This window comes from Sander lucioperca, chromosome 10 (assembly GCF_008315115.2).
Source record: "Sander lucioperca isolate FBNREF2018 chromosome 10, SLUC_FBN_1.2, whole genome shotgun sequence".
Classification (NCBI taxonomy): Eukaryota; Metazoa; Chordata; class Actinopteri; order Perciformes; family Percidae; genus Sander; species Sander lucioperca.
Genome location: NC_050182.1, coordinates 40027530 through 40097529, shown reverse-complemented (window position 1 = coordinate 40097529; position 70000 = coordinate 40027530). Strand labels below are relative to the sequence as shown.

At 41.7% G+C, this 70000-nt stretch overlaps 1 protein-coding gene and 1 long non-coding RNA gene across 4 annotated transcripts in view; both read left to right on the top strand.

Moving 5' to 3' along the window:
* Positions 1–11122, top strand: part of tsnare1 (T-SNARE Domain Containing 1) — a 242440-nt gene extending 231318 nt beyond the window's left edge. The window contains exon 12 of one of the 2 annotated variants that reach the window (XR_004898681.1): positions 11092–11122. The gene's annotated coding sequence lies outside the window, so the exon portion shown is untranslated. The remainder of the gene's footprint in view (positions 1–11091) is intronic. The other variant, XR_004898680.1, reaches the window with a different exon arrangement.
* Positions 11123–40786: 29664 nt separating this feature from the next.
* On the top strand, positions 40787–60260 carry LOC116066668. Of its 2 annotated transcripts, XR_004898683.1 has the most exons (4): positions 40787–40797; positions 58931–58942; positions 59424–59573; positions 59645–60260. It is a non-coding gene; the product is annotated as an uncharacterized LOC116066668 (long non-coding RNA). The 2 variants fall into 2 exon arrangements; XR_004109012.2 differs by lacking the exon at positions 59645–60260 and having other exon boundaries at positions 59424–59630.
* The last annotated feature ends 9740 nt before the right edge of the window (positions 60261–70000 follow it).

Below are 70000 nucleotides of genomic sequence, written 5' to 3'. Positions count from 1 at the left end.
GACCTTAGAGATGAGCAATGAAACCCCTTAAACTCTAATTAAAACCACAGGGAGCCATCAAGCTCCCTCTTCCCTCTCTCTTCAAGGAGATAAAAACACTGTCTTACACAATTACAATGCCATTGCTACATAGGTAACAGAATAACCCTTACTGCCAACAGCTCACCTATAAAAAGCTATTTTTTTGCACGCTTTGTTGATAGTATTTCATGTATTTAGTCAATGGTCCCATTCTGCACTCTATACTGAAATGTCACAGCTTGAGCTCTCGTCACATTCCTCATCTCAGCTTCGGTGTCTCCCCCCTGCTAGCCACTCTGCAGAAACCCCCATCACACAACCTAATGATGTGGAAGATTCATCTCGACGCCCAAAATAACCCATTACCTAACTGCCGATAGACACATTTTGAAGGACCGACACTCTGTCATGTTGTCACCTTGTCCATTGATACGCAAAGTGGCGTCTCCCTGGCTGCTAAACAAGAGTATTGGTGGAAATGAGACGTTGTTAAGTAACAGCAGGAAAGATGATGTGAAGAATGAGAGGGCATCGCATTTAATAAGCTTTGAATTGCCGTCGTGGAGAGCCCCACCAGGAACAAGAAGCCATGCTGCGCTTAATTGGTGGAAAATATTGCTGGTTACCAGGACTGTTTTGTTCTTTTCCTCCATGTCAAATTTGAATTGTGATGTCAGTAAATGCCTGTGACACTCAGTAAGTCAGAGCTCAGATATATATAATGTCCAAAAAGCTGATGGCAACTCAAAAAAACACAAGACCAATCTGATACACAGCTACACAAGGAAGGCAAGTTCACCAGAGTGTTTTTGTGTCAAAGAGGGGTCACTAAGCCTGTTGTCTCATCACTCAAAAACATAAACAAAAACGTACGCACAACAATTCGTATGATATCCTACGAAATTACGGCGAGTTCTGACGACCACTCACATGACAGTTAAGTTTACCGGACTTTACAGTTCAATTTAGCCGAGAAAAAGTGAGGTTACGGTTGTTTCAGCAGCCATTGCATTTAAATTTAGCCGACAAAATTAGGCCGTCATGTGGCAACAACAGTTACATTTAGAGAAAAAGATGGTGGTTTGGGTTACTCCTGGATTCACTCAGGTTTTGGTAGAGACCAAACCGGAGTTAAAAGAAGAGTAAATGTTAGACCTTTGACATATTAGGTGTCCTGAAACATCACTCCAAATGTGGCTTCTGTGTTTGTTGGGTGTGTTTGCCATTTTAACTTAAAAGGAGAAAAGAATTCCATGTTGTGTTTGCAACTTCAATTAAATTTCAATTGTATTTATAGTATCATGTCATAACAAGTTATCTCAAGACACTTTACAGATAGAGTAGGTCTAGACCACACTCTATAAAGACCCAACAATCATCATAATAATTATAATAGTTGGTATGATGAACAGTGGCAATTAAAGTAACAATAAAGATAATGGAACTATGACTAGAAATAATAGTTGTAGCAGTTCAGGGCATAGCAGGGCATCGAGCAGGACCACGGCGGCAACTGCAACCATTGATCCAGGTGCCACCCCAATCCAAGGAAAATTGTGCAGCAAGCACGCCTGAGGACTCCGGGGAATAAGCTCCCCGGAGCTAAGTTAGTAACATGCATTACTGGGACATGGATGTACACAGATGGAAAGAGAGAGGAGAGAGGAGCTCAGTGTGTCAGAGGAAGTCCCCCGGCAGTCTGAAACTATAGCAGCATAACTAAGAGCTGGTCCAAGGCAAACCTGAGCCAGTTCTATAAGGGTTGGTAGATGAATCTGACGACTATGAAGAGAAGCAGAGAAGAGAGAGGATGTTGTTGTTTTTTACCCCAAGTGAACAAAACAAAGTTGGAAAATGAGTTGTACTCAACCTTAGGATTAATGTCTCAGGTCTATGTTCAAAAACCAAGAACCTTTTCAAAAGAACTCAACAATAATTAAAAAATGAACACAATAACAGACTTTACCACCAAATAAAGAGTCAGCAGGGAGTTGTTTCTGGTTGTTCATTGAACTTGAACTTGAACTTGACATTTACCAAACAAGCAACCCATATAATGTACGTTAGTGATTGCACTCTGATATTTACATTGTGGAGTAGAGAAGAGTTCTTTGTTTCTTTTTATGTCATTCCATTTTATTCATTTCAATGAAACTTAATTACTCACTCCTACTGCATTAGTTTTACGAGCCTTTATAAGTAAAAAATTATTTTGTTATGAGTTTTACGTGACCATTTTAAAGCTTAGTGATTTATAGCAAAGCTATATATGAATATATAACTCTGTACACATTAGCATCCCTGCAGCACAGCAGAGCGACTAAGGGAAAGTTGTGGTGTGTGTCTGTAGTAGTGTGTAGTCGAGCAGTAATAGTAGGACACAGTGCAAAGTGAAGCAGCATGACTCGTGCAACACAGGTCGCTCATGCATAATGCATCAGTCCTCCCGCCTCTTTAAAACAGGGAACTGTCACTCCTGGTTAGACCCAGCTCTGAACCATATTACACTGCGTCCCACTCAGCCCTCGCACGGGCCCATCCGCACATTAACATGTCTGTTTTCATCACAACGCCGCACCACTTGGCCTCTGCTCGGGACAGTCTGCGAGAAATAACTGTGAGGACAACAGCACACTATGGCGAGGCTAATCATGGACACAAAGGCTGTAGAACTCTGTTTGCTCATATTATAAATACATCAGTGTTTCCAGTTTCCAGTTTTCATGGTGAGAATTATTTGGATGTTGATTATGCAACAGTTATAGTTCTGGGAGAAAGAAATCAATCATCAATCAAGTGTTTAACCAACTTAATTATCAGTCCTGGTTGTCAGCTATTTGGATCATGGTAAAGTAACATTCTTAAAATTTACTATTATAAAACTTAACCAAGTTAACCACTTATACCATTTCTGCCATATTAGAAGGCAAGTTCCTGATAATCATTTTGGAAATGTTTGACTTTGAGTTGACATGCCCAACCAACACATTCTCACTCCCATCGCGTCAAAAAGCGACACTTGTTATTGACGCAAAACGTCACCTTTAGCGCCATATTTAGACATGCTTGGTCGGGACTCTTGGCGTCATTTTTTCACGCTCTGGGTCAGGACGCACGTTTAACTGACACAGCAGCACAAGAACGGGACAGTTAGGTTTAGGAAAAGATGGTGGGTGGGGTTACAAAATGTACGTTTCAGTGACACGCGGGACAAGAACGGGACATGAACCCTGGTCTCCTGGGTGAAAGTCCTGAGTTGTTTGACCCATCCACCACCCCCCCCCAACCAGCCTCCCTATGCAGATTTTTGGTCTTTTATACTACTCTCTACCGTTGTCTCTCTTAATACTACATCATCTTACAGCGCCGCGGTGGAGCTGCTGCTCTGCCCGGTGCGTTCCATACAGACACTAAGGGGTGATTTTTGCGTCAGTATCTGATGCTGAGAGCCACTGACCAATCGTCAGTATTTTACGAGTTGGGAGTGAGAACAGGTTGGCCCAACCTGAATGCACCATTAGCTGTGCTCTGCGTGGGGCTGGCTTTCAACCCTCTGAAGGATACAGATGAAGCCATCTATAATTTTCCGTGTCTCTGTGGTAGGTCTGTGACTGGTCTGTGGTGGGACCGTGGTCTGGCCTTAGCTGGAATAAAATCAGGCGCGATGATTTAGGGAGCGGGGGGCCCACTGATAACGCCCCTAAGCCCTGTGTGGAAAACCAGTTGCAGCAACAGTTTATGTACCCACCAGGAGAAGCAATGAATATGGACACTGAAACGGTTTACTGGCCTGAGAAATCAACGGTTCTTATCATTTTTTATGTGTATCCTACTGTATGAGGGAGTGTGCCTCTTACACAGAGCATACATTTATCATATCATGATCACATCATGTTGACCAGGTAAAAATAGCATGCTGAAGCATTTTGTAAATCCTGATAGACAACAGATTGTTTCTATGCTTTAAGGGAAGTAGTGAATTGGCTGAAGGAGACATGTCAGTAGGTACTGATTATTATTTCCAAAGAAGCCCTCTCCATCCACTTTCAATGACTATCGCCCCGTTGCACTGACCCCCATCATCATGAAGTGCTTTGAAAAGGCTAGTCATGGCTCACATAAAATCCACTCTCCCCCCCACCCTGGACCCCTACCAGTTTACATACCGAGGTAACAGATCCCCCGAGGATGCAATCAGTTCTGCTCTTCACCCAGCACTCACCCACCTGGATACCAAACACTCATACGTCAGACTTTAGTTCAGCATTCAACACCATCATCCCTCAGCAGCTGATCTGCAAACTGGACCAGCTGGGACAGCATTTCACAATGTAACTGGCTGCTGGAATTTCTTAGTGAGAGGCCTCAGGCAGTATGGGTCGGCAGCAACACCTCAAGAACCACCATTCTGAGCACGGGGGCCCCCCAAGATTGTGTGCTCAGCCCCCTGCTCTTCACCCTGCTGACCCATGACTGCGCTCAATCCTTCAGCAGCAACCACATCGTGAAGTTTGCGGATGACACAACCGTGGTGGGTCTCATCTCCAACAATGATAAGACCTACTACAGGAAGGAGGTCGACAACAACTGGCCACGTGGTACAGCGGAAATACCTCTTCCTGAACGTTGACAAGACCAAGGAAGTGGTTATTGATTTCCAGAGAGGTGCCACCCCAAAACCTCCACTGACCATCAACGGTGCTGCTGTGGAGAGAGTGAGCAGCACTAAATTCCTGGGGATGCACATCAGTGAGGACCTCTCCTGGACAGCAAACACTGCATCACTGGCCCAGAAATCCCAGCGGCATCTCTTCTTCCTCCGCACACTGAAGAGAGCAAGAGCCCCCCCACCCATCATGTGTTCCTTCTATAGGGGCACCATTGAGAGCATCCTGTACAGCTGCATCACTGTGTGGTACGGTAGCTGCACTGCCTACAACACCCTGCAGCGCATAGTGAAGGCTGCTGGGTGGATCATTGGTGTCCCACTCCCCTCACTCCTGGACATTTACCAAACCCGGCTCATCCGCAAAGCAACCAGCATTGTGGGTGACCTCAGCCACCCCTCACACAGCCTCTTGCCATCTGGGAGACGGTACCGGAGCATCCGAGCCTGTTCCACCAGACTGGCAAACAGCTTAATTCCCCAGGCAGTCAGGAAGCTCAACACCCTCCCCTCTCTCCCTCCCCTCTGCCCCCAAGAACTCTGAACCCTGAAACCCCCCCCCCCCACCTCCCTTCAGGATCTGCACTGGCCACTTTATATAAAAGAAGACACTCAGGAACTCTTCCTTTATATTGCACATTTCAAATATCTTCATCTTTAGTTTTCTATACTGTTTGATTTTGCCTTACATTTGCACTATTTAGAATTCATTACTGTTTTGTACATATTACTTATCTTTTTTATCTTTATTTGTATATATATCTTTTATATAATACTTGTTGTACCTGTCCTTATTGCACCGTGGGTCGGAGAGAAACGTATTTTCAATTGCTCTGTATGTCCGGCACATGTTGCAGAATCAACAATAAAGTTCACTTGATATCGATCAATTCTATCCATGAAAGCTGTCTTACTCAAAAGAACTGCATGAAAATAGAAGCAATATGAAAGGAAATTAATGATATAGAGTAAGAAAAAGCCTAACTGTGTGTGGCACAAATCAGCTGACTTCATGTGCAGCGGCAGGGTAACATCCAGGACAAACCGACACAATGTTTTTTACCCAAAGAAAGAATCAACTAGGTTTAGGAAGCAACACCACTTTGTTTGGGGGTTGTTAGGGTTTGAAAAAAGGTTGTGGGTGTGATAGGGTTAGGGGTTAGGGTTAGTCCAATGGTACAATTTAACTATAAATCAAAACAATTAACACTATTGCCAAGCCATGGACCAAACATTCTGTAGCAACATAGACATTAATTGTAGATTGTTGTTGCTTAACTTCTTTAAAGGCTCTGCACACTCACACAGGTGTTTTGACTGGCTTCTGGACATCGGGTCAGGTTTCAGTTGCTTGTAGTTCTGCCGTCCCAGAAATGCTTGTTACGTCCCAGAAATGCCTGTTACTAACCTAGCTCTGGGGAGTTTTCTCCCCGGAGTCCCTATGCTTCTTCTTCACCCAGAACATCGCCTTGGAATTGGGTGGCACCTACACTGGGGTCCTGGGTGCAGCTGACGCTATGGACTTACTACACCCTGCTACGCTCTGCGATTCCCCGCAGTGTCCGACTGCGTCCTGCTGCGTCCAACCGCGTCTACCCAGGCTGCTGTGCCACACTACACCCCATAACGCCCTGCTGTGCCCTACTATGACATGAACTACTACGACTACCATTGTGGTCACTGTTTCACTATCTTTATTATGACTATTATTGCCACCATTTACCACACCCCCAACCAGTGCCATCAGACACCGCCTCCCAAGAGTCTGGGTCTGTCCGAGGTTTCTTCCTAACAAAAAAAGGGAGTTTCTCCTTGCCACTGTTGCAATAGCTACTGCTAATGCTTGCTCTTGAGGCAACCACTGTAATAGTTGGGGCTTCGTAAACTACAGAGTGTGGTCTAGACCTACTCTATCTGTAAAGTGTCTCGAGATAACTCTTATGATTTGATACTATAAATAAAATTGAATTGAATTGAATTGAAACTGTTCCCTGATGTTTTGTTTTATTTATATATATATATATTTAACACACATGTACATTTTTACTCTTCTTTTATTAGGATTTTATGTTTTTAAGGCTGCTTACCCTTACTGCACATATTATGACAACTATTATGATGTGTTGCACAACGGGCAGTGTGCAATTTTGTTGGTTAGTGGAAGTCTCTGCATGCAACATGAGCATGTCCATTCAGAGTGATCCAATAGTTTCTTGTACAAAAGAACACATGTTGCCAACCGGCACTCAGCGACAAAAGACTCAGAGACCATGTGGTCTTTCAAACAGAGGGTTTCGGCCTACATGTAAATTCCACATCCCTTGCTCCAAACTCCTAAATGAAGAAAAGGAGATAAGGCCACAAAATGGCTGAATGACCACGAAGGAGTGGCCAAAGTGGTCAAAACTCTAAAAACTACAGCCTTGTAGTTCACACCTTTTCAGAGATCTCTGGATCCCCATTCGCTTAACGGCTTCTGAACACAGCATGCAGTCGGGGCCTATAAAACCTTCGGACACACCTTTTTCCATCGTCTTCCACTGGTGGCTAACGCTGCTGAAGCTCTTGTGCCCAAAACTTCCATTTCTGAACAAAGTGGATTTAATTAAGGGGATCCTGGAAACACACGTGTTTCAACGCTGCAGAGAGAACAACACATTCTCTAGAAGGAAATCGGACACGGACACCGTTGTTTCTTCAAAGTCGACTCTGGCTTGTTCCCTGCTGCCCTGGGGTCCAGCAAGTTTCTCCGTTGCCGCTGACGAGCGACACAGACCTGTTCTGTTTTAGCGTGGAAAGCTATGGACAGACACGAACGGACTGAACACACAGTAAGAAGGCTTAAGGTTTTCTGGGCAGAGGAATAGTGTGTTTTATTAATGTGTGGAGGCATAATGTTGCCATTGTTTACCATTAATGTGATCGATTGATAAGCGCTACTGTTGCGCGTGTGATTTATTAATCTATGATTGTGACCGCTGAGTCAGATCGATTTCTGTGAATGTACTCTGATCACGGTGCATTGTTGATATGTTGTGTTGAATATTGCAGCTAGCTTGTTAAAACTGTAATTGCTACCTGCTAACTCCCCTTTCATGGAGTTTTAGTTATTGTACTGAGTGAGATAATTTTTTTTCAAAGTGTTTTTCCTTTCCTAAGGGGCTTCCTTTCCTCTATCACTAACACACGCACACACGCACACACACACATGTACGGACATACACATGCCCAAGTGAACAGCTGGCCAACAGCGAGTCACGTATGTCGAATAGCTACACAGCTAGCACATAGCGAAGTAGTTTAGTGTGTCCCTCTTTGTCAACCACACGTTAGTCTGAGAGCTAACTGACTAGCTTAGTCACGTGGCGTTGCAACACAGCCCACCACCGCCCTGTTGAGGCTAAATAGCTTTTGTGCAGCTAACACATAGCCTAGCTTCAATGAGCTAACGGCTAATCTGGGCGTGACCGAGCAACCCCGGGTTGCGTCACCCCCCCCCCCCCCTCCTCTCTCTCTCTCTCTCTCTCTCTCTCTCTCTCTCTCTCTCTCTCTCTCTCTCTCTCTGACACACACACACACTCACACTGTCTCACAAAGACATGCTGGTTTGTTTTAGCTTTGTTTTGTTGTAGTTTAAAAAGGGTATATTAGTTTTAATTGATCGAAGAATTATTGATCAGCCATTGATTTTGAAATTAATAAATTCCATTATATTTTAAATAGCAGTTGTTGTGTGATTATTTTGTGTATTTGTTGTAATAATTGCTGGTTGAACACCGGTCAGTGCTCAAACTTCATTCTTCCCTTTGTTCCTTTAGAAAATACCAGATAAATTAATCAAATTAATTAATCTGTATTTTAAAATAAACACCACCTAATGAGACTGTTTCACAGTTCAATATTGGTCCCTGGTTGCCAGGGTGGTGCCCCGTTTTGATTGTTTGTATATTTGGTAAAGTTATTAATACCCATATTCATAACTTTATTAATATTGATAAACCATCTTTGATAATTTGCCAATAATTGAATCTGTACGCCTACCGATACCCAACATATGTATGTATGTATGTATGTAATCAGACACTGTTCGTTTGTTTCCTCATTTCCTTCGGGACAATACAAATCTATCCTATGTAAAATACCTTATCTGAAAGCAACTTGTAATTACGGCTGTTCAATAAATGTAATATTTACCTCTGAAAAATTTGCAAAAAACTTCTAATTTCCACAACTTCATTGTGGACACTTGGCCCATTGATGAGTCTCTGAGGTACCATCTCCATGTAGTATGTGTCTATTGTATGCAGTGAATAAATGGTTGCTAAGTATTTAGCAAAGTTCTTGTGTGTTGACTGTTTTGCAAAGTGTTTTTTTTTCTTCTTTTTTTTCGTATCTGCATGTGAGCTGCTGTTGCAGAGCCTGGCTGATGTGTATTTTTCTGCTGGGTGCCATTTGTTACCCATCAGTGATGATATTCACCAGAGAAAACTAACCTACACGGATGTACTCCCAGCCTGAGCAAATGTCAAAATGGTTCCCACTGAGAGGAGGACGATGTCGACTCAGTGCTCACAGTCCTCTTCCTTTCACATTTTTATTTTGAACATCCGTCAGGGGGGCACAGATTTGGGTTGTGGCACATAAGCCCCATCCTCCTGGTCGGTGCGTTTTGGAAGCAGGAACGACATTCTGTCATTGGCTGGTGAAGGGGAGCGATGCCAGGGCAGACAGGATGAGGACTAGGCTGTCACTGTAAGCAGTCAAGCGCTTATTCATGAAATGAAATTACTCTCTGACAATGCCACTGCTTTGCTTTTGAAGCAGACAGTCTTTTTCTGAACTGTAAATCCTTTGGCAAGCACCTCTTCCCCACCGCCCCTCCCGGCTCTTTGCCCCCGCTAACTGCAGAAGTGTGATTGCAAAGAGCAAGCCTTTCTTACCTCCACACAAAGAAACAGGATTTGTCATCAACATTTTACACTCTTAAAAAAACCCTGGAGGGATAAAGCAAACACTGATTTGATGATAGCTCCTATTTCCCCCCTGAATGCATTTATTGTGGGAGATAGGTGACTTTAAGTTCTACTCCAGTCTAATTTCCATTGCAAAAGAGAAGTCAAAGTGATTTCCAGCAGAACGCAGATTGTAGACTGGACTCTGTGATTGGCTGACAGGCATGCTAACTGTCAGCAGTGTGGAAGTAAGCCTCATGAATATTCGTGAAGTTACAGCAGGGCTTTAAGAAGATTTATTGTAAGGAACTGGAAGGAAGGTAGTCAGCTATTATGACTACTGACCATTTGAAAGTCAATAGTCATAATTAGTGTTGTATTAGAATAATATGAATTTCTTAGCATTTCCAGGTTAGTCAAATAATTCATTATCGTGGAGCAATAGGAAATGTCAAACATTTATAGCATATGTTCTGAGAACAGTATTTATTTCGGATATGTGCCAAGTTATCTAGTAATTGTCTCTAAGACAGGATCTACGTCCTTAAAAATGTTGTCATAACTCAAATAATCTGATTGTGGAATAATGTGTTCATTGCTAGCAATAAAAATCAGCTTTCAAAGCCAAAAACATCAGCAAGTGGCCAAGTAATTGTTGTGAGGGCCTTAATTGATTAGTTGTTGACAATTAAATTAATCGTTTGTCATTTTTCATTCAGTTTCTTCACTCGTCTGTGACAGTAAACTGAATATCTTTAAGTTGTGGACAGAACACGACATACAATACATTTGAGGACGTAATCTTCTGAAATTTGATAGACCAAACAATCAAGAAAATAATTAACAGGTTAATCGACAATGAAAGTATTGTTTAGTTACAGCCCTACTTTCACTGTTACTTGCTTAAACCCTTAAAGCAACACTAAAGAACTTTACCCGCTTCGGTCTCCCTACATTACATTGTCCAGTTCAACTACAGATCCACTACCCAATCTGGCAAATGTAATGTAATGGACAATTCCGCATCCAACCTGTAAGGGGACTGAAGCGGGAAAATTTCTTTAGCCAAGTTGTCTGGATTCCTAACCCATGCACATAGGTGGCACTAAGGTCACAGGACAATTTCCCCAGCTACACTATTTCACACAAATTGATTTTTCACGTTCTTTTGGTCAAGTCTTGCAAGAACATTGTTCCCCCTTGCCAAGCTTATGTTGTTACTGGTCTCGCATTGCCAGACCTTCCTTCACGGCGCTGCAGAGGAGGGTCTGGCTACTCCAAACAGCACTCTGGGATGGGAGAAAAAAGTGCTCCGGTTTATTGGCGTCTTGGGCGGCGCTAAGGACCAAACGGAGCAACGGTGCCTCTGCAAAATAGCCTCAGGAAGGAACTTGTTTTGGTGGAACATGTGTACGTTCAAAAGTAGTTTTAGTAGTGCAACAGAAAACTCAGATTGGACAGATAGTCTAGCTAGCTGTCTGGATTTACCCTGCAGAGATCTGAAGAGCAGTTAACCATACTGCCCTGCAAAGGCAAAAGACCTTAACTCGCTAGAGTGTGAAACTGAGAAAAATGACTTTAAAGTTTCTGTTTTGTCCAGACAAAAGTATTATAGGTAGGACTCCCAAAATTTGACAACTAGTTGCTATAATGAAGAAATGTTTGTATGCAAAAAATCTTGAGCTCAAAATTGACCTTTGACCCTTGTTTGGCAGTTACTGTACTCTGCCTTTGTATCATGTGCCAAAAACAAGGAGTCGTGCAAAGGCAAAAGGCAGTAACTGACATATAATCAATATTTGCTTGCTGTTCACCATACTTCCATCCATTATAAGAACACCTAACCAAGGTCTAGTCATCATGGTATTAGTTTTAAATTATATAGAAGACCTTTGGTTGTTCCTATTTAGTGCTATAATGATCAGGATAGTGCAGCAACACTAACAGTTAAACAGTATGACAGATAAGTTACTTTGCAGTACAGTATACAATATGAATAAATACAATAAATATTTTCTCAATAAAGATAATTTAATTATAATTGAATACAAAGGTATATTTATTGTTTAACGATAAATATATTATGTTTAACACTTTTGCAAGGCACTGTATCCGTGTCATATTCTCATTAGGGGCTGAGCCCCCCTAAAGGTCTGGTCCTAGAACCGCCCCTGGTTAAGGGTTAAGGGCCACCAAACTGCTCATGATGCACAGTCAACAAACTCAACTTGGATTACTACTTTTTAACTCTGAGATAACATAGACAGAGTTGACCGACCATTTAGGTTAGCCTACTTTGTATGGACGTTAGTGATAACTAGCTGCTATTATGGATTTGTGTACGATCTGACATGAACACCTGCAAGAAGGAAATATGGTTCAAACACGTATGGATTGTTGTGGATACAGCAGATGACGTGCATTGCTATGGATTATATCTTCCATGGATTATATCGGATTGCATGGAAAGGTAGGATACCTGTGTATTTAATAATTGGTTTTCGGCGTCTGATGTGAGGCTCCGCCAAGTGAGGAGGTGTGTCAGCATCACCGTTAGCGCTACGTGACACAGATTAAATTTAGCTAGCTCCTGGCTGTCACTGACGTTGACAGATCTGAACCATCGGCACTTTATTTCAAAGATGTGTCGTTTGTATGTTACGTGGTTTGGTGATAATTAAAAGCGGCAAACTTTGACAGTATGACAAAGCCAGAGTACAGTAACATCTCTCTTGATGCCTGGCTAAACAAAGTCAGAACACCGTAACTCAACTTCAGCTTGCCGGAACAAAGGCAAAGAGCCGTAACGGCTGTTACGGCGTTCTGCTGTGGTTTCTCGTATCGTTTTGGATGTTACGGTTGTCATAGACCTTTATTTTCTCGTTAAAACAATCAAATTGACTCACGATATTTATTCACATGATAAAGGAGGTCTCAAATAACCCAAAAATGACATTAACTCATTTTTGACCAAACATGATGTTACGGCGTTTTGCCTTTGTAGGGCAGCATAGTCCTCAGAAATCCACCAGAGTTTAGAATGCCAACACAAAGAAAGCAGAAGGTGTGGGACATCTGGCCTAAAAAGAGAGACATCCGGTGGAATTTTCGGCGGCACCGGAGCAATCCCGGAAGTGGAATGTCATCGATATAGACTATGTTAAGCGCAATTCACCAGGCTCACAAAACTCAGATCAAACTGTCACATTAGGTGGCGCTGATCAAATACAAATCAAGATTATGTTAATGTATTGAAAATTTTATACATTTTAGAATACTGTTTAGCTTTAGTTTGACAGAGTTTGTGACCCCCTGCTTCAAAACGGATCGCCACAATATGCTTTTGCCCTTTAGTCTGGCTATTCCAGACTTCTGTTTTCCCAAGCTCTTCTTAAAACTTTTTCCTACAGTACATGACCTGAAGTAGGTTTCTTTATGATTACATTGCCTTACTACGGTACGGTACAGTACAGTTACTTGGATGGCGGTCGGCACGACCCTATTTGGAGGTGCAGATGGGAAGCTAAGTATTGTTCTGCTGTGGACCCCACGTTAGGTCACATCCGAAAGTCGCACAATAACACAAACTAACTGACCGATGGAGGCAGCTGTAGCAACTCCTGTGTTCTGTGAGGTAAAGTTACTCTTTCTGTCAAAGGAGTTTGGTGGCATTAAAGAGAGCGATATGTACTGCTGTTGACGGGAATACCAGCAAAACATATTTAAGCCACCTTAAAAAATATATCAGTTAAAGTTTGCTATATATAGAATATTTTTACCACTTTACCACAGAAACTGAAGCCGTTATATCGGTCTCTTCAAATCCACCAGACGCCACTGAAAAAACAAAATGTGAAAGTCATTTCGCTTTGCAGAACACGGGAAACTGCTGGTCTACCGCTATCGCTGCCTAATGTGACGTCCACAGCAGTAACGTTACATTTCTTAGCTTCTCTGCTGTCAAACTTAGAACAGCTAACGTTGACTCAGTAAGAACAGGGCTAGCATTCACATTATTCATAACTTTATTGTTTAGCTTCCTGTGGCAACTCCACATCACCGCTTTTTGCTAATGTTGTGGTCCTGCTCTACGCCCTGCACTGCTACTACTATTATTTCTAGTCATAGTCCTATTATCTTTATTGGTACTTTAATTGCTACTGTTTATCATACCAACTGCTATAATTATTATAAATAATGTTTCTCTATATCTGTATATCTGTATCATTGTCTCTGTGTCCCAACCAGCAGAGGCAAATGGCCGCCCACCAAGAGTCAGGGTCTGTTGGAGGTTTCTGCCTGTAAAAAGGAAGTTTTTCCTCCCCACTGTTGCACTAAATGCTTGCTCTTGGGGGGGGGGGGTCAAATGTCAATATCCACATGGCATTGATCCTTAAGGTATTACATGTATGAAAACATACGACTCCACTGCCATAAGACCACCCATCACAAAGAGTGTTTGGCCAGACATGTATTGCTCCAGTATTTGTCACTCTTACACTGTGTGTGTTCAGGCTCAAGCTGAAGACATCAGTGTGGTTCTGCTGGAGTGAAGCTCCCTGCTGTAGTTAGCTAGTTCAGCTGTCCTCTGATGAGTGCAATACTGCTCCAGTGAACAGGTAGAGTCCCAGGCCATTAACTGCCACTGTCTCCTCTGAGTGTTCCCCCTTTACTGAATCCCAGAGGCTGTGTTAAAAGCTTTGACTCATGTCTCTCTGTGTAGCCTATTGCCTTGAAAAATGATCAAAGTGCTGCGAGCTAGTGAGGGCCATGAAACAGACAGCGAGCCAAACATCAATTTGTGTGAATCAAGCAGCCAATTCTCTCGGGGTCAGAAAAGTTGTCCTCTTTGTGCTTCAAAGGAAGAACTAATGAAGCCAGAAGTCACTGCTTTGTGAGAGAGACTTGGTGTGAGGTCAATTATTGTGACCTAACGCCCGCAGTAAACCAATTAGACATTAGCACCAGGCTGTCAGGCTGCTGATGAGGGCTGCATTCAAGCACACACAAGGGGAGAGTTCAAATATCAAGTTAATACTTAGTTACATAGTACTGTATGGGTTTCAGTGGTAATGTGTCCATACGTACAATAGTCCAGCATACCGTAAAACAAAAGTGCTGTGCTGATTTTGTATTATTCATAGAGGTTATAAAGCCATACATATAACATAGATATTTATAACATAACATAACATATTTTTTTGAATGAGATTTGCTTTAACTGTCATGAAAAAGGGATTTGATCCACATGGCCCACTGTTTTTTTTCCATGATAGTAGCGTAGATCTAGGGATCGTAATGTTGATTGGTGGGTCGGTCCATCTCTTTAGTCCACACTGAAATACTGTAGCTCTAGATTGGCTGTATGAAATCACAGTGTTTAACCCGGGCTGTGTCTGTCACACAAAAAAATATATGTTAATGCGAAATGTTTTCAACAAACCCCTGAAAGCACTTTCCCACCCTATTCTACTACATTTTTAGACATGAAAATGGTAAAATTTAAAGCTATTATTTACTGGCACAAAATACTAGTTCCAAGTCAATTCAATAAATAATAAATCTTACAGCTAGACCTGCTGTAAGCCTGCTGGAGACAAAAGCTTCACAGTTACATAGCCGTTCACAAATAATAGCAGGCTTTTTGGCTGCCGAGAGATTTATTGAGAGAAGCACGAAATAAGATATTTCGGACTTGGCATTGGCACATTGCATTATAATGCCCATGACTCATCTGGAAATCTTAGCGCTTGTGTCTCTATTTTGACTATTTTTGTACCTCTTTGGACACAAAGCAAATTGACACAGTCAGGCTCACTATATCTTTTCATTCTTATATTTCCTGATAGATAAACAATAAATGGTGATATATCATGGGATCATTTTCAATACTTTTCTCAAGCTAATGTACAACCTAACCATGTTCACCTGATGCATTATGCTGTTTACCACACTCTGCACCACAGTCCTTTGCTGTGCTTCAGTACCACCCTGCCTGAAGCAGCACCCATTGCATTCTTGTTCTCACTGAGCCCAACTACAGTCCCTGCATTTGACACCTGTATACTGCGACACACCACGGTATCGCCTGGATAGCACCCTGGCTGCTCACAGCAAGCTATTACCCAGCCTAATTATCAGGCAGCCAGCTATAAGTCAACAGTTGCTGTAAATAACCATTCAGGTCCACGAGACAGAGAGTCCGACCTGCCCCTGAGCTAACACTGTTATCCATTTTAATAAAAATGTCCCCTCTGGCAACCAGGGGAAGATGATGGAGAAAAAAGGCCTGATAAGGAGAAGTGACCGGAAACATGGACAGAGAGAAAGACATAATGAACTGCTGCAATGGTGTCAATGTATGTGCAAGTCTTGTAGTTACAGTCAGGTGTTGCAGACTGACAATATTTGATCTACAGTATGTAGTTCTTATGTTGTTGTCTTTTGCTGTCATGTAATTAGCTATGTTGCCTTACAGTTAGACAATTGTAGATTTCATTGCTAATGGGGTATTTTGTGAGGCATTTTTCTTAATATTCTTATCTTATTTAGACTTATTTGGTAAGAAGCAATTAGTCCCACATTTTGCTGTTGTAAAGTTGGCTTTCAGCTGGTTTTAAGATGAACAAACCAGACGTCTTTATTCTGCTCGAACTGCAGTTCAGATTTGTGAATGATATGCTAGAGGCTCTGTATGCTAGAGGCTCTGTATCCTTTGAGCTAAATGCTAACATCAACATGCTCACAATCAGTGTTGGGCAAGTTACTTTTAAAAAGTAATTAGTTACAGTTACTAATTACTTCTTCCAAAAAGTAACTCAATTAGTTACTCAGTTACAAATTATAAAAGTAACTAGTTACTTCAGAAAGTAACTATTGCGTTACTTTCAAGTACATTTTTAAATGCTCAAATGTGACCCCACCTCCACCCCTCTTTAACGGAACTTAAAATACATGTGCATGTTCAGTTAGTTATGATAAATCTGAATATTATAATGAAATGGACAATACATTATTAACAGAAACAATGTACACAAATCTAAACTATTTTAATGTTGCTGTGGGACAAAGTGAGACTAGCCTTCAATCAAATGCCATGTATGTAGATATTATGTTTATATAGTGGATCAACACAAATAACACAATAGATGTTTTGATATTTATTGCCCCTCAACAGGCCACAACTGGGCAACATTAAATTATGCTTGTTAAGCACTATATCAAAAAATAAATAACAAATATATACACTCTTTGTAGTGCAAATAATAAAAAAAAAAAACTTCAGATAATTGGTAGATATACTGCACTTCAAGTATGTTCTTCCTCAAAAAAGTAGGACAGTGTAACAATATGAGGTGCTTTCAATGTAACTGAAAAGTGCAATGTATAGCAAAACTAAGGAATCCAAATATAAACAGGTAATACATGAAAAATTAAAAATACATCTCCATAAAAATAATTCTCATTCTCTGGCCATTGACAATCTCACTTCAAGAGGCTGCAGCCAGCCAACCAATAAATCTAAATTAAATTATGCTGGTTAAGCAATGTACCAAAAATGTTCTCAAAAAATATATACACTCTTTTTACTGCAAATGTATGCTATACTTCCATTTAGAGAAGGCTACTTTTGGATTATTTGGACTCGCCATACCTGTCTCTCGTTGACTGACTCGCTTGCGTTGTTCGTTGTGTGTCCGATTATATGTGCTTTCGAACACCCGCCCAACTCTACCTCTTACCATGAAATTTTACTCAACCTCAGCCAATCGTCAGCATTTATGCGCTTGTCTCGTGCACTGCCCACTAACCAAGGAAGAACAGTAAAAAAAAGTCTGCCTCTCGGCTCAGAGATCTAGTTGGTCTGATGAAAAAAACAGCTTAAATTATAGTAACGCGCCGCATTTTTTGGCAGTAATGGTAACGGCGTTATTAAGATGGGAAGAGTAATCAATTAGATTACTCGTTACTCGTTATTCCCATCACTGCTCACAATGTCGCTGTTGACATGCTGATATGTAGCAGGCGATGTTAACCATGGTCGCCATCTTAGTTTAGTGTTTTTGCATGCTAATTTGTTCAATGCTAAACACACATTGAAAATGTCCATGGCAGGTATTTGGTCATAAACTAAATTATTGAAAACAGTATTAAAAGTATGAAAAGGGGATAACTAAACTTATTACAATTCACCCTGTTGGGATAATGAATGTCTATATCAAACTGAATGGCAACCAGCCCAATAGTTATTAGTCAAGATATTACATTCTAGTCCAAAGTGGTGGACAGACAGACCCATTAATGCACTGTAATTCATATGTACAGTATTCCACGTATTTATCACTGTAAGCTCCACATTGACTGCCACTGTAAGCTGTAATTGCTAGTGGCCATAGTACTTATAACCAAAGCACCTATTATAAGACCGTGGAAATCTGAGTATGGAGGAGATTGGGTGTTGGATGTTGTAAAACACAGGACTTTCAAGAAGAAGAAGTTAGGGTAAAACACAAGACTTTCACCCGGGAAACAGATGTTCGTGTCCCGGGAGTTCAACTTAAAGGGGCTTGTTTTGACCAAAACCACAAGACACAGGAGTGTCCATGGTTGCCACGTTCTGTGTCTCAGGGCAGGCAGCTTGAACAGCAGAGATGGCCAACTGAAGATCTTGCTGGGCGTTGGCAGAGATAGCCAACTGATGATCTTGATGGCCACTGGTAATTGGACGAGTGAAGACCTGGCTGAGTGAAGATCTAGCTGGGTGTCAGTGGCGGACTGATGGGCAGAGGGTTCTGGCTGTTGGTAAGTCACGGCATTGGGAGGCTGAGACTTTGTGTAGCTGGGTAGCGGACAGGCCGAGGAGCTGAACAGCAAGCTGATGGCCTCAGGAACCAAAGGGGCCACGCCTTCTTCTAGTGACTCCAACATGTGGGTACCCCCGGAAAATGGCAAGGCGACGACCCAATGAAGGATGACTGCTGGACATCAGGGTTGCACTTCATTGGCTCCAATGAAGGTTCATAGGGTGCAGGAGTTACATGAGAAAAAAGGGACAAAACAAATGCTTAGTGGCATGGTTAGCAAATCCAGACAGGAGTTACTGTAAGTCCACAGGACCACGAATGGGAAAAGGCAGATACATATAAGAGTTCAGGAACAGCTACAGGCGGCTGGAAAGCAAGGCACAAAGCAACATTGACAATTTGGTCAGGAATAAGTGGAAGTGGCCCGGTATATACTGTATACTGCATTACTGACAAGGGAAAGTGGAAACAGGGGAGAGATTCTGAAGGAATCTGGTGGATGGATGGAGAATGACAATGCAGGGGCCTGGGGAAGTGGGAATGTGGCTGAAGGGAGGGACCAGAGGGAGAATGGGAATAGCATAACTGAGGCAGGTGTTATGACACCTTTGCTGTTTACAGCTAACAACATAAAATGGTTATGGTTCCATGCTTGGTGTTTTATTCCATCCCACAGGCCTCACATCCACATGAATGCACATTCCAATGTATTGGCAACTGACTGCCAGACTGTGTCGATTGTCTCCTTTTGTGGGTCACTATATCAACTGTTTTAGCACTATCAGCACTTGGGTGGCTGTGAAGGACACAGTGTGTTCTGTTTCAGTGGTTTCTGCCAATTATGATCTGAATAGGGCTTTCCTCTTCTCAAACTACTTTTAAATTGCAGGAGTGTGCACATCATATACAGCGCAAGCCGCACTTCTTTGATTCAAAGAGGTCACAAGTGAGTTCAGTGTAAATGTTTCAAAGCTAAAGCACAGTCTTTCTTGGTGCTGTCATCAATAAAAATCCCCCGTTTAACAAAATTGCACCAGGAACTGAGCAGCCCCAAGAGCTGACCTCAGAAAATAAAGGTCTTGTGTCTTTTGCACATCCCTGTTTTCATTTCCACCACTTTCTAGTAGAGTAGAGCTTTAACCTCTGTTAGGCTGTACTGCTGCTGATGTATGCTTTAAATGGCATACATGTTAGGTATCTCTGTATAGTCCTGCAATGCACTTAACCAGGGGTCTTCAACGTTTTTTTAGGACAGGGCCCCTTTAACTGAAAGAGAGACTGAATAGGGATCCCCTGTCATTATCCTGGGTTTGGTTTAGTTTCCTGTTTTATTTTGTAGTGTCATTTCTCGTGTCATGTCTTGTTTGACTTCCTGCCTTGTGTGTGTTTTCCCGACTTTGTGATTGTCTGCCCCGCCCTGATGAGTTTCACCTGTTTGTCAGCCCTCATGTCACCTGTCCCTCGTTACCACCCTCGTTGCCTCTTGTATTTAGTCTGTGTGCTCCCTTTGTCTAGCATCAGTTTGTCGCTGTACTTTATGTTGTTTTGCCGGTGCCTTGTCCTCTGCTTTTCTTAGTGTTTCTGGTTACCTGTTTTTGGTTTGCTACTGGGATTTTTAGTTTGTTTTGTTTGTTTATATCCTCGCTGCACTTTGGGTCCAAACTTGCACCAACCTGACCCCCCCCCCCCCACTGTATATATTGTAACCAATTGAGTTGCATATAAAACTGGGCCGAATGGATTAAATAAATGGATATTATTTATACACCACGTTAAAAATACATATGGAAGAAAGTGAATTATTAAGCTTAACTGTATGGCTACCATATTGGCTACCTTACCTATAGTAAGCATATCGTCAATGTGGAAATACATTCTAAAAGTCTAGAACCCAATATAAGTTGACACCCACTTGTTCAGACGTATTTGCAGGAAGAAAAAAACATCTTATATTAGGGCCAATACTGGATTAATGAGTGACACTTTGTGACTGCTGATGGGGAGGAGACAGGCCACAGCTTAATGATGTTTGGTATCGCAGTGCTTGTTGAAAATTCTTTAATAATCCCTATGTCATTTTTAATGAGATTTCTTCTCCCTGCAGCAGATACATGACACAGCCATCACAGGCCTTTCTGGGACAGCCAATCCTAATTCACGAGTACAGTCATCTGACCAAAAGATGGCTAAATCTGCCGCACACACCGTCAATCATCAGTAGATATAATCATTTTCAACAGGCAGTCAGACATCCGCTGCGGGGGTCTCTCACTGCTGGTATCCTCCGCTTGAATTTTACAGTCATGAAGGAAAGTGGACGTCCCTGCACCGAACAGTCAGTTAGTGCTGGATGAATCGGTCCTTAATTAAAACTCTACTAATTAAGATGATGTTCAAAATGAGCAGGGCTTTGATAGCATTAAAATAATCACAAAAGAGCTCACAGAGTGATGTTGAATGCTGAATGCTGATAGCATCTCAAACTATCCACTGAGGAGTTTTCTCTGTGTAATCCAATTCTGGCAAATTACTTACAGAGAGACAACTGCATGTCAAGTTTTTATAATGCTACTCAATGTGCTGATGTACAGTTGTACATGTTCCTATCCATATGTGCAAAATGAGATGTTTTAAATGTATTTTTGAAAAAAATGTAAAAGAAATCAGATTTTAAAGTTTGAATTGGGGTAACATTGGTAATTGGCCTCCAATCAATCCAATCGGCACCTCTGTGTCACTATAAAAAATGCACTTCAAGTGACACGTGCTTGTGCTGGTTGAGATTGCTGTTAGCCTCATTTCACTCAGGAGAAAAATGTCAAAAGACAACAAAGTTTGCTTAACTTTTTCAAATATGCTGGCCAGTCGGATCCCAAACAAGCAACAACCGTTTCTGCCGGTCAAGAATGTGGAGACCACGGTGGGTTTTTTGGTTAATTTAATAGTCCGATGGATAATTGCTGCTTGTGAAAATGACTGTTGCAGTGTATTTTTTTTTTTTTACATTTCGCACCGATGCAGTGCATGTTCTGAAATAAAAATAAACATTGCCCTGATGTACACACAGCGTTGTTTAGGTTTTTTTAGTCAGAGAAGCTACGTAGGCAGTGTCATTTTTTTTGTTGTTCCGTTACCTCCAACCCCCGTTGAGTCGCTGGATCCACCCCACCTCTCCGGGACCTCCCACTTTACAAATTAAGCACTGCCTCCAATAAACTGTATGTAAAGGGCTTCCTTTTATATTTTTCATTTGGCACATACAACTATTTTGTTTAGAAGTCCAATTTCTTGGCGGCCCTGATCTTTGATACATTAGTCTCTTTATTTGGTCTAACTTTTCTAATAAATCTACATTGTGAATTGGAAATTATGTTTTACAAAAAATACACTGAATTACAAGGCTGTAGAGATCAGTGCAGACTTATTTCCTGAGGTTTTCAATTGGGCCGGTCTAAGGCATGAAACTCCAGGGCTGAAAATGAGTCCCACTCCGGCCCTGCTTTTGACACCAATGACAAAAGGAACTTGCTCAGGTTTTTTGAAAGATGCTGTGAAATCAAAAGTTGTAACTTGAGTTTAGAATATTTTACATTCTAACAGATATGTGTTCCTGGGATCAAGAATGAACCTTCATACTCAAATATTTGCAATATTCTTTGTATTTACCATCTTACTGTTTGGAATAAAAATGGTCAGGATTAAAAAAAAAATAGAGAATATGAACACTGAAGTTAAGACATCAGTACCATAAATAAAATAAATAAAAATAAATTAAAGTCATCACTTACACTTGACTTTGAGCCAAGAAGTTCTCTGTAGTTTCACAACTCAAAATGTTCTTGAATGAAATAAATGTCTGGTAAAATGATCACCCAGGTTTAATCAAAGGAACCTGCATAATGTATGATATAATTAATTTCTTGGAGCAAACAAAACAATAGAGCAAAGACAAACAGCAAGACTAAACAAAGTAGGATATTCATTATTTTGTGTGATTGAATTATAAAACGGGTATGTATGTGCATTTGCAGTCTAACAAATTACCTCCCACAGCATAATAAATGCCAGACATAAATCATTTGTCATATTTCATTATGGCACAAGTCAGGAATGGATATGCTCTGATTTCCATGCTTTTGCCTGATTACTATTCCCATTTTGTTTTACTGCTGCTGCGGTGGTGGTGGTGGTGGTGGTGTGTTTTCAGCAGTTGGTTGTATGTGCAGTTTTTGTTGATTCATATTCAATAGCAGATTATTGCAGTTCATCTTTTCTTTTTTTTCTTTTTTTACACTATTAAATTACACAGATTCAGTTCACTTTTTGAAACTCTTCACACCTACTAGTGGCCTGGACAGGCTGGAATATTCATTACATCCCATAACACAAAACAACACATTCTCACTCCCATCTCGTAAAATACGGACGCTTGGTCAGGTGCCTTTGTCATTGTTATTGACGCTAAAAGTCTCCTTTAGTGTCATATAACGCACTTTAACTAAGCGCGCTTGGTAGGGACTAAATTGACGCAGTTAGGTTAAAGAAAAGCTCGTAGGTTGGCTTACGTTTCCGTGACTCACGGTAACAGGACGGTTGAGTTTAGGGAAAGGTCGTGGGTGGGCTTACGTTTCCGTGACACACGGGAATAATGGGCCGGTTAAAGAAGAAAGCGGCTTCCATGACATGCGGCAATAACAGGACGGTTAAAGACACACGCGGGACACGAACCCCGGTCTCCTGGGTGAAAGTCCTGTGTTTGACCCATCCACCACCCCAACCAACCTCCCTACGCGGAATTTCCCCCTTACATACTACTCGCTAAACCCCGTGTAGCTGCCTGCTCTCCTCGGTATGTTCTACAAACACGCTGAAGGGCGCTTTTTTCGTCGCTTCAGACGCTGACAGCCACTGTCCAAACGTCCGTATTTTACAAGTTTGGAGTGAGAACGGGTTGCACAAAACAGTGTAGCAAAACATGATGATTTTGCTGTTCAATTCCTACTTGTAGTGCTGTTAAAAATGTAATGTTTGTACTGAGTGCGTCGTTGGTTAAGTTATCTTCAGTTTGTGTGTAGTTCGTGAAGGCCTTCTCTTGATACTTTATGGTGTAATTATGTGCTACATTCACCTCCCCTTGCCAAAATATAGTAGTAATAGTCATTAAAAGGGTCTATTATGGGACTGCTCATAATTACATCCTAATTGAGACTGCTGTATTTTGTACAACGCACAATAATTAATGTCCTAATCAACCTTTCTGGAACAAATTATATCACTTCATTTTGAATTGCTGTCACATTTGCATAGCGATTACAGTGAAATAATTCTTGCTTGCAAATTCGCGAATGAAGATAATTACAAACAAAAGCATTTGCAGTGTTATTCAGGACTATTAGTTTATGATAGCATAGTCACAGGTCTGTCTTCAACAATATACTGCTAACATCTTGACTTTCTTTTTGATTGCTTTTTTTTTTTTTGCCGTACTGCCATAGCTCTGCATGTGAGATTTGAAACAGTAAAACACTTTCCTGTCATCATAATATAAAACATAATTAGAGTAACAAATAGTGTTTCCATTTACTGTTCTAAACTGTTTACTGTAAGACAGTACTTTAACCCCCTGGCATCTTTTTTTTTTTTTTTTAACCTGTAATTAATGTGTAGGGATGTGGTGGTAGCAGGTTCAGTTATTAGCAATTATAAAATTAAGATTTTTATTATCAAGTTATTTCTTATTAATAATAATAAAAGTACAAATCAATAAAAGCAGGGCACCATCCTGACCAGTGACTCAGTGGATACAGTCTCAAAAAGGGTGTTCACTTTGAAAAATACCGATATTTATGATGTTTCAATCTTACATTTAATTGAACAGTGAAGGACTGAATCAGAGCACTGACCCGTGGCAACCAGCTGTTATTACATTACAACACATATACACAAACAATCCCACACAACTGCTCTTTAAAGGTTCCATAAAGTTTAACTTTAGCAGTTAAACAAGTTGTGACAAAAAGTTGTCACGGTACAATGGCGGACTCAAATACACGACTCAGACAGGGAATCGCAGGTAAGTCTTTTTATTGTTCAAAGAACAATGCAGGCAAAGGTACAAAAAGTGGCAGGCAAAAATCGTAGACAAAAACAAATCAATAGTCGGAAAAACACTGGAAATACAATACACGAGGAATAACGCTGGAGAGAGTGACTTACATACAATTACAATCTGGCAGAGGTAAGTGGGACTGGTGAGAATTTAAGCTTGGGGAAGCTGAAAACAAACAGGTGAAACAAATTAGGGGCGGGGATGGTAATCATACAGGCAGGAAAGCAGACAAAGGGAGGAAGGGCAAGAGACCTGAAATGAGAGTAGATGATTATATCAAAGTAAAACAGGAAGTGCAAACAAATAAACAAAACACAAAAAAAATTAGCAACAATAATTCAATCAACAAACATCCGTTATCCAACTACAACTACAGGGAAAATAGCATGTGCGTGCGTGCGTGCGTATGAAGAAGTGGGAGGAGAGAGAGAGAGAGGGCAAGATGGCAATGTGAGAAGTGGTCAAATTTGCAGGTTACATTTCCACTGTTTTGAAACGAAAGCTCGCTTCATTTTTCCTTTTCAGTGCATCTTCTTCTTCTTCTCCTCCGGGAAACCACGACCGCGTTGCCATGTGGTGTACTGAAGTAAAATGTAGGGTACACTTAAATAAGCTGTGCATTGTGGGTATTTTATAGTGGACTATATAGTGAATGAAATTAACCGCAGAGAATTCGAACACCACTACAAAATGACAAACACTATATAGTGCACTATTTCCATGATAGAGAACGGTTTTGAACACAGCTTTTGTGTAGCTTAGTGTGTAGCTTCCTGTTGAGTCTGATTAGTCCCTGATGTGTTTTCATCTGTTCCTCGTCAGCCCTCATGTCACCTGTCCCTCGTTACCACCCTCTTTTCCTGTTCTCTTGGTCAGTGTCCGATTGTCTGCGTTTGTTCCTGGCTGTGTATTCCTAGTGGGTATTTTCCCCCAGTTTGTTGTCTTTTTATGCTACGTTTACACGTGGCCGGCTATTTTCATAAACGTACATTTCAACCTCTCTGTTTTCAAAAATAACATCGTGCACAGCTGTCAGTTTTCAGAAAAGTCTTCGTTTACACGTACCCGTGTATATACAGTATGCCGTCAAGAGCATGCCAAACCTGTAGGTGGCAGTGTAACGAGAAGCTCAAGCCCACGTCAGCCAATCAGAATCCGGAGCAGCAACAAATCACTTCCTCTCTCTTCTCTTCCTCACTTCCTCGGCTGCCTAAACCTCCGTTTTTTTTGGCAAACGTGCAAACAAAGTTTTCCAAAATCTCCACTCTGGCTGGAGTATTTAGAAAGAATCGTTTTCAGAGGTGAATTCTCCGTTTGCGTTTAAACGCAGTGCACAAACGAAGGGAAATGTCTCAGTTTTTCAAAATAACCAGGTACGTGTAAATGGGGTACTAGTGTTTTTTTTTTTTGGATCCAGCTTTTGCTATTAAAGTTTGCTTTTTGTTCAATCGACCTGCCTACTGGTTCTCCTGCATTTGGATCCTTCTTTTTGAATTTGTGACAAAAACATTCAATAATGTCTGCTGCAGCTGCGGAAATGCTTTAGTCAATTAGGGCATACGCTGGGCAACGTTTTCGTCAATATGACAGGGCAATGGGCTGCCAACAGGAATTAACGTACACTGAATGGCTTTGTGAATTTTGCAGTCAGTGTCAGTATGGTCCCACATTGCTAGACCTATTTCCACAATGCTGTGAAATAAGGTCTGGCTACACCACCGATGCATTCTAGGATAGGAAAAAAAAAACACTTTGTCATTTGCATTTTTTTAAACTAATCACAATCGTCTTGGGCAGCGCTAAGCTCCAGATGCAGCAACAGTGGCTCTGCTAAATATTCTCAGGAAGGAACTTGTTTTGGTGGAACATTTGCAACCTTGCAAAAGAAAACGCCTCATACAATATAAAATTTTATCAGCTCTTCGTCAGCCTCTAGCTCACCCAGTAAGAGCGTTCGCCCCTGTTGACCGAGTCCTGCAGCGCCCCGGGTTCGAATCCGACCTACGGCCATTTGCTGCGTGTCATCCCCCATCTCTCTCCCCCTTTCGTGTCTATCCACTGTCACTATAATAAAGGGAAAAGCCCCAAAAAATAATCTTAAAAAAAAGTTAGCTGTTAGTCTGTTAGCTGCAGACAGACAGACAGACATGAATGCATAAAGATATACGTACAGTCAAATGAAAAGCATCCATCAAATCTCATCTCAAACAAACACTTGAGTTTTGTAAATTCCAATAAATAAATAGAAAAATACAAAAAGATGTTATAACAGTTTGGAAATCATAAATTTAAATGTATCGTCTTGTACAGAGAATACATATCAATAACATCTATACATATAATATATACAGTACAGATAGACTAGTAATCTGTCCATGGTGTACCATGCCTTTCATTTTGGAATAAGGTGTAGTTCTCCACACAGGATGAATGGATTTAGATAATTAATGGATTCTGTCGTGAATCCAAACACTTGCAGATGGATTGCGTGCTCATGGGAGCTTAATCATCATGAATCAACTCAATGGCACTGCCTGAGAAAGCACAACACACACAAACACATTATTTTGCACCAAAATAGCATTAAAGATAAAGAGATCAGTGCCATTAAAAAATGTACCTCTGCTGCACGAGCAGCGGCTTCATAAAAATCTGTATAAGTTATGTAGCAAGATCAATGTGTTGCACTCACACAAAGACCCAAGCAAAGACGCTTCAATGCAAACTGAATGGGAAAGGTTGTGGCCCCTGGTGCTATCACTGTTTATTACTATCAGTTGATGTTGTCCATGGCATTGCTTCAGATAGGAACAACAGTGCTGACACTGTTCTCAGGTGGTGGGCTCACAGGAACAGAATTGACCAGCAGGCAAAAATCTTTCAACCTGATTCCCACTTGACCTTTATGTTCACATTTGGAGCTTTGCAGCCCATTCAATAGTCTCTGTGGCTGAAGTCCCAGCAGAAAGTCTCAGGATAGCTCTCTTTGTTTTGAACTCTACCATGTGTCTGCCCTCTCAGCGATTATACCATAAGAACAGACTCAGACTTGCATGTTTAACCTATAGTGCACAACTATTTTATATCAATGAACGTCCATTGCATTCAAGCCATTGCCAAATGAGTTGATACAAAGCAAATTAAGCCTATCAGCTCCACACAACTCCCTCTGTATTACTCAGTATGGCTATGTTTGCAAAATTGTGTAATCTCGATTTTTGCACGCAGAAACTCGAGTGATGCGTTTTACGCCACCGCTGAGAAAGAACAACAGCACCGTACAGCTTTGGAGACGAAGAGGACATAAAAATGATTTTAAAAAATCCATCGACATCCATCCAAAGTCAATCTCATCTACAACATATCATCCAGTTACAAGATGGAAACAGATACAACTTTAACCTTTTGTACATACATGTTTTAGCCAGTTATTGCCGTATTTACCTATTTATTTCAGCCATTGCTGGAATGTGCATCACATCCATGCAGGTGGTGCGCTACCACCGAAGGCTTGCATCATGTGGACAATGTTGCTGTCATTACTTAGAATTCCTCAATGGGGCAACAGAAACTACGCACTATAACTTTATAGTTCACCAGAGTTGAACTCCACACGAAACCTACATAAGGTTTTACTTGGCCACCGTGAGTAAATCCACCAATTTCCTGCATTGTTATATTCATGGTTACATCAAGCCCTCAGGAGCAGTGCTGGACTGTGAAATGATTTTTGCACAGAGGCCACAATGAGTATTGCGCGATCACATGATGCACACTGACCCAAAAAGCCTCATTGGAAAAGGACTGCCTGTCAAACGTTAAATCAGTATTTCGAAGCATCATTCTGTAATGCATGTATTATCAGATTGTGATCCATCTGTTCCATGAAAATTTGGAACAACTAGAAGAGCCATATCATTAAAGTATTTATATAATTCATGTGTGTGGGAGTGACAGGAAGTAAGCTGGCTCAGCAGGATAAGGACTCAAGGGTTAATACCTTTATGGGTAATACCTTAAATAGCTGTGTCTGGTGGCACCTAATCCTTAGCATGTTAATGCCACCAACAGATCAATGGAATAATGTGAAACTGTCGTTTGGAATGTGCAAAAACAATAATGGACATAGCAGCAGTAGTCTATATCCTTTGTGTTCCCCTTCCGGGATTGCTCTGGTGCTGCAGGAAATTCCGCCGAATGGATTTATGACTATTGTTGACTGCTCCTCAGATATCTGCATCGTAAATTGAAACAGCTAGCTAGACTTTTCTCTCGCATGACTATTTTGCAGCGGCTCGGTGCAGAGTTGTGCAGATTCTGATTGGTTTAAAGAAATGGCAACCAGAGCACGTTTTCCTCCCATCCCCGAATGCTATGGAGAGTAGCCAGACCCTCATTCAGCGTGCTTTGGCAAAGCAAGACTAAAGCAGCAGTGACATCACCCATTGATTTGTGGACTGCCATTTTGAAGCCTCCAGTTTGGCAATATGGCCGTCGCCATCTTGTTTTTTTTAAACTGGACGTGACGATTTTTGACAAGAGGGTGAAGCTAGGGAAAATATATCGCAGTCAAGCCAGTGTTTTTTATGGTTGCAATGGTGCTGTGCTAAGCTAAAGAGGGAAAGTTGCAATTTTCAACCCGAAGCCCGTCATCCAACGGGCGATTTACCGGTTAGTAAACACGAGTTGCCACGCCCCTAAGGCATTCCCTGCTTCATCGTCTATTTTAAAATAAATGTGACCATAATTAACAAAATGAACATCATGCTGTATTGAAGAAGACTTGAAACTAGCGATTGAGACCATAAACTCATTATGAAAATGTTCTTTTTACTGAGGTAATAAATCAAGTGAGAAGTAGGCCAATTTTCTCAGACTTCTATAGAAACAGACTTCTTTATTGAGCCAGTGCAGTCTCCCCCTGCTGGAAATTAGATAGAATGCAGGTAAATGGCACATTGCTTCACTTTTCAGGCCAGGAATCTCCGTCCATTATTTTCACAGTCTATGATTGTGTCACTTAAATGTACATGTGAATGTGCAAGTGCATGCATGACAGAAACAAAAGAAGAACCCCCTTTGTCAAAACATCATCCATTGTGCCACTAGTGGTCTTACACTACACAGAGCATATTTAAATAAGTAATTGTTAACTTTACGTATGCTTTTGTCCTGGAACTATAGCAAAGATGGAAGAGCATCTAGCATCATTCTTTTTATATTATCTCACTTTGTTTTTGTTGTTGAAATGAAGTCATATAGCAGAGTGGAATGTCATTGACCTGATTACCTGATTGGTAACTTGAATTCAAATATATATATTAATTTATTTGACACTGTCAAGCAGGAACCACTGTTACGCTCAACATTTTTTAATATGACAGTAGGGAAAGCATCATGATTTTACCCTCAGTAACAGTATAACATAGTAATACAGTAGAGTAATATAGACTCAACTGATTATAAGTGATAAACAAAGCTGCTTCAAATGTTTTTCACATTTAAGTTAGAGTTAAGTAAGCTTGCACATTCACAGCAGCTGATTTTATGTAAAGCCTCTTTACTGTAAGACTTGATGTAAAAGACAAATGTGTTTGTTCTCCATGTACTTATCTCTATAAAAGTCAGCAAAAAAATCATCACAGCAATTAGCAATTAGCACCAAAGATTGAGATACAATATCAACAGCGAAAATGTCATCAATGTCACTATTGGATGACTCAATCCCACAATGGGCCATTTCAAAGAAGGCCAACACGTAACAAGGAGACTCACTATTCTCTTTAGTTTCATTAAAATCTCATAAGTGCTTTTATGATATTGTACATGACTAAGAGACAGTTACACAAATGTTGTCCAACCCTCATGGACCAATCATTGTTTTAAAATTGCTGGAATGAGACAGTGATACACACAATTCCAAATGTTTGGTCAAAATCTTTTCCTGTAAGTAGGATGTGATATATTGCGTGTGATGAATGGGTGAACAGACAGATGGACCGAGGTGGCTCCACAATCCCTACCTCATTTCCTTTCTGTGGGGCTCAACAACACATTCTTAATCCCAGTGTGTCAAAAAGCGACGCTTGGTCAGGTGCCTTAGGAGTTTGTTACTGACGCAAAAAGTCTCCTTTAGCATCATATTTAGACGCACTTGGTCGGGACTCTTGGCGTCACTTTTTGATGCTCTGGATCGGGACATACATTTAACTGACATTGGGCACAAGAAGAGGGACAGTTAGGGAGGTGGGAGAATGGGACAAGACCACTCCTGGGTGAAAGTCCTGTGTTGTTTGACCCATCCACCACCCCAACCAACCTCCTTACACGGCTTTCAGTCTTTCATACTACTCTCTACCGTTGTCTCTCTTAATACTACGTCATCTTACAGCGCCGCGGTGGAGCTGCTGCTCTGCCCGGTGCGTTCCATTCAGACGCTAAAGGGAGATTTTTTGTGTCGGTATCTGACACTGAGAGACACTGACCAAGCATCAGTATTTTACAAGTTGGGAGTGAATGGGTTGGGCTCAATAAATAAGGAAGTCAAGCATTGCCTACATTGCTGACATAGTTAAATGCTAATCTAAATTACATGACTCAGACTTAATGAAATAGGCCATCAGTCTATTGAGTGAACTGAATATTCATTGTTGGATGGTACTGAAGAGTGAAATGGTGAACAAAAGGTGATAAATGAGCACCTTGTTTTATTCTCTATCAATGCAGAGCTGCCAGAGGTAAGTAAATCACATATTTCTAGAGAATGATTTATACTGTACTTAATGATAGATATAAAAAGATATTTTCTACTTTATCTTTACTTAATTATATATTCCAAATACCCAATATACAATCTAAGTAGAACAATCACCCATAAAATGGCTAAACTTTTTGAAAGTGAGTCAAGCAGCCTATTAGATGAAAACAACAGTCGCCCATCAGCTCACTGCAGGGACTCCAGCCACAGCTCTGCTATTAGTGTCTGCAAGATGAAATATATGTCTATAAATATCTAACAATAAAATGAGAATGAGGGTAAGAAGACTTGGGGATGTAAATTGTCTGAAGCAGTAAACCTCATTCTGAAATTCTTGAAATTAACCGCCCGATCCCGCCTCTGTCTTTTCTCCGAACAGACCTCTTCAGACAGCTCTATTTTGTCTCCTCTTCTATTCAGACAGAATGAGAGAGAAAACAAAATTAGAAGCGGTGTGAAGTGCATGCAAAATATATGGGAGGATGCAGAGAGTTGCAACATTGCTGTTACACAAACTGACGTGAAAAGGCAAGATACTGACCGATGATATTAGATGCCCCAAAAAGACAACTGATGATGCTGCTGCCATACATGGTGTAGATTAGCAAAACTGGAGATAATTATATATGTTTTTATTCCATTAAAATGCACATATCAACAATAATGTCAATGTGTCTGTGTATGCAAAGCCTGATATACGTATATTATCTGTATGTGCCACAGTGCTACATTGTTGTCTATTAAACTATTGAAAGTAGGCAGATGTATTAAGAATGGGTATGCACAAAAACCATGCATGTAGCATTTTCCGCATATATTGGTATTATTAGAACAAAAACATGACGATGTGCAAATCTCATGCATACTTCAGACCAGGTGTATACGTGTACTGTACTTAAACATACAGTATTTGAGGCACAAAATCTAAAAATAAGATATTATTTGATTATTGGCTAATTTTATGTGCAGTGTATGATATGCAGAATTAGAAATATTAATTAAAGCAGCTATAATCAATGTTTTTATATTAAAGATTGACCACATCACTACATGTCAATGTTATGTGACAAGCAGACAGATAATTATTATGTAGTTATGCAGCTCTATGGAGCATTGTTTTCAGTAAAAAAAAGCCACAGCGTGCTACCTGCTCAGCAACAAACAGCATCTATCACAGTTAGAGACCAGCTGGTGAAAACAGTGGAGCATTTAGCAGCTAAAGAGAGCTAACACATAGCTCAAAGGAGAGTGTACGTTGGACTAGCATTCATCAAGTGAAATGAATGCCAATGTTGCTCTGTATCTGTCATAACTGTAAGATGATAATATGCCAATGCTGTGTTTACAGTTTGTTTCTGCAGACCCTAAGTGACCAAAACGTCAATGAATGTAGGTTTGTGTGTGTCCAAAGAGTGTTTCAACATGAGCACTACAAACAAAATCATTGACTACCCTTCTGACATTTGATGATGATAATGATAATGACTGATGCATGAATAATCATACACTCGCTGTGATGTAATGACACCTGTTGCTGATACAGTGACAACAGTAAAATTACACTTCTTTGGCCTTTCGAGTCATTGACAGACTGATATGTATACAGCTGATTTAAAGTGTGTCTGTTTATGGGTAGCTCTGGGAGTGAAATCACGCTTGTGCACATGAATCCAGTTTCCTAGCAATTGAGATTTATAAAATGAAACTATGCATAAGTACTCAAAAATTTAATTTAATATTTTTCAATTTAATTTTCAGGCAGAAACCTCATCTGCCACTGCCGGTTGGGACACAGAGACACTGATACAGATATACAGAAATATGATTCATAATAATTATAGCAGCTGGTATGATGAACAGTGGCAATAACAGTAACAATAAAGATAATAGAACTATGATGAGAAATAATAGTAGTAGCAGTGCAGGGCGTCGAGCAGGACCACGGCAGCAGCTGCAACCACGATCCAGGTGCCACCACAATCCGAGGAAATAGATCTGACAAAAATAATGTACAGGTTGCGATTTTACAGGGGGGACAGGGGGGGATGTGTGGGATTTCCCCCTTTCTGGTCTACATATCCCTACCTCTGTTGAATTATTTGTATCCCAGGTGAGGACAAAATGTAACCCCCCCCCCCAAAGTGATTAATGCTACTTCACCATTGGACCATATATTATATACCTAAAATAGAAGTATTTTAAACTAAGTAAAGTGCTGTAATGGGAACAGTTTATAGTGCCATAGAAGGATCAAATCCGAGCAGCAGTTGCTGGTTGTATTTAGCCACTACAGAGCTCCAGGACGCCGGCTACCGGCAGCAGTTGTTTAGCTGCCAATAGGTGACTGTGAGCCGGCTACAGGCACCATCAGATGACGGTCCTATCAGGGGCCGTGGTAGTGGAGTTTAGCCAGAAAAAGTGAGCATCATGAGGCAATGACAGATAAGTTTAGGCACCAAAATGACTAGGTAAGTTTAGGAAAAAGATCTTGGTTTGGATTATTCGCCGCAAAGTGAACACCACTCTCCAGCTTGAAACGTGTTTTACGTTGACACCACGTTGTGCTATTTCTTTTTGAAATTATTTTCCATTGGATATTGAAGTTCATAAATAAGTGTTTTGACATGGCTGGCTGAGTGGCACTATATCCATGGTATTGAAAGGGGGATTTAAAAGATCCTCCCCTCTGCTGTTTTCACAAATCGCACCCTGATAATGTATATACATATTCTTGTGCATACATATTGTTAATAATGAACCTACACAGACTTTTATAACATCTGGCCTGTGGTGCTGTAAATACTCACTAGAACACCAAATGTGTATTAATCTGCACCTGAAAAAAGTCCAGAGATGCACAATTTACTCTGATGCCAAAGAGCTCCAACTTTAAAAAAACAAAAAAAACAATCAAGTGGCCATGCTGTTGCGCGCGCGCACACACACACACACACACACACACACACACACACACACACAGAGTTTATTTTGACTCAATTCAACACACACTCTTGCTGCCACAAAGAGCACCAAATGTGTATTAATCCACAGCTGAAAATAGTCCCAAACTCACTATTTCCACATGTTTGAGTAACAGTAGCTAAAACCTAGAGTGGCCAGCTGTTTATGAAATTAGTGAACCTTCTCTTTTCAAATAAACCTATATATTTGTTACACAATTTTAAATATTCACATCTTAGGAAGGAACAAATGGGGGCTGAGTGCCACAGACACAGAGTCGCAAATCAAACTGAGCTTTTATTTCTTACCAGCAGCTTCCTACTATTTTTTTTTGTCCATCTTCCCTGCTGTTAGCATGCAAACCTTTACTGCCCTCAGTATTTCTGCTGTTCTCTGATTCGCTTCTATTAACCCAGAGGTGGAATAGGACGAGCAAATAAAACAAGATCTAAAAAGAATCGATAAATGTTTCATCAGATTTAAAAGACGGTGTTAGCCTCAGTTTTATGGGTACTACGCTACAGTTTCAGGGTGGCCAAGTCCTTGGGTTTAAAAGAAAGGTTTATGGTGCTGTAAACATAGCCCAATTCTCTTTTCCATTTCGACCACATAAAGTCGTGACAGATAAGTAAATCTACACTGGAGAGTAGAAGCTCTGTGCCCCTGCTCTTTCTCCTCTGCAGGTTTCTCTCCACTTTTTCCTTTCATTGCAGTCAAGAGCACCTGAAGGGTAAATGCCAGGACCAGGCTTTGAGTTTATAGTGAATTCTAGCAAAGAGGAACCATCCTCAGTGATGACATAACCAGAAATGTGCTGAATACATAGACCGTACAATTATTGTCTCTCTATCAACCACGAAAAGCTGTTAGAATGCAGCTGATTTCATTATCAATGTTCAAGGATGTTTTTTTTTAAAGAATTAAAGCTATTAGATTTCAAAATGTTCATTGATCTCACCCTAATGTCTGCCTCTAGGTCTATTTCTTTTTTTTTTAAATGACAAAGTGACAGTTTTTGGAAAGAGGAGGGCTCAAGCTGCAAGGTAAATATATTTTGTATGTGTTTTTACATTTCATCATGTTTGAATTACAATTGTCTCATATTGATTGTACCAGAAAGTACATTTTATTGATCTAACAGTTGTGGGAGACTTTTAAAAGAGTGCTCCGCGTTGCTTTCCTATTACATTGTCGGCCTTATCATGGGCCGTTTTTTCCTTTTTTTTTAAATGAACAAAATTGCCACCATTGGAAAGAGTTTGGAAAAGGGCAGGTACTTGTGCCCATATAGGCATTGTTTTCATGGCAGGGATCACCCCGCTTCCCAGCATTACACGCTAGCGGGCTTGCTACGTTATCGGTTTCTCTTCACTGACCACTGCCAAGCAAAGAAAACAAAGTCTACACCCTCCCGTAACGGTAATGGATGCATCTGATTGGACGAACTTGTCACGTGGGTCTGTCTGCTCCCGTATTTCAAAACGGACCATAATGGCGGCTCGTTTGGAATACGATCTCTTATTTAAAATAGTTTAAAAATTTAGGCCATGCAGTCGCTGAATCTATCTTCATTTCAGATCGACTACGGTTAGTTTAAAAGATTTTCGTCAGCTTTTGAAAGGCGACGAGCATCAAGTTGCCTGGATTCAACTTTATGCAAATGAGTACCGGGCGACTAGATGCCCCGCTTCTCCAAAGTTCCCGCGACGCTACCAGAATTAATTGCACAGTTACTCCCATAGAAATGAATGGGAAGCGTGGAAATAATGCTGACAATGGACACACACCATGACAGGTGATGCCACAAGCGTTTGCACTTGTCACATGCTAGGACATGGACACATACCATTATGGAGGAGGTCGCAGCGGCTGGATAGTTTGGTGAAGCATGTGACTAAATGTGGCCAACTTAGGATGGATCAGCTCTGATAGAAGAACAACCAGCTGTCAAGTAAATGGAAAAATATTATAACTCATTGTCCTATAATTTGATATTTGCCTTTGTATGGTTAAAAGTTACAGAGCTAGTGTTTGCGTTTAACACAGCTTTTGTGCGACAGCTACACAGGATGAAACCATACTTTATTTGTAATTCATGTCCCTTTAGATGAATTTACGAGCACTTGAGACAGCACTCATAAACAAAAAGCAAACCCCTCTCCCTGGTTCCCTGGTTCCCCGGTCCCCCCGGACCACATAAGTAGCTGAGTGTAGAGTTAAATTTAGGTCAACACTTTATTAAGTGTAACAGATGCCTTGGTTGGTCTACCCCAAGGTTAGGGAATTGCATTTGCGGTCTGCTGTGACAGAATGGCAGACAGTTATGATAAGAGAGTGGCAGGGTGGAATCAATTTATTCTCCAACCACTGCAGTGGGAAGCCAGCCAGGCCAGTGTTATCCTCCACAGGCAGGCTGCGGGAGAGGAGGCAGAGGCAAAGCTAACAGGTGGCGGAGTCTAGCTTTCTAGGCCAGGGAACGCACCAGTCTTCAACTCATCACCCCAATTTCTACATCATTAACCTTACTCAACAATTGCAGTGCTACTAATAGCAGAAGAGGAGGTGTCCTACACACTGTATTTCCAGCCATTTAAAAATGTAAATGATACTTTCTTTATTGCATTGTGTATTTGTATGTGTCTGGTACTCGTTAGCTTTAAATTAGACTGACATTTCAATTAACTTTTTCATTTTGTGGTGTTTTTGCTCGCGAGGGAAGGTTATTTTCTTTTGTATGCCCAGTAGTGGGTGATATTTCTGTCCAACATCATTTAAAGTCGACAGGCAAGATGCAGTAACTGTTGCTAATGGCAATTACCATTCAAACTCAACTCAAAGAAATATATAGGTTCATGTAAAACAACTCGTATAGATAGATCAATCTCGTTAATGGATTCTCATGAACGGGTTTGTATGATATCGTTTGAAAACGTAGGCACCATTCGTATGATACCCTGCAAAATTACGGTGGCTGCCGGCTGGTCACATAACAACCGGTCCCATGATAGATAAGTTTAGCAGAGAAAAAGTGAAGTTGCGGTCGTTTCAGCAGCCATTGCCGTTGAGTTTAGCTGACAAAAGGTGACTGTCCTGTGGTGACGACAGTGGACACCAAAACCACTAGTTTGTGGTTTGGGTTTCCCCTTAAGTAGTACTCGCGAACACCGTTTTTCTTGGACCATATACAGAAAAGTGGCCAGTATGAAGTCACTCTGGGCCGAGAGTAGGAAAAACTGTTGAAACCAGAGTGTTCAGAACAGTGGGAAATCTGAATTTATCTCCTTAATTACATTACATTACATTACATTACATGTCATTTAGCTGACGCTTTTAACCAAAGCGACTTACAATTAAGTGCTTTCAACTGTGAAGGTTCAAACTCCAGACCACAAGTAGTAAGTGCAAATACAGTAGCTTTAAATAGGCAAAGCTACAAAGAGACAAATGAAAGTGCAGGTTCGAAAGTGCAAGTTCAAGAATTTTTTTTTTTTTTATCCGAGGTGTAGTCGGAAGAGATGCGTTTTTAGCCTTCGGCGGAAGATGTGTAGGCTTTCGGCCATCCTGATATCGATGGGGAGCTCGTTCCACCATTTGGGAGCCAGGACAGTGAACAGTCGGGATTTCGTTGAGTGATTAGTTCTCCCTCGCTGTGAGGGGGCAGCCAACAGTTTGGCTGATGCAGAACGAAGTGGGCGGGTTGGGGTATATGGTTTGACCATGTTCTGGATGTAAGTGGGTGCTGATCCGTTCGTGGCCCTGTACGTAAGTACTAGTGTCTTGAAGCGAATTGGTAACCAGTGAAGACAGCGGAGGAGCGGTGTAGTGTGAGAGAACTTGGGGAGGTTGAAGACAAGTCGAGCTGCTGCGTTCTGAATGAGCTGCAGGGGTTGGATGGCACATGCAGGCAGGCCAATCAGGAGGGAGTTGCAGTAGTCTAGACGTGAGATGACTAGAGCCTGAACCAGAACCTGAGCCGCCTTCTGCGTTAGAAGGGGACGTATCCTTCTGATGTTATGCAGTATGTATCTACACAATCGGGTGGTTGCAGCAATGTTAGCAGTGAAGGAGAGTTGGTCGTCAAGTGTTACACCCAGGTTTCTAGCAGTCTTGGTGGGGACTGCTATAGAGTTGTCAATTGTTATAGTCAGGTCTTGGGTAGGAGAGCCCTTCCCTGGAAGGAAAAGGAGCTCAGTCTTGTCGAGGTTGAGTTTCAGATAGTGTGTGGACATCCAAGAAGAGATGTCAGTCAGACAGGCCGAGGTACGTGCTGCTACCTGAGTTTCAGACTCAGGAAAGGAATTAATTGAAGCTTTGGCCACGTTTTAATATGAACACCCAACATTGTAACATTATGTAACATTATAGATATGACAGAAAATAGCGAAAAAGCATACTGTGTTTTCTTTAAGACTTCTGGTAGTCATCCTGACTTACACGGCGTCTAGACCGCAAGTGTCACGTCAGCGTTGTGCTTGCCGACAGCGTTCATGCGACACTGAAGCAAATGTCTATACTGGTTCCGTCTGTTCCACAAATTTTAAAGCCTGGAGCAGCATGGCAGGGAGGTGTTGGCGATTAGAGCAAAGTTAATGGCAGTAAATGTACAGCGTGATTTCAGTTTGTCCATGAAAAAGCACTGCAGCCCCTCAATACCCAAGAAGTTGCCATGTCTTGCTTCCCAGCTGCTGGACAAAAGCGAAGGGAGAGTCCGTGGGATTATAGTCTATATCCACGACGTTCCACTTCCGGGATTGCTCCGGTGCCGCCGGAAATTCCGCCGGATGTCCCTCTTTTTGCTCGGATGTGTGTTACCTTCCGCTTTCTTTATTTTGTTATTTTAAACTCTAGTCGATTTATGAGAGCTAGGTAGACTATCTGTCCAATCTGAGTTTTCTGTTGCACGACTAAAACGTTTCACCAAAACAAGTTCCTTGCCGAGGTGATTTAGCAGCGCCGCCCCAGAGACGATTGTGATTGGTTTAAAGAAATGCCAATAAACCAGAGCACGTTTTTCTCCCATCCCGGAATGCTGTGTGGACTAGCCAGACCTTCCTCCACAGCGCTGTGGAGGAAGGTCTGGCAATGCGAGACTAGTGGGATTATAAACCGGAGCATAGTGTGCTGATCTCTGACTCTGTACAGAGAAACAACACCTTTGCTCCGCCTAGGTTGAAAAATGTAGATACATTTAATTATCCAGGCCTTTTTTATTGTGCATCAACCTCGCGTTTATGCGCGTAATGTTGAAAAAATAGACGTTTGGTAGACCGATCTACGCCTGTGAGCCTGCATGGAGCCGGTGCAGACAGCTGTATTGATAAAGATGAGAGAGTATCTGTTGCGTGAGATGTGTCATGGAAAAACGGAGACTGTCCTTCCCCGAAAAACGACCCTATAGGTCTTTTGGACAAGCATCAATTACAACCAACATTCATGTTTATTATTTGGTGGCACTCTCTAGTGGGCGTAGTAAATATGACTGGATTAACACTAGAAGTGCCGGAATTCCATAACTACTAGAACTGCCGTGAGCGGTCATTTTGACCGCCAGATTCCAAACTCTATAATCTCTCATGATAAATACCTAATTGCAATATTGTATTATGTATTGTGTTAGGATATCTTTAGAAAAACGTAATAACACCGAAATGTACATTTTAACGAGTTTAATTATACATTTGAGTAGTAATACGTGTTTCAATAATTCATATCATAGTAAACCGTAATTATTTCATACATTAATATTCTGAAAAATATGGTGTGGAAATTCATTTAACTTAATTCATAATAGCTATCTTATTTGAACATTTAGCTATAACATAACCTGGCACTGCCTCCGTTTTGGCGTCTGCTGCGGTGCGCTGCTGCTCGGACCGTGCGCCGCTGCCCTTTTTTCCTCCATAAACTCCACTCTCAGCTCCTCTGCCAGTTGCTGCATGAACTTCCTCCGGACAATTTTACTGCTGGTGCACTCCTTGGAGAGGATGTGTGCAACGATTCCAGCCAGTTCGAGGATGTATAAAGTTATATGAACACGTAGACACCTACCGGCCATCTACGTGTACCGCACCTTTCACAGAGCGAGCGCCCGGTGTTTGCCTTCTGATTCAGAACAGAGTCCATCCACGCCGTAGTATCCTACGTTACCGGCTCTGGCTTTGCCTTCGGCCCATCGGTGATGCCCACACTTGTTACTCGAGACCGCTAGTTACGTTTCTCTGACAGAGACTATGGTAGTTACTAAGCAACCGAGATGCATATTCAACCGCGCGAAAAATTTAAAACAATACCGCGAAAATCCGAGCGGTCAATATGACCGTATATGGCCGAAATAGGTAAAAGTGATTGTATTTTCTTTGCCTTTTGTGTAATGTATATAAAAACTATTTTAAATTAAAATGCAGACTCTTTTAGGAAAAGTCAGGCAGCAGCAGGATTGTATTTTTTTATTTAGCAAAGTTATTACACATATAAATTTCAAAACGGTCAAAATCACCGTCATGGCCGTTCTAGTGTTAAAGCAGGAAGTCATGTGGCCTACTATCAAGACGGAAAAAAGTCCATTAAAGCACCCATATTATGCTCATTTTCAGGTTCATAATTGTATTTTAAGGTTGTACCAGAATAGGTTTACATGGTTTATATATGGGAATGGGTCAAACAAACAAGACTTTTGACAGCCAAATTAGCTTTTTCACTCAGAAGAAAGCTCACATCAAAAATGTTGTGAACCTGTTAGGAGATTGAAATAGTTTTGTGGTGTATGTCTTCCACCTTAAACCTGACCTCGGACCTCTTTCCTAGCCGTAACCAATTTGAAAATGGAAATAGTTAACTACTATTGATTTTCTAAATCTAAAATGTTACTTACTGGTAATCTTACCTTTTACACACAATTATGTCAGAATATACATTAATGCTTATCATTTTATTTCTGTAGTTGCAAATCTGTAAACCTTCCAGTCCATAATTTCCAGGACTGGTTATAGGGAATATTTTGTCCCACAGAGCCATCTTCTTGTATAGAGGTATTTGTTGTGATTAATCTCTGCCTGCCTCCAGGATGTCCTGTCGCTAGGTATTCATGTGATCAGCTGGAACCACCAGATGTGTCAATGGATTCCTACACTGAGCGATTGACTGCTGTTCGGATTCATAAGCAGGGCGACTGACTGCGGCTAGGATTCATAAGCTGCGTGATTGACTGCTGTTGGCACAATAGCTGCCAGCGGCGCAAGTGGTGGCTGACAAACGACAGAGTTGAGTTGGCGGCGAGGGAAATTACCTCGGCTCTCTGCGAAGCCATCCAGCAATCATCCCACATCCCGGCGTCTTTCTCAGTGCCTTTTTACTGCCACACTCAATCACTGCCAAACAGATAATACAGCCACAACTCCCAACAAACACATTTGCATCACACACACACACACATAGAATAGCTTCCCTGGTGCATATAGTACATAGTACAATCAAGACACCTAGATGATTATGAACATCTGTAAGCTTCTTGCGGTTACAACCGCCATGTCATTAAATATAACAAAATTAATGTGACAGCAGGAAATGAAGAAAAAAAAAAGATCATGAATTACCATTCTCTGCTTTCTTTCTCCAATTTAATTGTTTTTGGGTAACCTAATCTCTGAGTGCTGACTGCTTAAGTCAATTTGTATTATGTTTTAATTGACAATACAGCAGTCAGGTGGCGGCCATTATGAGGAGTGGGAGAGGAAAACACCACATAATGCTGCATTAATGTCAATTAATTGGAAATGTACTCTGTTAGGGGCTGCACTCCCCACTTCTCTTCCCCTGTAATGTTGTGCAGTATCTCTGCAAATAAATGTTTTATAATGACAAGGCGGCGAAGAAGTGGGATGCAAGGGACGCAGTGTTCTCAATTTGGAGGAAACTTTGGCTCTGATTAATGGCTTTTGTTCATTGTAGCTCAGCACCGTCTAAGGAGGCTTCTTTGTAAAATGCTGCTCTTTCAAATCTGTGCATAGATTAGGGGTGGGGGAAAAATGGAAAATTGTATGTATCGTGATTTTTTTTTTTTCATGACGATTTTTAAAATCGATTCTTTTTTTAATTTATTTTACCAATGACTCACCTTAATATTTTCTGTATATAGTACCACCGATGGCGACTACATCACATCTGTTTACAGCTAAACAGATGGAACGCAGAAAAAGCAGCATGTTATGTTCTTCTTTACAAAGTAAATAAATATCAGACTGACTTGATGTGCATTCTTCTTAGAAAACAATTAGTTTTTAGAAATGTCTCATGATATAGTGTCTCTAAAATTGTATTATTCAACTTGTGTTTTTGTTAAAGAAGGAAAAGAAAATTGCAAAACTCAATACTATCAAATCCCAATACTTCTAGAATCGCATAAAATGAATTTGCAATACAAATCCAATCGGCGCCCATGTATTGTGAAAGAATTGAATCAGGACAAAAGCATATTGCCCAAGCTTAAGCGTAAATACAGAAGAACTGGCAAGAAGAATGCTGCTCCACAAGGGCATGGTTGCTATAGAGACAGAGGATGTCAGTGGTGTTTTATTTAGTCTGACATTACATTGACCGTCTTCTGCCAAAGCGGTGTAGAGCCTACTGTTTAGAGGCTACTGTTTATGAAAAACTATTTATAGATAAATGATTTAATGATTGTTGGAAAATGATCAACTGTTCATCAAGTGATTAGTCAAAGCTCTACTGGTTACTGGGTGCTAGTGTACGTTCCCTAAACAACTGTAACATGTCTGTGCAACATTGATATCCTCCAAGGATGAAATAAAAGCAAATTATATCAGGTATTATAATTATGGTCAGGGTAAAGTGGTAAAGACCTCTCCTGGAACCATCACCTTATCGTGGTGGAGAGGTTTGTGTGTCCCTATGAACCTGAGGGCTGTGTTGTCTGGAGCTTTGTGCTCCTGGTAGGGTCTCCCAAGGCAAAGTGGTCTCAGGTGAGGGGCCAGACAAAGAATGGTTCAAAAACCCTATGAGTGACCGAGGAAGAGATGGAGTGACCCTGCCCGGAGGAAGCCCGGGGCCCCCGTCTGGAGCCAGGCCCAGATGGAGGGCTCGTCAGCGAGCGTCTGGTGGCCGGGTTTGCCACGGAGCCCGGCCGGGCACAGCCCGAAAAAGCTACGTGGCATCCATCTCTCCATCCCATGGGCCCACCACCTGTGGGAGGAACCGCTGGGGTCGGGTGCGCTGCCACATGGGTGGCAGTGAAGGTCAGGGGCCTCGACGGACCAGACCCGGGCAGCAGACGCTGGCTCTGGGGACGTGGAATGTCACCTCTCTGTGGGGGAAGGAGCCGGAACTGGTGCGGGAGGTGGAGCGCTACCGGTTAGATCTGGTGGGGCTTACCTCTACGCACAGTCTCGGTTCTGGAACCATACTCCTGGATAGGGGTTGGACTCTTTTCTTCTCCGGAGTTGCCCAGGGTGTGAGGCGCCGGGCGGGTGTGGGGATACTCACAAGCCCCCAGCTGAGCGCCGCTACGTTGGAGTTTACCCCGGTGGACGAGAGGGTCGCCTCCCTACGCCTGCGGGTTGTGGGGGAGAAAACTCTGACTGTTGTTTGTGCATATGCACCAAACAAGAGTTCGGAGTATTCGGCCTTCTTGGAGACCTTGAGTGGAGTCCTATATGGGGCTCCAGTGGGGGACTCCATAGTTCTGCTGGGGGACTTCAACGCGCACGTGGGCAATGATGGAGACACATGGAGAGGCGTGATTGGGAGGAACGGCCTCCCTGATCTAAACCAGAGTGGTTGTTTGTTGTTGGACTTCTGTGCTAGTCATGGATTGTCTATAACGAACACCATGTTCGAACATAGGGATGCTCATAAGTGTACTTGGTACCAGAGCACCCTAGGCCAAAGGTCAATGATCGATTTTATAATCGTTTCATCTGATCTGAGGCCGTATGTTTTGGACACTCGGGTGAAGAGAGGGGCAGAGCTGTCAACCGATCACCATCTGGTGGTGAGTTGGGTCAGGGGGTGGGGGAAGATTCTGGACAGACCTGGTAAGCCCAAACGGGTAGTGCGGGTAAATTGGGAACGTCTGGAGGAGCTCCTGTCCGACAGACTTTCAATTCACACCTCCGATGGAGCTTTTTGTGCATCCCTGTGGAGGCTGGGGGCATTGAACCCGAGTGGACAATGTTCAAAGTTTCCATTGCTGAAGCTGCGGCGAGGAGCTGTGGTCTTAGGGTCTTAGATGCCTCAAGGGGCGGTAACCCACGAACACCGTGGTGGACACCGGTGGTCAGGGAAGCCGTCCGACTGAAGAAGGAGTCTTTCCGGGATATGTTATCCCAGAGGACTCCGGAGGCAGTGGCAAGGTACCGAAGGGCCCGAAGGGCTGCAGCCTCTGCCGTGAAAGAGGCAAAGCAGCGGGTGTGGGAGAAGTTCGGAGAAGACATGGAGAAGGACTTTCGGTCGGCACCAAGGTGCTTCTGGAAAACCGTTCGCCACCTCAGGAGGGGGAAGCGGGGAACCATCCAAGCTGTGTACAGTAAGGATGGGACGCTGTTGACCTCAACTGAGGAGGTAATAGAAAAAGGAGCACTTTGAGGAACTCCTAAATCCGACTAATACGCCCTCTATGGTAGAGGCAGACCTGGAGGATGATGGGGGATTGTCGTCAATTTCCCGGGTGGAAGTTGCTGAGGTAGTTAAACAACTCCACAGTGGCAAAGCCCCAGGGATTGATGAGATCCGTCCAGAAATGCTTAAAGCTCTGGGTGTGGAGGGGTTGTCTTGGTTGACACGCCTCTTCAACATTGCGTGGAAGTCTGGGACGGTGCCTAAGGAGTGGCAGACCGGGGTGGTGGTTCCCCTTTTCAAAAAGGGGGACCAGAGGGTGTGTGCCAATTATAGGGGTATCACACTTCTCAGCCTCCCTGGTAAAGTCTTCTCCAAGGTGCTGGAAAGGAGGGTTCGGTCGATAGTCGAACCTCAGGTTGAAGAGGAACAATGCGGATTCCGTCCTGGTCGTGGAACAACGGACCAGATCTTTACTCTCGCAAGGATCCTGGAGGGAGCCTGGGAGTATGCCCAACCGGTCTACATGTGCTTTGTGGATCTGGAGAAGGCCTATGACCGGGTCCCCCGGGAGATACTGTGGGAGGTGCTGCGGGAGTATGGGGTGAGGGGGTCCCTTCTCAGGGCCATCCAATCTCTGTACAACCAAAGCGAGAGCTGTGTCCGGGTTCTCGGCAGTAAGTCGGACTCGTTTCAGGTGAGAGTTGGCCTCCGCCAGGGCTGCGCTTTGTCACCAATCCTGTTTGTAGTATTTATGGACAGGATATCGAGGCGTAGTCGGGGTGGAGAGGGGTTGCAGTTCAGTGGGCTGGGGATCTCATCGCTGCTCTTTGCAGATGATGTGGTCCTGATGGCATCATCGGTCTGTGACCTTCAGCACTCACTGGATCGGTTCGCAGCCGAGTGTGAAGCGGCTGGGATGAGGATCAGCACCTCTAAATCGGAGGCCATGGTTCTCAGCAGGAAACCGATGGAGTGCCTTCTCCAGGTAGGGAATGAGTCCTTACCCCAAGTGAAGGAGTTCAAGTACCTTGGAGTCTTGTTCGCGAGTGAGGGAACAATGGAGCGGGAGATTGGTCGGAGAATCGGCGCAGCGGGTGCGGTATTACATTCAATTTATCGCACCGTTGTGACGAAAAGAGAGCTGAGCCAGAAGGCAAAGCTCTCGATCTACCGGTCAGTTTTCGTTCCTACCCTCACCTATGGTCATGAAGGTTGGGTCATGACCGAAAGAACGAGATCCAGGGTACAAGCGGCCGAAATGGGTTTCCTCAGGAGGGTGGGTGGTGTCTCCCTTAGAGATAGGGTGAGAAGCTCAGTCATCCGTGAGGAGCTCGGAGTAGAGCCGCTGCTCCTTTGCGTCGAAAGGAGCCAGTTGAGGTGGTTCGGGCATCTGGTAAGGATGCCCCCTGGGCGCCTCCCTAGGGAGGTGTTCCAGGCACGTCCAGCTGGGAGGAGGCCTCGGGGAAGACCCAGGACTAGGTGGAGGGATTATATCTCCAACCTGGCCTGGGAACGCCTCGGGATCCCCCAGTCGGAGCTAGTTAATGTGGCTCGGGAAAGGGAAGTTTGGGGTCCCCTGCTGGAGCTGCTACCCCCGCGACCCGAGACCGGATAAGCGGACAAAGATGGATGGATGGATGGTAAAGTGGTAAAGATGGTCTCTTCATATCCAGCCTGTCTCCTGCAAAATGTTCATATACTGCTATTTATATATTGCTGATGGTTTACAGGGCTAAAACTGGTAAGGATAGGGACAGATTGTGGTTTTGGTTTAAGGCAAACTGAAATAAACTTTCATTTTTATATTACATTTAACTAAAATATATAATTATTATATGTAATAAAATAAGGGATAACATTCACGGGAATAGTACCTTGTATGATTTCATATGAAAAATAAAATTGATTGATTCATTTCATAGTGGATATTTCCTTAAACAAAAGTGAAATGAGAATTAAATGTCAGTAACCTTAGCATATTTTAAAAACTGAAACTCCTCCCATCCTTCAAATCAGTGTTGACTTCAATATTTATCCAAACACACCAACCCAATCTTAATGAAGTGAAGCAAACATGTTTTAATTACCATCACCCTGTATGACATCACCCTGTGTGACTTCACCATGTATGACATCACCATGTATGATATCACCCTGTATGTAGTCTATATCCTCGACGTTCCACTTCCAGGATTGCTCCGTTGCAGACAGAAATTCCGTCTGTCACCTTCCTCTTTCTTTGTGTTGGCGTTCTAAACTCGGGTGGATTTCTGAGGACTATGGTTAACTGCTCTTCAGATCTCTGCAGGGTAAATCCAGACAGCTAACTAGACATCTGTCCAATCTGAGTTTTCTGTTGCACACCTAAAACAAATTTTTAACGTACACATGTTCCACCAAAACAAGTTCCTTCCCGCAGCTTTTCTCTGTGCTCAGCAACGTCCAAGACGATTGTGATTGGTTTAAAGAAATGCCAATAAACCAGATTATGTTTTTCTCCCATCCCAGAATGCTTTGTGGGCTGGCCAGACCTTCCTCTGCAGCACCGCGGTGGAGGAAGGTCTGGCAAATCGAGACTAATATTTATCCAAACATACCAACCCAATCTTAAAGAAGTGAACCTAACATGTTTTAATTACCATCACCTTGTATGACCTCACCCTGTGTGATATGACACTGTATGACTTCACCCTGTATGATATCACCATGTATGACTTCACCCTGTATGACATCACCCTGTATTACTTCACCTTGTATGATATCACCATGTATGACTTCACCCTGTATGACATCACCATGTGTGACTTCACCCTGTATGCAAAAGGCTCAAGTAGCATTAGCATGGACAGTGAGTGTTCACTTGTTGCTAGGCTACTCCCCTTTCATGTTACAACTTGCCCAAGCTTGAAAAGAACAGCTGTCAGTTACATTTTAGTTTCTAAAGTGAAGTTTCAGTTGGTTTCCGTGTGTCAGTGACCACAAGTAAGTTTTTACTATTACACTGACATTACCCTGTATGACGTCACCCTGTATTACTTCACCCTGTATGACATCACCATGTATGACATGATGACATATATTGTATTACAGCAAATTGAATAAATTGACAGTGAGGTCTGTGCAGGTTTAGCTCCTAAACTTAATCATGAACAGTTTTAGATGTTTTAATGATGTGGACAGCAGTTAGTTTCCAGTCATATGTGTAAGATGTATATGAATGCAGACTTGAGGTTTACTATAACATATTACATACACTAACTCAAGTGGTTTGCTTCCTGCTTCTTACAGTGCAGACGCTTTGCTGCTTGCTCCTGCCTCTGCTTGCATATTTCTGCTGATAATCTTACTTTTCCTCTGAGAGAAACTATGAGCAGCGGCTCTTGGATACTTATAAATCACTGGACTATACATTTTTTGTAGACATAGTAGGCTATTGCCATATTTCAACATTTTTCTGCGTGAGCGTGGCCTACCAATAGCTCAAGCCTGTCCTAAAGTGATTGTAGCTAAAGCTAATTAGCAGCAAGATGCCTCCCTTCTCCATGGAGGACTACTACAAACTCCTTCAGAAGATTGTTATTCTGGAAACCAAAATTCAACGGTTAGAAGTAAACCTGGAAGTGAACGGATCATGTGGGAATGACACCACTTTACCATTGACCCAAAACAATGGACAGAAGCATGCCAACACACGGCTAACTAGCACCAGCAAGACTACGGACAAACAGGAGGGCTGTGGAATAAGTAACAAATCAACAAGTGGTAGTCCTCCCTGGAACTCTTTTGGTGCAAAGCCTAAGAGTAAATCCTTTTCCTGGAAAGGACGACTAATGGGCAGGGCGCAGCACCCTGAGATTTGTGATATGAACGGCTGGCCTGCATTACCATCCAGGCAGAGCGCCTCTTCTACCCCTGTACTCAGTAGGACACAGCCGTGGACAGCTGCAAAAGGGAGAATTAGCAACAAAATGCCTCCCCAACAACTGAGTGTGCAACTGGATAACAGATTTGCTCCTCTGCTGCAGGACCCTGGACATGACCTGGATTGCGTCTCATCGTCACACAGCAGGGTAAGGACTGAGAGCAATTCAAAAAGTAAAAATCTACAGGGAAAGCTAACGACTGGGCACCAAACTCTGATTGTGGGTGACTCTGCTGTAAAAAACATAAAAAGCAGTAAAAACACCAAAATTCTCTGTTTTCCCAAAGACATGGTGTCTGACTTAGCCCAAAGAATCCCGGATATCATGGCAGCACACCCAACTGTGAAAAACATTATACTGCATATAGGGTCACATGATGTTGTAAAGCAACAGTCTGAAGTGCTGAATCGTGACTTCATGATTCTGCTGAACACAGTCAGCTCCCTAAACGCGAAGGTGTTTATCAGTGGCCCTATACCGCCAGTCAGAATAGGAGCTGAGAGATTCAGCAGACTGTTGGCACTGAACAAATGGCTTTCAACTGCATGTACCGTCCACTCTCTGCGGTTCATTGACAATTTTAAAATTTTTTGGGACCGCAGACATCTTTTTAAAGCAGATGGACTTTTCCTTAACAAGCCAGGAGTAAAGCTGTTCACCTCTAGCCTACTTTACTTTCTGCACCACACATCTGCTCCCTCAGCCAAGGACACAGGACAAGATAAATCAACACAAACAAAACAAGAGGAAGACACAACAAAGTGCGGCAGTGATCCACCACAGCCCCCACCTGAGCAAAGATTTGACCATGGAGGACCTCAGAGCGGAGACGAGAAATCTCAACCCCCTTCACCCGTCCAACACTCCTCAAACCCCCTTACCAACACCGACGCCTTTGATGATCCATCGCTCTCCCCATTCACCCTTTCCCCTGTTTCCCCCTGCCACATGTTGGGGTTCACTGACCGGATGGAGCAGCTGGTAGATGCTGGAACCAAGTTTACCCCACTACCTTCTCCCATCACTCGCCCCCAGCATCAAACTGACCCTGTTTGGACTTAACCACTGAAAGTAAAACGCCAGGCACCTCTGCCCCCTCCAGGACGGCAGCTAACTCCCTCTCAACAGACTGATAAGTATGCTTGTGTACAGAATGAAACAAGCTTTAACTGATATGTGCTGGGCCCAGGCTGCATGCCTAGTGGCACTCATGACTCTTTCCAGGACAAGCCTGGGCCCTGTGTATTCAATTCTTCGTCAATCTATGTTGTGATAGGTAATAGAAAAAGAATGGTGAATCCGCTAAGTAAGAAAAAGAAGCACTTAACTGCCAATTTAGCAAATTTAGCATCCATTCCTCGTCAGCCACAGCCTGTCCCAAAAAACGAGACAGATAATTATTTTAACACACTAACATTAGCCTTACTAAACGTCAGGTCTTTGGCGGGTAAATCATTTTTAATCAATGATTTTATTATTAAACACAATCTTGATTTTATGTTTTTAACTGAAACCTGGTTAGACCATAATAACAGTGATGCTGTTCTCATTGAGTCAGCTCCCCCTAACTTCAGTTTTATGAGTGAGAATAGAGCGAATAAGAAAGGAGGTGGAGTCGCCATTTTGTTTAACGACTCGTTCCAATGTACTCAAATATCTTATGGAAACTTTGCTTCTTTTGAATATGTGGCTCTTCAGCTAAGGTCCCCCTCTCGACCTATATTTCTAATTATCTACAGGCCACCTAAATACTGTGCATCCTTCTTTGACGACTTTAGTGGACTGCTGTCTTTAATCTGTATTAACTTTGACTGTGTAGTTATTGCTGGTGATTTCAACATTCATGTTGACAACCCCCAGGATAGAGGGACAAAAGAACTGTGTTGTATTTTTGAGAACTATGGACTGACTCAGCATGTGACGGAGCCCACACACAACAAGGGGCACACTCTGGACTTGATTATCTCGAAGGGTTTGAACATTTCCAAGGTTGTGGTGACTGATGCTGCTCTCTCTGATCATTCCTGTGTTTTCTTTAATGGCACTATCTCTGTGCAAAAAAGTGTCCAAACAAAGTTAATAAGAAAACGGTATATCACTGACAACACCAGTGAAACATTCATTCAGCTTTTCTCGTCCACACCCACCCTCTCAGGGGTCTCAGTCACTGAGCTTGTAGACAATTTCAATTGTAAAATTACAAATGTTATTGATGCCATTGCTCCCATTAAGGTAAAAACTGTCTCTGATAAGAAAAGATCTCCATGGAGAAATGCCATACTGGTAAGAACAGAAAAAAGAGAGTGTCGAAAAGCAGAACGCAGGTGGCGAAAAACTAATCTCCAGGTCCACTACAACACCTATAAAGAGAGACTTCGCACTTATAATTTGGAACTGAGGAATGCAAGGCGGTCCTTCTTCTCGGACATTATTGCCAAAAACAATAATAATTCACGTGCTTTGTTTGCTACTGTCGATAGGTTAACAAACCCTCCAGTACCAGTAGCATCTGAACTTTTATCTACAAAGGCCTGCAATGATTTTGCCACCTTCTTCAATGACAAAATTCAGAAAATTAAACAAACAGTCAGTGCTTCCATATCGAGTACAGGGTATGTGTTGTCACAGTGTCCAGGCAAAACAGATTCCAATATGACCCAATTTCATATGATTAACCGTAAAAACCTGGAGGACATTATACAACATCTGAAAACCTCCTCCTGCTGCCTTGATATTCTACCAACGGGCCTTTTCAAAAATGTTGCAAATTGTTTGGCTACAGATCTTCTACAGATTGTAAACACGTCTCTTCTCTCAGGTATCTTCCCACAGGCCCTGAAAACTGCAGTCATTAAGCCACTCTTAAAAAAGAACAAGCTAGACACGTCACTAATGAGCAACTATAGGCCGATATCAAACCTTCCATTTTTAAGTAAAATCATTGAAAAAACGGTTTCTCAACAACTGAACCTTTTCTTGTCACTAAACAACAGTTTTGATGCCTTCCAGTCGGGTTTTCGACCACACCACAGCACTGAGACAGCTCTTGTTAAAGTCTTTAATGACATCCACTTAAACACAGATAGTGGCAAAATTTCAGTCTTGGTATTACTTGATCTCAGTGCTGCATTTGATACGGTCGACCATGACATATTACTAGACCGATTGGAAAACTGGGTTGGCATTTCTGGCTCAGTACTAAAGTGGTTTGAGTCTTATTTAAAGAATATGGACTACTTTGTGTCTATAGGGAATTATACATCTGAGCATACAAATATGACGTGCGGAGTTCCCCAAGGCTCAGTTCTGGGGCCTCTCCTGTTTAACATCTACATGCTTCCACTGGCTCAAATTATGGAAAACAACAAAATAAGTTACCATAGTTATGCGGATGACACACAAATTTATATAACCTTATCGCCAGGGGACTATAGTCCAATACAACAACTGACTAAGTGCATTGAACAAATTAACGACTGGATGTGCCAGAACTTTCTTAAATTAAATGAAGAAAAAACTGAGGTGGTTGTTTTTGGAGCAAAAGAGGAACGATTAAAAGTCAGCACTCAGCTTCAAACGATAATGTTAACAACAACAGACAAAGCCAGAAATCTTGGTGTAGTCATGGACTCAGACTTGAATTTTAACAGCCACATTAAGACAATTACAAAGTCAGCCTATTACCACCTTAAAAATATATCAAGGGTTAAAGGACTTATGTCTCAGCAAGACTTGGAAAAACTTGTCCATGCTTTTATCTTCAGTAGACTAGACTACTGTAACGGAGTCTCCTAAAAAATCAATCAGACAGCTGCAGCTGATTCAGAACGCTGCTGCTCGAGTCCTCACTAAGACCAAGAAAGTGGATCACATCACTCCAGTACTGAAGTCTCTACACTGGCTTCCAGTGCATCAAAGAATTGATTTCAAAATACTTTTGCTGGTTTATAAATCACTAAACGGTTTAGGGCCAAAATACATTTCTGATCTGCTAGTACACTATGAACCACCCAGACCTCTCAGGTCGTCTGGGACAGGTCTGCTTGTTGTCCCCAGAGTCAGAACTAAACAGGGGGAAGCAGCATTTAGTTTTTATGCTCCACATATCTGGAACAAACTCCCAGAAAACTGCAGGTCTGCTGCAACTCTCAGTTCTTTTAAATCAAGGCTGAAGACCTATCTATTTGATGTTGCCTTTCTTTAAATAACTTCATTTCTTATAATGAAGTTGCATTGTTGACACTGTATGACAATCTATATAAGCATATAAAGAGAAATTCCTATTTTATCTGCTTTTATATATTTAACTGTTTTAATTGCTCTTCAATGTTTCATTTCTTATACTGCACTGTAACTTTTATTCTTGTATTTTATCTGTTTTAAATTTTTTAATCTGTTTTCATGTAAAGCACTTTGAATTGCCCTGTTGCTGAAATGTGCTATACAAATAAAGCTGCCTTGCCTTGCCTTGCCTCAAGCAGGTTTCAACAATCTGCTCATTGATTTTCATACTGAAAGTAAATGAAAGGTAACCAATTGATGACTGCAATTCTAGAAGTAATATGTTCCAAATTTTAGAAGACAGCAGAATATTTTGCAAATTGTTGGCTCTGATGTAGTGTCGGCTAAAACATGTAAACAACTGGTATTAAATATATCCTAATTAGAAGATAATTGTACTTCATAATAAAAAAAAGAAAATGCAAGATAGAAATCAGGGGTAAATATTTCTTGACTGTGACAGTTTTCATACAAATACAACATTCTAAAAAGAAACATGAGATGTGGCACTATACATTATAATTACATGAAAACATCTCTTAATTTGATTGCCCTGGGAATTGCTGCGGGCTTCCATAGCTTCCTGATTAATTTAATAATGATTTGAACTAGCCGCCCACTCACTAAAGTCCAAACCATAATGCACCACCTAAGGTTAAAGCTGAGGATGGCCCACTCTTCAGTGCATTGAGGATGATAGAGTATGATATAAGGTATTGTCCATTACATATCCATTCATCCCAACACAATTTGACTAATGATATCATTTGGATGGTAAAACATGGTGAGCCTTTGGGACTGTAGACTTTCAGAGTTGGCTGTAGCTGCTTATTGTTTCACTTTTTAATGAGGCTCCCTTTAGGCCTTCTCATTAAAAGAGTTGTCAGTGGCGGTAATCTAAGCATGACCCATAAACCCATAACGCACTATTACGACCTAAATTGTTGTTGTTGGACTCCAGGCCAAGATAATATAATATGATGTAAATGAACATATAGTGTGGGATAATGTTGAGATTCTCAGAACAGTGTATGCCTGTTTTTGTCTTGCCTGGTAATCATAGTCATCAATTGTTTCAGACTGTATTTTCCTAAAACCTCTATTACAATGAACACAAACTGGATCAATATGAGTAAGTCTTTTCTTTTTTGCTCCACTGGTTGTGGCAGCCAATTAAATTGAGTTACTACAACTGCAGAAGCCTATCATTGATACAAAAGAAGGATAGCTTGCAGAAAAGAGAAATAGAGGCAGTGTTGCATTGATGCAACATTGCAAAGGTGTATGACGCACCAAGTATCAAGTGCGTTGTTGTGTGCTAATATTAGCATTTGGATCATCAAATCTGTTTCAGCAAGTGCATAAAAAATACTTTGCAGGTGTCAAAAGGTATGCAATTAGGAAGAGCCACCATGTGGATCAATGTCAAACCTTCTCATGTAAGCATTTCAACAACCACCCACTCTGACAACCGGACCATGACTATGAGATTGTCAAGGTAGGAAAGACCCTCATGCCATGGTGCCAAAGTGGTTTAAGTTCCAACTTCCAACCAGGCATGGGAGGAGTACTAAAATATTACTCAAGTTAAAGTACTGTTACTTAAAAGAACATTTTCCCCATTACTTGTGTAAAAATATATTTAGATGAAAGGAAACAGTAGGTCAGTTATAATGTACTCAGAGTAAACCTTACTGGGTTACATTTTTAAGAAAGGTAAAGAAAAATGGTATGTGATGATGATGATAATGTTATTAGATAGACCTATTGAATTAGGCTATACTTACACTACTACGTTTTCATTTTCAAGTAGTGTTTTTTCCAAACAATAGTTTTAGCTCCAGTAACAGAACTAATCTCGGTCCATACGACTGACAATGCATCTCACATGACTATTGGCATACAATGGGCATGCGTGTGCCGTTTTAAACAGGATGCAGATTGTCTGACGTTACTCTGCGGTTGAAAATCATGGATGTAGAAGTTGAAAATTCACATAATAGCAGAAAGATATTTGTTTTTAAACCAAAATGTAGTGTTGATGTGGCTACAAAATAAAGTGCATTAACATGTCAATGTATACAGTGGTGGAACAACATCACACCACAGAGCCCTTGTGTCCAAACCAGCAATACATTCCTAGACAGGCACTTTGCAGCCTCTGGGTCAGCCTACCATACAAGTTCCTATTAATTATAAACAACTGCCTTCCTCAGTGTAGCCTCACTAGAATTAGTCTTGAATTGCCAGACCTTACTCCACAGCGCTGCGGAGTAAGTTCCGGCTCCCTCCACACATACATTCTGGGATAGTAAAAATAAAAATTACTGTTCTAGTGTAGCCTCTGTTAGCTATGAATGCTTTCTCAAGACATTCTCACTCCCATTGCATCAAAAAGTGATGCTTGGTCAGGTGCCTTTGACGCAAAAAGTCTCTTGCATCGGTATCTGACACTGAGAGACACTGACCAAGCGTCAACATTTTACGAGTTGGAAGTGAGAACGGGTTGGCTTTCTCTCTGTGAATGGATGTATGCTGTACATTCAATCACTCCATATCCATAGCTTGCATCTTTCTTTTTTGTAAGCACCTAACAGAGGAGAAAAGACACATCCGTCAATCCTCCAACCAACACTCCATGACTTTGCAGACAAGCCTAAGTGATTGCACACATATCAAGCATACAAAACACACACTTAGGTCATTCTGTACTGTAGTGTACTGCAAAGTACAGTCTGCACAGTGGACTGTTGATGCCATTAGGCTTGGTTCAGGGGAAGTATGAGGACAGCTACAGCAACTCTTCCTATAATAGTCTGATAAACAATCATTATGGGTTTGGGTTTACATAGAGGGACACTACATTTCAGTTGTTTCAGTGGGCAGACCCACTAGGGAATAGGCAATCCACCCTCTTACAGAGGTTAAACTTATCTCCAGACTTTATGCGACATTATAATCATGTTTCACAAGCATGCCCATGGATGAAACACAAACTCTTAACTTTACGGTGTATTAATATATAAAATGTGTATTTGCTGAACCAGTAAAAGGACTAACAGCTACTGAGTAAAGAAGTGTCCTTGTACAAGTGTTTGAAAGAGTTGACTCACTGCAAAGTGGTAGTGAAGACTGGCACACCCCTGAGTGGTTTCAACCAGTTCTCAAGTAACTAATTTAAAGGTCACTAGCTTGATAAAATCCCAAATATCCAAAGTTCCACTTTTACAGAAGCTCACTTTTAAATCAACTTTGGCTCTACAAGTAACGACTAAAGTATGAGACTAATAAAGACTGTTCCATTTAGCGGCTGAAAGAATTATAACTAGTCTATCAGTAGCAAAGGAGGACGTCCGATAACGTTATAGAGCAACGATGTCCAATGTGAGGATGGATGGGTCAACAAAACATGGGACTTTCACATGGAAGATGCTGTTCTTTTCCTGTTTCCTACCACAAGGCAACATGTATTTATATCAACCAGGACCAAGCCCATTTTGTTACCTTAACAATGGGTTTATTATCGTAACCATAACAACAAACCATAACGCCTAACCTTAACAAAGTAATAATTAACCCAAACAATGGTCTTCCCCTAAACTTAACCAAGTTGTTTTTGGGCCTAAACTTAACCAAACCTTATCCATAATGTCACATCATAGAATAGATTTATTTTTCAATGCTTTAGTGTTTCGTTTTAAAGGGCAGGTATAAACTACAAACAATTTAGTGGATTTGTTGTGCAGTACCCATGACAAACCTTGCTGCACAGGGACTATGCAATCTGTGGATTATCTATAGCAATGAGGACACTTTTCTTTTTCTTTTTTTTAATTGTTAAAGTCAATTAACATTTGTCCAAGCTATGAGCACAACAAACACAATTGCATTCACCTCCATTGCATTGAGATCTGACAGTATGGCTGCAATGATAACAGAAAATATTTCCTTGTAACATTTACAAGCCTGCATGAAAATGTGGGAGGTGAAATATATACATGTTTAAATGTTAAGGCCGATTTATGCTTTTGCGTTAAATCGATGCCGTGGCTATGCACGTAGCTCGGCAGTGGCTTGGTAGCATTGCATTTCCCCCCCGACTCATTTCCGGGTTCTCCTTCTCCATAAACAACATGAAATCAAGGAGAGGGTGAACTTTTCCTGCTCCAGATCTCCCACCGTGGTCAGAAAGAACAGGGGAGACACTTTGTTTCTCTCACTATGACTCTAGAGTCACTACTCGCTCCGAAGATACTCACCGTCACTCTCTCACTCGCTCTACCACACACTCCCCACACACACATGCCGGCCTGCTATTCTCTTAAAGAGATCGAAGCACACACTAACACACAAGTATAAACTTCAGGCCCCTTACGTAGGCTCGGGCGAAAGTTTTTTGTGGAACCTCCGCAGAAACATAAATCACACTTTAGTGAACATGCATTTGCCTTGTAGTTACGTGTCTAATTGTATTGGCGCGTTTCATGTCCAAATTATTCTTTTATTAATCCATAGTATGCTGAAGATCTCCTGTAAATATTTTAGTGTGTTATGTAGGTCTACAAATTCTAATTCTAGATAGAATGCCAGCATCATGGACTGTGATTAACAGGCAAAAAACAAAAACCGACAAATAAAACCTGTTTATGACCACAATAGACAGAGGCAGCAATTGAAAAAGATGCAATTGAAAAGAAAAGTTGTATTATAAAAGCAATATAAGCAATACCTATATAAATATATACGCCCACTGCATTAGGCTACTGCAGTCATGCAAAGATATTAATAATGCAGTAATGGTATTTCCACATTACCCACATTTTACATTTCCAACAAATCAGCTGCAGTGACCACTCAATGAACACATAACCACTGAAGGTTTTGCAGATTCCTGTTGAAGGATTTCCACATGGATACACCGATGTTTCCTCTCTCCAACCTCCTCTGGAAGTCTTGTTTCGCCTCACTCCTTATCTCCTCAGAGCGGCATTTACTGTAAGTGACTGGAACACACATGACTTATGGGTCACAGGCTGGAGGATGGAAAAGAGAAGATGTAAGGAGGCATAATGAGCTAAAAGAAAAAGGGTGAATTCAATCTGAAAAGACAAAAAAAACAATGTTAGTTTGTCTTTCAATACTCTGACTTCCCTACTCTGTGACTCTCTGCCCTGAGTCCATTGGTTCCCGCTGAAGAAATAATCTTAAAATAAAAGAAATATGATATATCAGGCTTTGGATACACACACAATACTTATCAGTAGAGTCAATATATTGTTGGTTTTGCACTTTTGATGGGATTTGTTGACAAAAGGAGACATTTAAATATCACCATCATTTCTGTGTATATTCAGTCTACAAAAATGTATAAAACATTAGATAAACTGAATGAAGCTAAGTTCCAGATGCAGTGACGGTGGCTCTGCAAAATAGTCAGTGTTTGGTGTTTTAAGCCCCCAATGTCGCCTTCCAGGCAGCGCAGCAATGGTTATGTTTAGGGTTAGTGTTAGCTGCCTGGAAGGCAACGTTGGGGGCTTAAAACACTTTTTTGCAGAGCCACCGTCACTGCATCTGGAACTTAGCTTCATTTCAGCACCCCGGAAGAAAAAACGCCACATACAATATTAACTGAAGTTAACTGTTTAAACAAGCTATTTGAGATTAGATCTTGTAGATCTTACCCACCGGACGTATCGACGTCAACATGGAAATACTGTGCAGGTATCAACAGAAGGTCAAACTCTGATGAGAGCTGTGTGAAGACAATTCCAGCCCAGACTGAATTTTGTTCAGTATTTCAAGTAGCCTACAGCTACAACAACACAGTTTTTTTTTCTGACGCTATGGTACTATTCTCACAAGTATGTGGATTTACCCTGCAGAGATCTGAGGAGCAGTTAACCATAGTCCTCAAAAATCCAACGAAGTTTAAAATTCCAACAAAAAGAAATCGGTACCAAAGGTACCAGTCATCCGGCCAAAAAGAGTGAAACCCGGCAGAATTTCCGAGGGGCAACGGAGCAATCCCGGAAGGGGAACGTCGTGGATATAGACTAATAGAGGTCTTACCATGGCAGAGGCTGTCAGATTAGTGAACCCACATCTGAAAAGAAGTACTATCAATTTGATCATGAGAACATTTCGCCAAGAAAGCTATGCACTTTACAGTACCATGAAAATTAATTCAAATGCATGTGTATTTATTCAGACAATATGGTACCTATGGATTGATGGTATACTAATTTCTATACTCAGAATTGAGAGGAGGGCCCCTACAGGTGGCGGCGAGCATTTGCTGACTGACGATCAGGAGTTGGCGGTGGTAGTGATGGTGAGGGCTCGTAATGACATTAGACTAGCCAAGCCATTGTGTTCAGCAACGATACCTTTGCCAATGTGGCCTCCATCAGCCTACCAACTATTGCCCGCCTTTTGAGAAGGCACCAGGTATCTATGAAACATATTTACCTGGTGCCTTTTGAGAGAAACAACGACCGGGTGAAACAATTACGGGTGAATATGTTCAGGTACAGCACTATATAGTGTGACTATTGCAAATGTTTGATCTAAATGCTAGTTGCTGTAACATTTGTTTTAGAGGGTGATGGAGCTTGATGCTGCTGTGAACCATCACAAGTTTCTCTTTGTTGATGAAGCGGGCTTCAACCTGGCTAAAACCAGACGCCGTGGGCGGAATATCATTTGCCAACAAGCAACCGTTCAAGTGCATGAAGAATGTGGGGGAAAAATCTCCATGTGTGCTGCCATATCAGATGATGGGGTGGTAGGACCGTAGGCCCCTTTTGGGGTCCTACACCACTGCTACTCTCATTGACTTCCTAAATATGATTGAGCCGGTGTGTCAGGGTGAAGAGGTCGCCTATGTTATTGTGTGGGACAATGTTAGGTTCCACCATGCAGAGGTGGTTCAGGAATGATTTTGGGCTCATCCCCATTTCCTGTCCCTATATCTGCCCCCATACTCTCCTTTCCTCAACCCTATTGAGGAATTATTTTCATCATGGAGGTGAAAAGTCAACAACCACTATTTCCATCAGCATGTGACCCTCCTTCAGACCATGGATGAGGCTTGTGATGACATCACTGCTGACCAATGTCAGGCTTGGATTCAACATTCAAGAAGATTTTTCCCAAGTTGCGTGAACTATGAAAACATACATTGTGATGTGGACGAGAACTTATGGCCAAATCCAGAAGACCGAATACATTTTTTTTCAGCTCTGTTTTTTTTTTCAGTATTTGATTAGAAAAAACCTTAATGTTGCAATACATAAAAGTTTGTTTCTTGCATCGATGATTGGGGAACATGTCTTCATTGATCACACTTCTGATTATGGGATAGGAATTACGGATATAGTTGTTGAAATTGATGGGTAATATTAGTTACATTTTTGACTACTGTAATGTGAAAACAGTGAAATGTGATCTTGTGGCTTGCAGTGTAATGTGAAATCTTGTAGTGAAAGATGTTTACAAGCCAAATGAAATTAGAATCATTTGCTTTGAATGCAAGCTTTAATGATTTACAAGTATGATCAGTTGGGAGTCTTGTACTGAGAGTTTTGAAACACTGCAACATACTATTGATAACAGTACCACAGCGACTAAAAAAAAACTAATTTACATTGATGCACCTTGTGATTGTAAAGTTCTTACTTTAAAATATGTATGTATGTGTTCAAGCATAACACATCATCATTCCACTACACTAGTTTCCATTTACTTTTTACACTATACAATCTGCCCCACTGCATGTGACTGTTTTCTTGTACTGTGTGTGTGTGTGTGTGTGTGTGTGTGTGTGTGTGTGTGTGAGAGAGAGAGAAAGGTGCATCTCTGAAAGCCAGTTAAATGAAACGAGTGCCGCCGTGGTGTGTGTCTGTGTAATGTCCCATGGTCTCTATTAAATGGCCTGATAAGGAGGTTTGTAAAGCCACACTGTTGGTACATAACAAGTTGCATTTTTAAAGAGCTGCAGTGTGTTTGAATGTGCTGCAGAAAATGTTGCTGTCACTTCCAATCCTGCATTATCTCATCCCACACTCCCACCGCACCTCACAGACAACGGTGCCAACCCGACTCTTTAATTATGGAGGCAGGTTAGTGTTTTAATGGGGAGTGTGTGCCTGTTTGTGTATGTGTCTACCTCTATATGTGAATGTTTCAGTGTGTCTATGTGACAATGTGTGTTCTCCTCAGTAACCTAGAAGAATGGGAAACTTAGATCTCTGATAATTACGGGGGCTTTCACATCTGCCTCATTTAGTTTGGTTAAATCACACAAGAGTTCATTTTAGAGTTCAATTTATTTGGGCAGATGTTATTCTATATCCACGATGTTCCACGGGATGTCCTTCTTTTCGGCCAGAAGTCTGTTACCTTCCTCTTTCTTTGTGTTGGCATTCTAAACTCTGGTGGATTTCTGAGGACTATGGTTAACTGCTCCTCAGATCTCTGCAGGGTAAATCCAGACAGCTAGCTAGACTATATGTCCAATCTGAGTTTTCTGTTGCACGACTAAAACTACTTTTGAACGTACACACGTTCCACCCCGAGGCCGTTTTGCAGAGGCACCGTGGCTCTGTCCGGTGCTTAGCACCGCCCAAGAGGATTGTGATTGGTTTAAAGAAATGCCAATAAACCAGAGCACATTTTTCTCCCATCCTGGAATGTTGTGTGGACTAGCCAGACCCTCCTCCGCAGAGCTGTGGAAGAAGGTCTGGCAATGCAAGACTACTCCCACCATGCCTTTAGAGTTGGTACTCGCTCCGAAGCTAATCCTCATCACTCTCTCACTCGCTCTACCACACACTCCCCACGCATACACACATGCCGGACCTGCTATTTAAGAGATACGCTAGAATGACGCAAAAATAACAAACTGAAAAAAAAACAGCAACAATTTTACCATCCAACATATACTGCATTACAACGGCAATAGCAGTACTGTCTACAACATGCTCAACCAACAAGGCTCAGTCTAAAAATTTTGTACACAAAAATATAGACAAAAACCTGTCGATTTTTAACCTATTCACTCATGTCTCTCACAGATAAGTTATTTTCTTATTTAATGTGGGCAAAACACAAACACGTTTCAGCTAGAAGCCATCATCAGTGTTCACGATTTCTTACTAAATAGGAAGGTGACTAGGTTACTTAAATAATAACGCAAGAAGCATGAAACACATTTTATTTAAGTTACCTCTGTGAGGGCCAGCACTCAAACACACTCCTCTCTAGCTGATGGGCTGTCAGCTCTGCTGGGGAAATGTCGGCACATGCTGCAGAAAAGCTCGTCCTTATTTACACTGTATTCCATCCAAGAAAACTGACCATACCACGTTAAAGAGAAGCCATTGTTGTCGCGGTAACTTTTAACAGTACATTGCTTAACACATCCATGGTACATTGTCTAAAAAGCCAGCTAGCTAACGTTAGCTGCTGAAGGCAGCCCGGAGAGTCTGCCTGTTGTTACCATAGCAACCAACTACTAATTGTTTGATCCTTATCCTATGGTTTAAACAGTTTCGTTTTAATCAGAAGAGAAGACACTTTGAAAACACACAACTAATTCTGTTACTATTTTTTTTAATTTTTTTTACAACATTTGAATATTTTTTCATAACAAAACGTATTTTGATCAATCTTGGCTGGACGGGCCAGTGAGTAAAGTGGGCGGGCCAGTGCCGCACTGACTACACGCCTGATAAACCTCAGGCCATTTACGTTGGCTACAGCAAAAGCTCTGCATGTAGCCTCTGCAGAAGCAGACGCTTCATTGTTACTTTAAGGTCAAAACAATAACGTCGACCCAGTTGGTTAAAGTTTAAATTAGAGAAACAGAACAATCTCTTTCAAAACCCTCTCACTTGAGATGCTTTGGTTCAATGTCATTTTTTCTTTTTTGTCAATGAAATTAGTATTGATTTAATTCCAATAATATATTCATTGTGAGCGATGGTTTTGAGGAAATACATTTTCATTTTTATAGTAAACCTTTATTTCTCTTCCCTGGAGTTGCTTTGTTATTTCTCTGTTTTAATTAAATTCTGCTGCTTCCTCCCCTGTCCATCACAGAGAAGAACAGAGAAAAAGACGGGGAGAGAGTAAGCAGTGTATCAAGCTGCTACTAATGGACCATTAGCTTAAATAATTCCCATTTAATACTTGATTAATCAAGCTCAGAGCATCCTGTGTTGCGTGCAAGGGGAGGGTTGCACACATAGTTTCGAAATTGAGTGAAGGAGAGTGCAAGAAGCGAGCCGGGGACTTTTTTTTGTTGTTGCCTGCCATGGTTAATAGATTCAAGCCATTACAATCCATCGCTTATTGATTTAATGTTGGCTAATATTAGCACAGACTGCATCAAGTCAAAATGTACTGAGCCTGAGCCGTCTCTGCTGTATGCTATGGTGTTATGAAAATTAACAACACAGAATGTGTGTATGTACAGTGCATTGCAATACTTTCTTTATTAATTTGCGCCCCTTATCACTCATCGTATCTGGGTAAATATACTGCAGTAATATCCTAGAGATAATATCTTGCAATCAGAGATCAACCGTGATAATTACAGTATGAGTATTTAGCCTCTGGGGCCAATGGCCAATATTTCGGAGGGTTCCCGTGTAGCCAGCTGATATGTGTGCCAAGACTTCCTTATCTGTGCGCCGCGTCTGATTTGCAACTTACAGCTATAAACAGAAATCTGCATATGAATGCAGAATGAAAAAAACAAAGTTACCAAAAAGTTAAATAGTTATCAAAGATAACAGATAATCTGTTTGTGGAGATACTTAACACCAGTAAAAGGGTTTCATCTTGTCACTTCTTGGCCTTTTAGGGTGTTTTCACACCTATAGTTCGTTTCGAGCGGTTTTGCCTTGATTCGGTTTCGTTTCACACCTGGAAAAATCCAAGCATACCAAAATGCGTCATTACAAATCATGCAAGAACGTTCTCTCCGCTTAGTGGTCAGATGTGTCTGGGCCGGGAGCAAGTAATTAAATACAGGAAGAAGGTCCTGTGTTCTGGACTAGTGAATATTTCTTCCATTTCTGGACAAAGCCGCTCATTTCATTTAAATAATCAGACATTGTCACCGATACTTAGCCCTGCTCAGCCCGTCTCTGTCTCCAACTTTAGCGGTGGCTGGTTTGACCATGGAAATGTGAGTGACGTCGATCTTGACCCCAGTCTGTTTCTGTGAGGGAAACATTGCAAGCTGCTACAGTTTGCATGTTCTGCAGCATCGCAGATTACTAAGCACATTTGACTACAGGAGCCATTTAGCTCAGACTTGCGGAGTACACATACAGTAGTTGGTGCGGTTCAAACGAACTGCTCCAGAGTTGGTTTGAAAGCGTACCGAGCCACCTCATCAAGCAGATTTCGGTACGCTTGTTTCGTCCGCTTTTGGTGCGCATCCGATTGCGATTGATTACACTACCTAGTCTTGCATTGCCAGACCTACCTTACCATACTGGAAATGAAACGTCGTCGATATAGACAAATACACGCCAGCACAGTCCTGGCAAGAAGAAGAATTAACTGAGATCACCTGTGTGGGTGTCCAAGGCCATTAAATCAGGTAGCAGATAATCAGATAAATGGACCACAGGTGTGAGGAGCAGCAGGTGTGTGGAGTTGGAGCTGATGAGCAGAATGTAGGTCAGCCACACCCAGCCTAAGGCTATGTTTAGACGGAAACCATCTGAAGAGAAAACGCAAAAGTGGCGTTGCGTTTTCACTTTTTATTCCGTGTTTAGATGAGAGTTTTGGGGGGGAAATCTGCGTGCATATGGTGACGCAAAAGTGTGTGAAATTCGATGTAGTATGCACGCCAGGCGGCTAGGTGGCACTGCCACACAACACCACCAAGGCCGCGCGCCTACATAGAACCTTCCTTCTACTTCTCTCCTTAGTAGCGCAAAACCAAAACACGTTGAAGCGAACAACAAAAGCTTGTCTGGAAAGACGAGGAGGTGGAGTTGCATGTTTGTCTGATGATGACCGGCACAGTCGACCGTGATAAGCCACAGCACAGCACCCACGGGAGCACTACCAATATCCTGAGCCTTACAGCCCTTCATCTGCTGCTTGAGAGCGAGAGGCAGCGGGCAGAGGGGGCTGAAGCAGACCCTCCTCTGGCTGCTGGCACTCGCTTTCTCTCTTTCTCTTCATCCGCAACGTTGTAGCCTACTCTGGCTCAAATGAATAGCCTACATATGGTCATCGAACTATAACAACCTTATCCACATCGTCGAAATCATTTAAATATTGAGCCATTACATTGAAAATCTTTTAGATAACAGGAGCCTATAATTTCTGTAGCCTACTCCTTAACAACAGACTACCTGGACGCCTTTTTCTCGTCTTGCTCCACACCGCTGTCTTCAGACTTTTGTGTTTTTACCCTTTAGACGGTAACGCGATGGTGGAGCTTTTTTTAAGATTTCCACTCTGGAGGGTGGTTTCACTTTTTTGCGTTTTTAAGCCCCAAAAACGCCGTTGCCGTATAAACGAAAGGCACATCCGATAAAATATTTTTTCGTTTTCACCCGCGAGCATCATCGTGTAAACAGGGCCCAAAACACACACTGACAGACAGGGGGAAACAAACATACAGAATGACAGAAAGGGAGAGGGAAAAACACAGGAGAACAAGGGGAAATAGACAAAGTACTGCAAATCCTAACAACTTCACTGCCTACTGTAACTGCTGCACATGTACAACTGTTCATACTGTATATATCTTAGCGTATTCATTACACACTGTCTATACTGTTAATATTGTTCACACTGCTAAAACTATATATCCAGCATATTCATATCTAGCCCTTACTGTCTATTATATTCATTATTTATGTACATTACTCTACACTTTTACTCTACTGCTTTTCATTGTCTCAGTAACTGTAGTCTGTGCCATGGCAATAAAGTTGAATCTAATTTGATTTATTATGAGGTTGTGTGAACACCTGGTCGAATTGAAGTGAATGGGAAAAACCTTCAAACTATCTCTTTGTTTAAAAAATGCGTAAAAAGAAAAGAAAGGAAAGAAAATTTGTATATTTTTGTAATTAAATGTTGCTTCATATGTGTCAGATGATGGCGGTTTTGTAATCATTGTTATAATTTCATGTATGGCATGGAGACTACAGATTTATAACAGCCTTAACTAGGGCCGTGTAATTGCATTATGGGAAGTGAGAGATCCAGTGTTTTAGGAACTTGACTCATACTAGGGACGAAAAATCCTGATATCTCAGCCTCTGCTGTTTTTAACCTGTCTTTGGTGAACCCCCCCAACTTGGAATGGAACTATACAGTACGTCACAACTTATTCGGCAAAGCTGTTTTCCATCTCCCATTTTGCGCATGAACTCTTTTTCGAAAAAGGCAAAAACCACCTCAAGTGAGCGTAAAAATGTTTTTTTCCAATTTATGGACGTTTTTTTTTTTTGAATTTTGCTGTTTCCATCATCATTTTCTAATGCGATACTTCAAAATGCGCATAAAAATACGTTGATGGAAACACGGCTACAGTCTCTCTGTTCCTCCTCTCCGGCCACATTCCCTATTTCCCAGGCCCCTGTATTGTCATTTTCCATCCATCGACCAGAGGCCCTGGTACTTTCCCTAGCTTCCCCATCAGCTGACTGGGCCACCCATCTACACACCTGTTTCTACTTCCCTCATCTGCTCGGCAGTGTCCTGGCCTTCCCTGTCTGCATCTCATTCCCTTATCAGGCTCTCAGTTTATATTTGGGCCCTGTTCCATTCATTCCCTGCCAGAACATTGATGTGACTATGCTACTTTCTTACTGTGTGCTTTTGAGCTTCTGTTACTATGTCCCTTTATCTGCACCTGTCTGCCTTCTTATACCTATACCTGTAACTGCCTGCCTGTTTGAAGCTGCCAGTAAGGATATACCTTCAATAAACTGAAATGATTCTGTCTGCCTGCTTTATCTGCTTTTGGATCCTATCCCTGTTCCCTGAATTCCCCTCTCATGGCACACTTATTGTACATACCACTATACTCGTCCATTAAACAATTCTGCAATAAATATAACTAATTACAGCAAACCTAGTAGGCATCCACTTTGTGTGTGAGTGTTGCAACAGAAACAGTTTATGGCAAATGTGCAGTCCTGACAAAATCATTCATAATGTGACATGTACCTTTAATGTACCTTGTAATGTGATGGGCCAAGTCATCAATCATTTTATACCAACCGCTAACCATTACACACACACACACACACACACACACACACACACACACACACACACAGGTTGGTGGCACTATCTTTGTGGGGACCCGTCATTGACATAATGCATTCCCTAGCCCCTTAACCTAACCTTAACCATCATAACTAAATGCCTAACCTTAACCCTTACCCTCACCCTAACCATAACCTAATTCTAACCCTAATCCTAAAACCAAGTCTTAACCCTCAAACAGCCCTTTAAAGTTGTGGGGTCCAGCATTTTGGCCCCACAAAGCTGTCGGGACCCCACAAGTATACTGGACTCCCGGTTTTTGGACCCCACAAATATAGTTAAACAAGACCACATACACACACACACACACACACACACACACACACACACCAAACACTGAAGCAAACAGCACATCGAGGGATGTAATCTGAGTAAATTTTCCTAAATGTGATTTGTGAAATAGATTTTGCCACCAGACTGAAAGAAATATGTATGAGGTTGTGCATAACTTATAGCAAACAGTATCAAAGTGATGCAGTCATCTTGAAGTTGCACAGTGAAGTTCCATTACAGTCTGTCTGTAAAGACACCATAGGACCCATCCTCTACACTACTATTCTCACCTGGAAAAGAAAGGAAGCAATATGAGATTGCTGTTCTTAGACTATAGTTCAGCTTTTTACCACCATAGTTCCCTCCGGGTTGTCACAAAGCTCAAGGACCTCGGATTCAACACCTCATTGTGCATGTGGATCCTTGACCCTAATCCTTAAAACCGTAGCACCCCAGGGCTGTGTTTTCAGTCCCCGGCCGTACTCCCTACACACAGGAATGTGTAGCCACTTTCGACATATGCTAAATTCAGACAAAGCCAAGGTTCTACTTATTGGTCCTGATAACTTTTTCTTTGACTTAAAAATCCTGCATCGGCCACCTATGTTAAACCCTTCACAAGAAACTTGGGTGTAATCTTTGACCAGAATCTGAACTTTGACCCTCACATAAACAAGCTTGTGCAAACCTGCTTCTTCTAACTCTGCAACATCACAACAATCAAATCAATGCTATCAACCAGAGATCTAGAATTACTAATTCATACCCTCATCTTTTCACACCTAGACTGCTGCAATGCTCTTTTCTCCTTTCTCAGCCCTGTCTCCCCTATAACGTGTGCAAAGCGCTGCTGCCAAGCTGTTAACTAAATCCAACCATAGATCCTACATCACACCAAGCTCAGTCATTTCATCTGTTCAGAGACCCACAGGGGCATCAGTGTGAATAAACAAGAGATGCAGAATCAAACCTTTTTCATGACAAATCTCCTTGTAGAAATATATATCGGTGTAAAAGCAAATGTGGGTTTGCCCTTCTGTGGGGCTGGATGCCTAGAAACAGGGTCAAATTAAAGGTGATTGTTGTGATAGAATTCTAAATTCAGATAAGTGGAAATTCCTGATGAATACTGACAGGGCATTTTTTCTAAAACCGCTGCATATTTGGGAAACAAAAGTCTGCTGAACGCAGCAGCTATTTAGTTCAACAAGGCAGAAGAGATGGAGAGAAACAAAGCCAGCTGCTACCCGCTTCACTCTCAGCACACCAATAAAGATTACATGCAATCCTACATTAACGTAAATACAGCGCACTGGCATTTGCTGTCATTGAAATGCATGCATCAGGAAAGAGGTCTATCACCTGCCTTTCACATAGGCCGTTGCATATTGTGTCAGGTGAGACAGCTGCAGTAAGATTTTACATGAATAAGCATTTATGTATTTATAGAATACAAGGCATTGTTGAAGATTAGACGATTGGTTCCGGACCTTTTTGGCTTAAAAAAACCAGCTGTAATTGGTTGGTGCTTCTTGTCATGTTACTTCACGGCTGACTATATTAAAATAATGTAGTTAAAACCTTAGTATTTGATTCTGCAATAGCACACTATCCTCTACAGAATTGTAATTCAGTGTTTTATTGTAAAATGTAATTTACAATTCAATGCAAATACAGTAAGTGTTGCTTTACAATGTAGATTTAGAAAGTGGTTATATTGTAACTAATCTGGTCATGTTTGCTTGTTCAAACACTGTGGTACAACAGCTTAGATGTGCCTTCCACACTAACAGCAGCTCCCTTGCACACTACTGGCTTTGCTTCTGACACTAAATCAAATTCTAAAAATTGTCATAATTCTCAGCACAAATCTCCCCATTTTACAAAGCTTTCTGAGCAAGTCAAGTCAGTTTCATTAACGTAGTGCCTAATCATCTGGCATCATTAATTATCTCAGCGAATTTTTCATAACAGGTCTACACCGTACTCTTCATTAACATTAATTAGTGGGAATGCTGTTCAGCAGCATTCCAACTATTGTTATCCTGTTCTTTATAAACTTCTTCTTATTCCCTCTTCCGTAAGTTTTTTGGCTCTCTGTAACTTCTGCATACGTTGAGCTATTAAAACCATTCAACTTTTAAAATATTCAGCTCTTTCAGCTAATAATGGGACTTCTTCAACTTTTTTTCTACTATTTATACTTTTTAAAATATTAAGCTTTTTATGACTTTTTTTTAACATTGAAGTCAATGAGCGCATGCTTCAAATCCTTCAAATCTTCTTCCGCTCCCAAAATTTTCAGCCCCTCCATACTTTCACCTACAGACGCAAAAACAAACTTTAAAATGCTCACAAAAACTTCAGG